Source organism: Patella vulgata, chromosome 3 (assembly GCF_932274485.2).
Source record: "Patella vulgata chromosome 3, xgPatVulg1.2, whole genome shotgun sequence".
Classification (NCBI taxonomy): Eukaryota; Metazoa; Mollusca; class Gastropoda; family Patellidae; genus Patella; species Patella vulgata.
In genome coordinates, this window is record NC_065881.2 from 54,174,474 (window position 1) to 54,236,482 (window position 62,009).

The 62,009-nt window shown below is 34.3% G+C and overlaps 1 protein-coding gene across 1 annotated transcript; it reads left to right on the top strand.

Moving 5' to 3' along the window:
• The first annotated feature begins 29,495 nt into the window (after positions 1-29,495).
• Positions 29,496-39,519, top strand: LOC126814872 (transcriptional regulator ERG homolog). The gene is made up of 4 exons (XM_050540305.2): positions 29,496-29,795; positions 30,322-30,375; positions 32,354-32,428; positions 37,818-39,519. Exons 1-4 carry the CDS (start codon positions 29,720-29,722, stop codon positions 38,348-38,350), a joined length of 738 nt encoding a protein of 245 aa, XP_050396262.1. The 5' UTR covers positions 29,496-29,719; the 3' UTR covers positions 38,351-39,519.
• Positions 39,520-62,009: the final 22,490 nt, after the last annotated feature.

Consider the following 62,009-nt stretch of genomic DNA (forward strand, 5'->3'; position numbering starts at 1 on the left):
ATTACTTCAACAAAATGTTCTAGAATTTAATTTGCAGAAAGAAAAAAGTTAATATTACGAGTTCATAATTAACTCACACGAATGTTCTCCCTCTCAATGGTATTAGATGCCCAACGAATATTCACTGCTCATCAGGTTCGACTACACCCAGTGGTTTCTAGCAAGCGAAGTAAAGTTGTGGTCCATAGACACAATTGTAACAAATTAATATTTAAAAAAAAAGTATTACACAAAACTGTCCCCTTACTGTATTTTACTCGCTGCGCTCGGCACACTCGGATCTAGAGTATTTCGTAATTAGGACAAAAAGTAGTAATACCTTGTTGATTCACTGTTTCCCATTTTGTATCAGCCTTTGTCGTTTAATCAATATACGTATGGTAGATTTCCCCACATACATGTACATCTATATGTCACTTTTTTAGATTCCAAACGCACCATTCTATTTTTAACCGGAGTTGTCATGCGTGGTTGTAATTTAATTTTTCTCTAAAAATGTTTATTGTATGGTAGGCCATTGTAAACATTATCGCATATTACAGGGTATGATTTCTAACTTTTAAACCTTATTAGAGACTTATGACAAGGCGGATGTTTCTCGCTAAATACACGGTAACAAAACAAAAACCCAACCCAAAACCAACCAAGAGACAGAAATTGGGTTTAACGTCCTACATTTTGGCACAAGAGGGCTAAAGAAGTCATGCATGTGGTGTGCAAAGGGGAGAATTTCGCCCAGGCAGCGGCGTTTCCACCCACTCTTGTATTTGTATTTTTGCAGGTGGGGGTTTGCCAGGTTCCTGTTAAGGACATTTGACAGTTGACAATGCATGATGCTATCATCATCTCCAAATTACGTATATACGTAGCTTTTCAAAGAGATCAATCCAATACCCCATTCGACGTCCATTTTTATTATGAATTTATAGGATTACATCGTGATTCAATTTCATTTATGCAAAGCATTAATTGTGATATCGCATATTATTATATCTAGCGTTTTGAATGCCCGTCCTATCCTACCATCTGATGGTAAAGGATAAAGCACACGACTGTGACACTTTTCTCATAAAAGTGTTGTTTTACAATGTTTTTATGAAGCAAGGCAGGGGGATGGGGCGAGGCGGGGGGTAAAAATCCGTCCCAGCTTCATCGAATTCCAACTGTCTTAGGCTTTTTTACGAGAACGGCAACGTCTACAATGGACCTCTTTTTCGTACCATCTGAACAACTAGACGCTGTTTCCTGCTCTGCAACACTGACAAGGGGAAAACCTATGGTGGCTGATTAGTATCATGTCGTAATGTCGTAGTGTTGCCCTTCATAAGGCGACATCACGACATTATAACCCGACATCACGACATTATAACCCGACACCACGACAACCCGACATCACGACATTTTTAACCCGGCACTACGACATTTTCACCCGACACCACGACATTAAGAATGTCGTAATGTCGCGTAAAAATGTCGTATGTCGCGTAAAAATGTCGTGATGTCGTGATGTCGGGTTGTCGACTTTATTTATCAATGTTGAAGCGGCCTTGAATAATAGAGTGCTGTCCCTTGCCCTCACTATCTCATCCTTCACTAAGAAAACTTACCCTTCACTAACTGCGAATCTAGCTGACCCTCACTACCAAATTCGCTGGATGACCAAGACTTGAGTGTAATCACGTGCTCGGTGTGGGCTAATTCGAGCCTTCGATAAATAAAATGAATTGAATAATATAGGCTATTTTTAGTAACCCATTTCTTTGCTCAAAATAAAAATGCTTTTATCTCTTCTAAAGTATGTAATCATGAATGTGCCAGAAAATAACAAGTAGATTTAAAGAGTCATAGAAACCTACTTTCCGGTGATGTATGACACAATACCTGGAATTTAGTATTAAGACACGTATTTTGACATTAAACACTCACCCACCCCCACCACTCTCTTTAATTCAGCCAGTGAAGGCTAACGGCCACTCGACACAAACTAGGTCATTTCGGGACTAACACATGGTTCAATTTTATTTTTATTTCAATAATTCGCTTGCCCGTAGGGGTTTTAGCAGTGGGGGGAAACCGGAGGACCCGGAGAAAAACCACGAGATTGGACAGGCGACCCTACTCCTTGTCACGTGCAACCGAGGAATCGAAACCCTGCAAGTTGACTCAATGACAGAACGTATGATACAGCGCACGCACGTGCTAACCATTGGCCTCCCCCCCTCCAATATTTGAAAAGAAAAGTGAACGTGCTTTCTACTGATATGTAGCATGATATCTGGAATTTCTTATTAGAACCCGTAATTAGACATTCAATCCCCCCCCCCCCCAACGTAATTACTTAATAGAGTTCAGTATTATCCAACTTTGATAGTTTTTCAAGGTAAGTAAATATAAATGTGCCAGAAAATTATTTATATATTTGAAAGGGGAAATGAAAGTGCTTTTCAGTGATATATAACATAATATCTGGAATTTCGTATTAAAACCCGTAGTTTTTACTTTGAATAACCCTACCCCCATCATTTAATAGATTTTTGTAGCATTCGTTTTTGATCACCTTTCAAGACAAGTAAATACAAATGTGCCAGCAAATTATTTCTATATTTAAAAATAGAGCAGTGAACGTGCTTTTCAGTGATATGTAACATGATATCGGGAATTTCGTATTAAGACCAGTAATTTGGTAGTGAGGGCCAGCTTGATTCGCAGTTAGTGAAGGGTAAGTATTCTTTAGTAGATGAGGTAGTGAGGGCTGACTTGATCTCGTAGCCGCTTCAACATTGATAAATAAAGTCGACAACCCGACATCACGACATTTTTACGCGACAAGGCGACATTTTTACGCGACATTACGACATTCTTAATGTCGTGGTGTCGGGTGAAAATGTCGTAGTGTCGGGTTAAAAATGTCGTGATGTCGTGATGTCGGGTTGTCGTGATGTCGGGTTATAATGTCGTGATGTCGTGATGTCGGGTTAAAAATGTCGTGATGTCGTGATGTCGGGTTGTCGTGATGTCGGATTATAATGTCGTGATGTCGTGATGTCGGGTTGTCGGGTTGTCGCTTTACGAAGGGCGACACCACGACATCACGACATGATACCAATTAGCCACCATAAAAACCCGATAGGAAAATCCCGAAGAACTAGATCGAACCCGGACCTCTTGTTGGTTAGTGAGCCAATGCGTTGCTCAATTAATCACGGTGACTCAAGTTTATTTTGCAATAAAAATATTAAAAACAAATCCTTGACCTGGTTACTGCATATATTATATATAAATATATTATTACATTACAGCCTTATACACAGGCGATTTTAATATTGTGATGAATTTTAAGTTTTAGCAGTTCCGGTTTTTGGCACATTTGACTTCGGCCCTCCCAAATTCGGCCCCGTTTTTTTACAACCGGCCCTGAGTTTGAGGACCCTAAAATTTCATTCCTAGATTTACGTCATCCTTTTCAAATATTTTCCAGTATAGCGTGTGGGGCCTATATATTTGAAATAAACTTGAATGTTGATGGCAAACATATGCTTTTACATTTTGTGCATTTGCAACCTACTTTCATGTTGGCAGAAACCCGCATATATACTTTCTCTACAAAGGGAAGTACCACAAACTTTCCTGTTACCTTTAACGTGACATATAATGAGCAACAATTATGTGTTATATACATGTATAATTAATATTCGATATATTTTGCTTTGTAGACAGCATTGAAGAAAAGCAAACAAGAGTTGTATCCCTTCAATTGTAAAAGGAGTTTGTGTCTGCAGAGAAAAGGCTACCCGGGTTAACCTTAAAAATTCAAGTTTCTTAAACACCCTGTATCATGTTAAAGAAGCCAAATTGCTATTTTTTGGCACCTAGAAATGGACACAAATAGGTCGCAACGCATATAATAATGTAATATGAATGTATATAAACTGATTTACATTCAATCGTTTCTGTTTTTACTGTAATTTCTAATCAGTTATGTTCGGCGAAATGGTGTGTTCCCACTTAGCCGGCAGACTGTTAATCCTTTGATTGATCTTAAAACTATAATCTGTTTAAAAGTAGTCACTCAAGAACTGTTCACTAGTGTTCAGCGTTAATGAGCTCTTAACAAAATTTGTTGAATAAAATGACAGCATGCCATCTTAATATTTACAAGTTCATTAACTTAATAAAACAAGAACAATCCTATGTCGAAATCACCATTTCACAGATATTATTTGGTGGTACCAAAAGGCCTCGAGTTAAGAAATATCGACAACTTGATACAAGAATTGAACATTTGAAAACACAGTTATTAAATGGCTCTTTAAGTGTAAATCGGTATGGAAGATATATTTCCTATTTAGTGGGGCTGTAAAATGATTGTTATGTTGTAAGGCATTTATTTATAAATTATATAATGCTATTTAATAAAAGTTAAATGTGTAAATTGTAATGCATTTTTATATGTGTAAATCATTTAATAATATTTAATAAATATTAAGTTTGTTAAAATTAATATATTTTTATATGTGTAAGCTATTTAATGTTATTTAATAAAAGTTAAATTTGTTAAAATCAATACAGTTTTAGTCTTAAAAAAGATATGGACTATAGTTTATAACACCATTGTTCTAGGATTAACTCTGGATTAGTGGCAAAATTTGACATCAAAGCCTGCCGGCTAAGTGGGAACACCCCGGCGAAATACGCGAAGAGTACGAATTGAGTGACAGTCTTTGGCGTCTGGTTATTCCAGTCAACATCGGTAGTATTCATCTAAATGGGATATATTTAGTCTCTTTCATCGAGTCACTTCATAAAGCATTCTGGCACGAGATTCGTGTGCCAATTTTAAATTTGTTATTTTGTGTTAAATATTGGATATCAGAAGCCCAACTTTTTCACAAAGATAACAACAGCAATGTTGATTAAAATTGACCAAAAGGTCGTATTTGCAATGTCGAAGACTGTGGATGATATTGAGGTAATGACGTGGCTTCTTTAATATAGCTTCCTAAATTTCCCTATCAGATGTTTTCTTTTTCAGTTGTAGAATGCTGGGAAGTACAGACACATTAATTTTGATTGCGGTGTGTTGAAATAGGAAATAAACTTGCTCCTGGATATTGTGGTGCATGTCGATCTATCACCATTTCCTATAAAACATTTCCTATTAAAATTGAAACAATACACTTATGAAACAAGATAACACTTGTATTACAGCTTATTTTGCATATTAGTCCAGCACGCATGAGCAGCAGGGCCCGCGCATAGGGGGAGGCTGAGGGGGGGGGGGCTGAGGGAGGGGTGGGGGCAAATTATCTAAGTGGATACCAGAAATCCCCTTTGAATATTTATAGAGGCGGAGATAGCAAATCGCTTCCCCTAAATCCGTGTAAACCAGTTCGTATTTCAGCAAAGAGAGAGGGTTGAATTATGATTTTCCCAATATATTTTATAGGGGTTTTCGATCAAATGGAGGATTGTAGGGGAAATAAACGTACATATAAGTTGATTTAATAAATAGTTTTTACAGATAAATTGTTAATAGTATGAAACATTGTATTTTAAAATTTCTTTAATCATAAACAACTAAGCGCAGGCACTGAACAAAAGGTAGTTGCAGTGTGCAGGAGAGGTGTGGGGGTTACTGAAACTTTTGCACTGGTGCGCTGCATAGGCTTGTGAGGGCCCTGATGAGTAGAGTATCCATCCATACACCAAAAAAACTGAATGATTTATCAAGAACTTACACCGAACATATACTTATTATACTATATGGGTATAGGGGAGTGGCCATTTTGTCAGACATAACCGTAATTATGGTAATTTATGTGAACGTTTTTTAAAATCAAATGAAAATTGTGAAGTCTAGAGGGGGCCATAATCCAGAAAGTTACGGTTCGATGTGCTATGGGGGAAATTTTCCAAATGGGGTTTATAATTAAGGGAGGTTTCCTTTTAATATGTAAGAATTTGATGATTGTTGACACAACTATTACTATTTCTGCAAAAATCTCGTTGTTTAATCTAAGTATTTCTGACCATGTCCGATAAAAACTTATGAAAGCATACATCACAAATATGAGTTTTATAATATGCTTCTGCAAGTTTTTATCGGGATGAACCTTGCAGTTGGGATCTTACAAAGCTCTTTTTGCAGTTTCTATATTATATAAGATGTTTAGAACCAGACACTGCGTGATGCCACCCCGGCACCCTTGAACGTTTATCAGAATATGTAAATTAAGTCCGCCATCACCGAAATTTAGTTTATTGACTATAGATCAATGAATATGAATGATAGCGTAACACAATTGGTATATATTTCTAGGTTTCCATGGTCTCCAAATATAATAATCTCATTACAGAATATGTAGTTGTCATGTGACTCACACGTGGTGAATATGCAAATTAGGCACCATTGTTACGCAATTTCTAATTTTGGCAATATCTTGCACAGTACAAGGGAAGACATAAAAATAAACTGTCCATACATTCCTTCCCACAGCCTCTCCACCTTATAAATACATTTTCTGAAATGAATATGCAAATTACATAAATTGTGCCATTGGCGATAAGACTGTTATGGTATATCATCGTCAAAGCTATAATATAGCCCAATTTAAATCTGGAATTTGAATTTTACTAAATATATATTTACCCGTAATGCACATGGACCACTATCAACCTTCCTTGTCATTTCAGTGTCCGTAAGCGTCTTTGTGTGTTAATTATTGCAGTCTTGTACTCTCAGACAGAACGTGCACATGTAGGTACTACATCGCCCGCTCTATGCATTTCGACAAGGTTGGTCAGATGATCAACCACATTTTATCAGCATGCGGACTTCACTGGAAGCAAGGATAATATCAGAGGACCGTGTATCCACATCTAACCTGCAGCATCATATGTCGTAATGTCGCGTAAAAATGTCGTATTGTCGGGTTGGTGGGGTCGGGTTATCGGCCATATTCCTCTCAATAATTTTTATGTACACTGATCCTTATGTTGGTCAAAAAGGTTCCCCGTGATTTTGCAGCGTGATTTCTCCCGGTCGTTAGTGCAGGACAAAGGGCCTGACAAAGAACAGTGTCTAGTTGTGTAGATGGTACAAAAAACAAACAAACAAACTCCTGGGTACACATTGGCGTGATTCCTTCACAATTGATAAATTTATTGATATCCGATTTCTATTTCAGGAATGATCCAATTGTAGTGTTAATTATAATACTGAGAAGAACAGACATATTTCATATTTTCGTACGCCGAGTACGAATTTACGACTTAGATTCTAAGTCGGTCACTTACGACTTGTTGGCAATTCCAATATGTGTTCCAGAAATTACCATTATCCCCGTTTTGTATTTTGTATCTCAATCGCTTCAGCAATTCTACATGGTGCTAAAAACTAGAAACATTTCTTAATTTGTTCAACTACTACACATATATGATTTTTGAAATCTTTAATTACCCTTCCAAGATTCCCTTTAGTGACTTTGCTTCTATTCTCCCAAAATAAAGTACATTATAATTATATATCGGGTGAACCAGAAAAAAACGAGTTATACGTCGATGTTTGACAACTTCACTCCATCGCTCTAGTGTTAACATAGTACGATTTTAAAAAAAGAATGTCAAATTATGTTTCGCCGAACTGAGAAGTCAAATCGCACTCGCCTCAGTTTACATAAACATAATATGGTCAATATGTCCCCCGTCTTCCATTAGGCACCTTTTCCAACCAGAAATTGAATTTTTTTTCTTTTAAGCTTTTTTCGCTTGAATTGTATCCTTCAGTTCATTTTCCGTATATTGTTTCGTGCGTCCTTCCATAAACCTTTTCCGAAAGACACAGTTACGTCCTTCGGATTCAGGTCCTGGGACTGCTGTGGAATTTAATTAATATAAAGTCTGGGATAGATTGTTTTACATACGGAGATTAAATTTAGGGCCACATATCACATTTACAGGTAACACTTGATTAATTAATAAAGAGTAGAGTGGCCTCCTCGAGATAGATCTAAGCCATAGATCTGTGTTAACACTATTTGACCGATGGACCCACAATTTGGAGTGAAATTGTCAGATATACATATTTTGTGGTATGTCCAATTGTAGTGTTGATGTTTTGGATTGGTGAACTGTTGTGACCTTTTTATTCCCCTTTTGAATCAAGTAGTTAGCTCCTGATAGCACCTTTTAAATCTAAGTAGCCGATACTTCAATTCAGCATACGCTTTCTCACTCCGGCGACCTAGCGGCGTAATGCGTTCAGGAACGAGAGCCCAGGGATATGTCGCGTGGAATTAAACCCTCGGGGTAAAAGAATGCACGAGGTCTTTAAGTCTAATAAAGTTTACAATAGCCAGTGTCAGACAATACAAATGAATCCCATGGGCAAGACCGAAAGTCATTCTTTGATCCCATATTAGGCTGATATTGAACACTGAATCTGGGCGGGAGAAACGCAGCTATTTAACATTTAAACATAAAGCTACATTTAAAAGCTTCTATCAATTTTTTATCGACCAATATCCAGAGGAAGGCTAGTCACTCCATGTAGTTCGACAGAATCGTGCAAAATGTCATAAGAATTGTGCAATTTCTGGTAAAAGCATTAAATTTGGCGTGTTGATTTGACAAAGTTATGGTATAATGAATATTATTCGGTATTGACTTCATCGAAATTTATCCCAAAATTCAGATTAGAACAAATTCCTTTCTTACCATCTGTAACAACTTTCGATTCGACACTCGAAAAGTCGACAGCACGACAGCAAGCCAAAATGATAGGTCGCTAATATCGAGGTGTGTTAATTTCCTAATTTCTACTTTTCGAGTTTTGCGACTTCTTACTGACATGATCGAATAATTATAAAATATGACAAAGTCGAAAGTCGACATCACGTTACACAATCTAAAATGCATCTTAAAAAAACACAGATCCTATTTCGTTTCATTTTTTATAGTTCAAAATTTCGTTTTACTTGTTTTTACTACACTAGGATCTGGAAGAGTTGTTATATTACCGGCGTTTTGGTTGAAGTGAGGGATTAGCCAATGAAACGATCTGTTACGGCGACTTCCTAGCGTGCCATGCACGGAACTGTGGGTAAACCAATAGAGACGTCAATGCTGATTGATTAATCAATGCATGACGTCATAGGGCCGAAAGCCGCTCGTACGACCCGTGACACGACCTTTGAATAAAACTTGTCAGATCTGCATGTAGTGTAGGCCTTCGAAACTATAAAAAAAACGAAACGAAATATCGATCTGTATTTTAATCAGATTGCTCGAAAACTAGAAGATACGAAAAAAACGAGGGCCGCTAAAATCGCGTTGTTTTTCGAGCCGCTTTTTGCTTGGTGTGCGACTGTCGCGTTCTGAAGAGCCAAAAAGTAGAAATCACGAATGGAAGCGTTAAGACCATTAACTTGCTCTTTTTAGGAGTTACATGGTACTCATCACCATTTAAAGGGGAGACTGATGCTTGCCAAGAATGAAATGGAACGGACTGTAACGTCTGGTCAAAACAATGTATAGGTCATTTCAGACTAATATATACACTTGACATGTTTTCTTCTGTGATCACGTGTACATTTTAAGGAGATGAACTTTGCTTTTCCGCTTAATCTTCCAACTGTCAATAGATCTTTTACCTGTAGGCCAATGTGTACACGGATGAACATCGTTTTTTCGTCCCATCCGAACGTCTAGGCAACATGTTACTTGTCAGCCTTTCGGGTGCTACCCCTGGCTACTGACCTACCTGAAGCTGAAGTTGGTATCAAAAAGAGTCAACAATTCGTCAAAGTATACACTGAATAGAATACAGGATAATACACCACGTTTTGCGATATTATATACGTCAAGCAATTGGGAATATACAGAGCCCCATTTGATTCTGATTTGTTTATAAATTGGGTAAGAATCGGGCTTCGATTGGATAAATTCTCTCATTGACAGTAACGTATTTATTTAACTCTGTCAAATGCAGTACTAGCATCAAGTAGACTTACTAAAACATCTGAGTTATAATACTGAATAGTTTCATTAAAGGGGCATTAGGTAATATTAGATAAAGAGCTAACAGTTCTTGCTATAATAGTTAAATTAAATCATCAACTGTCAATCGTGTTTAAATCTGTTGAAATTCTCCAGCTTCCAATGGCATCGCGAGTTGAATATGTCTAATTAATTTATGTCTAATTAATAATTTATATAATATTTAAGGCCAAAAGAAAGTCCTACAATAGATAGATTTAGCTCTTGCATAATGCCTATTTAAGAACAAAATATTGAGTTGAATGTGGACTTAGTAAGTTAATTTATGTCTAAATAATAATTTATATAATATTTAAGGCATACAAAAAGATTTAGCTCTTGCATAATGCCTATTTAAGAACAAAATATTGAATAATTGGGTCGTAGAATGATCTCAAATTTAAGATCCGATGACCTGATTATACCTGGATTCCAGCTAAGGCATATCCAATCAAACAATTTGCCATCAATGTCATTAATGCCATTAATGCCAATGGATCATTCATAGACCGTTTCCAGTTTTAGGATTGGAATCGATCTTTGATCGTTGGTAGAATATAGAAGAACTATACTATTTTATTGATACGAATCTGGGTATCTGATAAGAATTTCCAAGCATGTTTCATAATGAACCGTTTAAAGATGCATTATGTAAGATTTAGATAAAGAGTTGGTCGCTCTTGCTATAATAGTTCAGAAATAGATAATGCAAATTTAATATATTGCAAATTTCATTCAAATTACTTGATTCTAGTTTGAGCAAAGTTTGAAGTTTTGACAAGATGTGGCATAGATTGTTTATTATCGTAACAACGGTATTTGTTTTTCAAGACTTAGTCTCGCTTTTCCATTTTTAAATTAAATCATTAGATTGCGACCTTGTTATCTCCGTTTAAATCTTCGCTGGAGAGTCGACCTTAGGTTTGTCGTCGGAATAAGTGTCTAAATAATAGTTTATATGACATTTGAATCCAAAATAAAGACCTGCAATAGGCAGAGTCAGCTCTTGCATAATGCATCTTTACTATCATACATTTTTTAATCACACTTATAAATATTTCAGTGGACAGTAGATTTCGTATTTCCAAAAATTAATGTTGGTACTGAATAATATTTTTCTATAAGATAATTAATAGTTTTAATCGAAGTTTTAAATACTTCAATAAACATATCAAAGAACCTTAAAACACTGTGTTCCAACGTAAATTCTATAGAATTATTAGCTGTGTTTTTTTCCTTAAGAGGTTCTCTCTTTATATTTAAAATCTCTCATGAGAATTTTTCTAGATTTTGTCAGGGATCGAAACCCCGTCGTGTTAAAATATTATTTTTGTCTTTATTAAACGTGAATTACAAATACTCTCGTGAAGAGCTTTGGACTGATTGGTGGAAATAAAACATACAGTCTTTTACAGAAACATCGCATCTTTGTGCAAACACGTGTTAAGCAAAAAAATCGATGTGGCGATTATGTCGTCTGCTGTTGGTCGTGTGGCGGAATGACAGCCATATTGAAAATGGTGGACGATAGAATCCCAGTATTGTTCGTTTTGAAAGAGTCAGTATTGAGTTAGAACCAAATGCGTGTGTTAACAATGAACAATTCTTCATAACCAAGTTAAAGCAATATTTAATGTATTCCAAGCTTGGAAAATTGGAAGCTTGTTTTTCCTGCGCAATGTTCAAGTCCGACGAGTTCACACAGACAGGCGCGTGGCAGAGTGATTCTTAACAATTGGTTGAAATATGGATTTGTAGCTATAATGATAATATAGCTATTATTGACATTTTGGAAAATGAAAATATGAATCTCGTTCATTCCATACACAAATAACATGTCACAAGGAGTAAACTACCTTCGATCGATGTCTCGCCTATTCAACGAGCAACTGCGTAGAAATACGTGATACCGAGTGAGAAAGTTGTTGTATTAAAATTCTCAGGCTTACAAAAGAGCGGAATTGGTGGGAAAATATACTAATTGATATTTTAATCGATTCATTGTCATAATACATCGTCGGAATTAATTAACTCTTTCCTTAACTATGCAATTTTTAGGTAAGTGTAAGCAGTGACGAGTTTTAATTGCTATCGAAATAAGCCTTATAATCTTTAATCCAATCAATGTTTAAAGCTATTGTGATGTTAAAGCCGGGAGAATTTCAATTCATCTTTTGTCGTCCTGTGCTTCCTTGAAATACCCTCGGTACACTTGAAGAAAAATTTTTTTTATAACAGTCAATAATGACAATAAAGTTATTTTACTTTGAATGGAAAAATCGGTGCGAATGAAACTATATTTTTATGGAAACTGCGCTTCTTGAATATGTCGGACAACATAAATTGATCCCATGAAAAATGGTATTTGTTTTGTGGTCCTTCCGTATATCCTTTACGTTGCACAACTAGAATTGTTCAAATTGTGTAACCGATGGAATGGACAAAACAAGTGTCCGTTTAAGGCATACAACATGAATTTAAATCTGAAAGCATTTGAAACCAAACACTTAAATAAAGCTAAATTATCGATACCACTCTTGTTGAAATTAATTTAAATCTAGAGATTCTGTCTAAATAATAGTTTGTATAAGATTTGAATCCAAAATAAAGACCTGCAAACACTGACATAAAGCTAAATTATCGACGGGCATTCTTCCAGTCCCCCGAAGTACTAAAATATGGAGTATACTTATACAAGTATACAGAGCGTAAATTTATTGTTCATACTTTATCTTACGTTGGTGGCTCTCTGTCTTTGCCCTGTCTGGTCTACTCTATAGCATACGGTGACCAGATCTTCATAGTCGACCGTAATAAAATTCATATCCCATGCCCCCACCCCACCTCTTTATTAATATAACAATTGAGTTGGTTGTACATGTTCAGGTATAGATCTATAAATCCTCTAGCTCTATCTCCCCATCAACTGACATTTTGGGCACCAGTGTTCAACACCGTGTCGTGCACAACTTCCAAGAACATTGTGTGGGTATTATCTGGCTGATACATAATATACTAGTAAAACAAAAAACTTGAAACCTGCATAATTATTACTTTTTCAACTGAGCTGAAAATGTAAAGGGTCGGCAAGGTAGAATTGTTCAGGGGTATACCATGGATGTATATCATTTGGCCTCGCAGCTATATTGTAGTACAATACCTACCAAACCACGAATTATTTTTAATTAGAAAAACATTGTCTAATCCGTTTAATTAGAAACGCACTGTTTTAAACGATTTATAGCCAGATAACTATGAACACAGAAAGAGATTATGAGATTAAGATATCCAAGCTTTACCCGACATCTCCACCAATTGGGGAGGCTTGCTTCTGCCTGGGTACTTTATATTAATCTTAAATGAGAGAATAACATCAGTTGAATGGTTGTAATGTAGTGTTTTTTTTATTATTATTGTATCACAACAGTAAATAACTTTACAATATATGATATAATAGTCTATTCACATAATATTAGAATATTAAAAGGTTGGGGGGGGGGGGGTAATTTATGAGCTAGACTCGCAAAGGTAGTCTTTAATAACAGGTCTCCCTGGGAGTACTTGATATTCAAGAACATGGCAGTGAGAGGCACAATTTGTTGTCACATGAGATAACACCTTATACGCCTAAAAATTGTGTTTTAATTAAAAGGAATTCATGGTTTGGTAGGTACTTTACTCTACTACAATATTTGTCTAGAACACCAACACTTTCCCTATTACTTGCAACATTGACTGCCAGAAACGCAGATTGCAAATTCGTGCTGCGGTTTACAGGTAGGTAATTATTATAATTTCTAATTCCATTTATATCAATTTTTGGATTTAAGATTCGTTTGATAGTATTGTGTTGATTATGTATTTCAAACCACAGAACTAGCTATGTTCAAAGAGGGATTCAACTATTAACAGAGTTTTCAATGCACAAAGATACATTTTAACAGAATTGTGATAGAATTTTGATGTGTTATTGAACAGAGCGTGGAACGCCACCCATTTATTTCGATTCAGATGGACAATCTAGCATATACTAGACCGGCTAAACCCCACAGAATAGTTAAAGCCTTTTAGTTATGTGTGTGTGTGTGGTGGGGGGGGTAGATCATAAGGTCTGTCATTCAGCCAAGTGACGTGATTCAGATTCTCTGCTTGTACGCGTCAAAGGGGTGGGGGGCTGTCAAACCTTGTTGATTTTCTCCAGGTAACCAGGTTTCCTCCCACAGCTAACACCCCTACACACAAGTGAATTATATGTTAGTCCCAAAATGACACATTTTTTGTTGAGTAGAAGTTAAATCCCATCGCCCCCCCTCTCTCTCTCTCCCTCTCTCTCATCTGCTACGCTTGGAAGACAATTTCAACCGTACTATAGAAGCAAACGAGACATCATTTTTAAAACATTGATGTAAATGGGAGAATAAACAATTATCATACCACGGTATGTTTTTCCCTGTGTTCCCGATTGCCTCTGCTGTCAATTTTAAAACACAACTTGACGTTTCGAACATCATTTACCTGCTGACACCTAGTTGAGAAGTCTACAGATATAATTATTTGGTTGTTTGTTTGGTTTAGGTTTTTTCGTACTGCCAACTTGCACTTGGCTACCATTTTCTTCATTAAACTCAGATTTTCAGTTGCAGTTATTGGGAATATCTAAGTTCAAGATCTTATCATTTTAATTATATTTTCTGTGATATTTGTTTTTATTTACATATATAAGTACATCCCTGTGATATTGTTTTAATTTGTCTCGTTAAATTCACCATATGTTTGGCGCAATATAGTTCGTTTGGAGCTGACGTGCCGTTAAATAAAATTTCATTCATTCATCCATCCTCATAACAACTATTCATCTTCGGAGAAATTAATGCATTATCAGAAAGCTCGCCATCGAATTTGTTGGTCGGGTTCTCTCATCTCAACTATTTTAAAATTGTGTTTGGGGACGGTTTATACATAACCCTGACGATATCTTTTAATATGCTGTTTGTTGATACTTAACTACACAGAGAGCCATATTGAAATTCAAAGTATTATTCTTGTCATGTTTAAATTCATCAGAATTTCCAGAACATCTGATATCGCTCGGGATCCTACAACGAGTCACCTGTGGGAAATTTAGATCTCCAGACTCACGACAAACTTATCATATCCCCTAATTGGAATGACAACCCAATATACGAACATCGTATTCGCTTATTTCATCTTTTGTGTCTCTGGGGGGATGGATGGCCGAATGGTTAGCACGTGCGCGCTGTATCATTCGGTCTGTCATTGAGTAAACTGGCGTGGTTTCGATTTCCCGGTTGTACGTGACAAGGAGTAGGGTCGCATGGCCAACCTCGTGGGTTTTCTCCGGGTCCTGCGGTTTCCTCCCACTGCTAAAGCGAATTATTGAAATAAAATTGAACCATGTGTTAGTCCCGAAATGACCTAGTTTGTGTCGAGTGGACGTTTAACCCCTCTCTCTCTCTCTCTCTCTCTCTCTCTCTCTGCGTATAATTGTTTGAAAATTAAAGTCAGTTGTTATTATGTAATTCAAATCAGGATTGACTTCGTCTTTCTCCGACTATTCAGACTTCGGAAAGTAGTTCAGATCTTTGATGCGTTTTTCGAAAATAGGACATTATTGACATGAAACGAGTGTGCCTATCAGATGATAATATTATTAATAACATCTGTACATGTTAATTGGTGTGGATTTTTTTCTTGTTTCAGAGTGTATGAAGAGTTAGTTTGTCTTTTTTGCGACGAAACAAACCTGTCTGTCGCAGAGGAGTGTGCGTATCAATATCGTATACAAGATTATATTTTTTATGAATGAAACCGCAAAGGCTATCAATGAAATACACCATAGGTGTCATTTGATTATTAATATGAATACACAATTTCATCAAACTCTACTCGGATGGAGGCGCATAATTTACATGAATTCACAAATATAAAACCTTATTTATTATCGAATCTAATGGTTATTTTCGATAATTTATACACCTGGGTTCAGGAAAATACTAGACAGCCAGGGTTGTTTGAAGCCTTCGAGGTAGTTAACATAATCCTGGATTCACGTTCTTCAAAAGAACGACACCCGACAGTGTTCGTTAACGCTCGGCACGTGTCGGCTTTCTCCGCGAATTTCTCGCGGCTTTTTTAACAGTGAGATGCAGAACACGATATGCGCTTCGCTGCAGTTTAACAAAATCGCCCGACAGGATTTAGATAGATGTTTCGCATGTTGAGCCAAGTTTGCGTGCCTCGGTAAGGCAGTTTTACTTTGTATTCAACTCAGGCACGTGCCGTACAAACGTACTCTAGGGGCGTCTTTCAGTTTATGCGCACGTTCACGTGTACGAGTCTGTCTAGCTGTGTAATTTTCAAGAAAATTTTGGTTTGAACATCACTTATAAACTTTATGCGTCTCTTAGGCTATGCTAGTTAAACAATACGTGACGTTTAATGAGTATCAAGTTCTGTATAATATGTTAAAACCGACATAGGCATCGCTATAATTTATTAAAGATATCATATTTAAAGGGTTAAAGTTGGTATTGATATGGAAGTAATACTAAATGATTGGTTGAATTAGTTCAAGAGTTAAAGCAGATATGTTTACAAACAGGACATGATCGTGCATTTTGATGATGCATATATTCCAGTAGCTCCGACATTTGCCGCTAGATTCTGTATCTACAGCTTAAGACCGATAAATAATATCTCCCGAAACTCAACAAGACAACAAAAGATATACAATTTTATGAAATCAATTAATACAACTCGCCGTATAAAATAATAATATAATTATTGACACTGGGTAAAATACATTATAATTAAATTATGATATAAAAAATTTCAATAACTTTTCGCAATGTTTTTCTTAAAAATATGTATCTCTTACATTAGTGAATAAAATTGGTGGAGATGGGTAACCTTAGTGAAATCTCATTCCAATGGAGCAATGGAGAGAAATGTTTTAGATCAGTTTTTATTGATTTTAATTTTAGTTTGTTAACAAATGCAAGTTCGTTTTGATAATAACGGGCCGTGAAGAACCCGAGAAGAAAATGAACAACAACAGGTCATATCTGGATTAACATAATGCATTTCGTTGTTTTCAAAATTGGCCGTTGCTCTGGCATACTGCACGTGTTTTATTTCTGATTCGTCTTCAAGTATTTGGGTGGCTCAGTGCATGGGTGAAGCACTGGAGTTTGATCCTGGTGTTGGCCGAGAAAGTTCCCCTTGATTCTCCAGGGTCCTGTTTCACGAAATTTTAACTAAAGATAACATCCAAATTTTAGTAGATACTTCAATTTTGATTGGCTAAGCACTACAATCAGTCTAATATTATCCAGTCAAATTACTAAAATTTGGATTTTATCTTAGTAAAAATTTCGTGAAACAGGCCCCAGCTCGGTTTTCTATCGTCTATTGTCGGATGGCACGAAAAACTGAGGTACCCGATACACGTTGGCATCCAAGCATACGAAACGTTGGCCGTTGGAATTTCTGCAGGATCGGTTTTACTATGTTTTATCCGCAGCGCCGTAAGCCACCTGGTCTTCCAGCACTTCATGGCCTTGAAGCACGGACTATCATTCGGTCACATCGGGGGTTAAGCGGTTAAGGCATTAGACTTTAGACTAGAATGTCTACGGATAGAATCATTCTCACTTTCTGGGGTTGTATCGGACAAATAGAGTTTTGCTAAATTGTTCAAATGGTACGAAAAACCGAGGTCCACACTGACGTACTCTTAAAAGAACCCTTGTCAGTTAGAGTTCCTCCACTCGACATTGACCAATATGGTATATTTTATTACAATATTTCGCTTACAATATATTACGCAGGTAAACGACCATATTCATTGTAGGACACAAGTCTGAGATCATATTTAAGGAAAAAGGCCGGTCCTACTAACTCCCGTAAGGATACATAGACAGGTTTATAATTCAAGCCCACGCTTAAAAATACTACAATATCTAATACCTCTTCAAAAGTAAAAATTGGATTTTATTTAATATACCTTTGCCTTGTTTTTAATTATAATGTGAAAGATGCAAAATTCATCTTCGAGAGTCAACATTGGTGAAATACATTTATTTAATTTTATAATATGTATAGTACTGAATGCATAAAAATGTGTTAAACAATGGATATTTTGATTTGGTGTAATATGAGATAACGTTTGATTATGATACGAACAATTACAAATTGAAAACCTAATATAATAGAAATGTGTCTATGGTGGGGATTAAGAGAATGAGGCTGTTGTTTAATTCGACTATTAATGTAATTATGTTTCATGTTAGCTGTCAAATCTAAACAATAACATGAATTTTTTTCTTTCTTTTTTTAACAATAACATTGAAATGGATATGAATGTGAATAAGAACAGTAAGGGTATCAATAACCATATACACCCATTTACTACACACAGAGAACAACCTCTGGGTTATAACCCTAATTTAAACGCTTCACTGACTCAATAGTTTGTCCTCAAATCGTCCTTAATGGTCTGCGTGCTAGCGGCCATTTTGGCTGCACCTGGGCAATTCAATATGGCTGCCAAACGTCATCGGCACGTGCCACTTGAATGTAATAAACCCCGCCCATCGATTACTAAACAGAAACACTTCTCTGTGTTATTTTTATTCGTGATAAGAAGGAATAACCTTTGACCCATAACGGTGGTAGTAGAGAGCCCAATCAGACCTGCCAATAATCGCATAAAATACTACAAAAGAATAAAATAAATGAATATCAGATAATATCAGTGTGAATCACTTTTCAATATAAGGCTACGTTTTATAAACAAAACATTGCCTTTAATTAGATAGTTTCCACCTTACGCGAAACGCGTGTCGTAAAAATAATTATGACTTCATTTATGGTTTACCCATAAATATCTCGCAGATAGATATCTTTAAAATATTTAGTTACATGAAAGTTTTTTTTATTAATATTGTAGCCCATACAGCGATTTTTAAAACTTGAAAATTTTAAAATTTGTTGTGTTGCAGCTTGCTTAACTTTGTTATTTTTTTTATTTATTTTTTTTTTTTGGGGGGGGGGGAGGGGGGTCTTCTTTCTTTCTTTATTTTCTTGGTAATTTAAATGTTTCCTCTTGCATAATCAGGTCTACATTTTCATGTTTTCAAACATACGCAAAGAGGTGTACTAAATTTTATGTCACATAGGCCTACTCCGAACCACTGTTCAACTGCGCGCACAGATAAGGCTATATGGAAATAATTACTTAATTTTTATTCAAATGATGTAGATAAAACCGAAGTCCAGAGAGAGAGAGAGAGAGAGAAATGGGGTTTAACGTCCACTCGACACAAACTATGTCATTTCGGGACCAACATATGGTTTAATTTTATTTCAATAATTCGCTTGCGCGTAGGGGTCTTTAGCAGTAGGAGTAAACCGGAGGACCCGGAGAAAACCCGCGAGGTTGGACAGGCGACCCTACTCCTTGTCACGTACAACCGGGGATTCGAAACCACGCCAGTTGACTCAATGACAGGCTTTATGATACAGCACGCACGTGCTAACCGTTCGGCCATCCCCCCCCCCCCGAAGTCCAAATTAAATTGTAACATGTTTTAATTAGTGATATTTAATGTAACTCTGTCAATGCAAATTTTAAGACCCACAGAAACATATATTGTGTATCTTATCCAAATTTTAAAATTCCATCGCACTTACGATCAGCTTTTGCACATTTTATTGAAGATTTCACTTTCTAGCCCGTATTTGATGCAGTATATCTTGTTTTAAAATTTTCAAAATTTATATTCAAAAGAAAATAACTGGTTTTCCTGATCTAAATATAGTCCTAATTAAACGGGCATTATGTAAGATTAGATAAAGAGCGGACAGTAATCGCTATAATAGTTAAAAAACGATAATGAAAAGGGAATATGTTAAACATTTTTAAATATTCAAATTACTTTACTCTGAGCCGAGTTATCATCGTTGAAAGAACAGTGTAACCTCGATTGCCACTGCTACGGTTGTTACGATAATAAACAAAGTTTCGATTATCGTATTTAAATCTGTTGAAAATCATCAAGAGTTGATTATGGTCTTGGTAAGTTAATTAATGGCTAATTATATAACATTTAAAGTATAAAGAAAGTCCTGCAGTGGGCAGATTTGGCTCTTGCAGGATGCCTGTTTAACATTTGGGGTAAAATGAGGGTTCAATAAAATTTTTTTAAGAAATCAAGTATTATTTTCATCAGTTTTAACTACTCGACGCTTTATGATTCAGTCCATGAAACTGTTTAAGTAGCACTTTGTCCGCCATATAATTAGATGCTAAACAACGTCCATGTCATGCAATCGAGAAAACAAATGATCTCTTGCCGCCTTCCTCTATTCAAAGGGCATCAAAAGTGATAGCGAAATAATCTAAACACTTCAAATCAAGTTTGCCCATGACTGAATGGCTATTGTCATGTAGGGGCTACTCTGACCCCTTAAGGTCACCCAATCAGTGTCATGCTTCTTGCAAGACGAGGGGGTCACGTGGTGTGCCATTGCCACGTGATCAGGTCACGGTATGGGTAGTGACACGTGCTCTTATTTAAAATGATGGCTTGTCTTGATAAAGATAATGAAGTCAACAAGCTTAGTTTGAAGAGAGGAAGACTAGGGATTATATTGTTAAATTTGGGATTGATATTAATATTCAATGGCGACCCGTTAGGCCTCTTTAATGTGACATTTATTGTGGTACGTGACATAAGTGAGATTTGCTGCGATGGGCACCGGGAATCTTATACAATTCCAGAAATATGTTTTAACAAAACATAAATCAGGTTATATAATATATAGCCACGTATTGATTTCGGCAAAAATATCACATCTTTTCCATTTAAATGGTAACCATTCTTATAAAATTGAACTTTTAAAAAACTCTTAAATCATTTTTGTTAGACATTCATTACGTAGGCAATTTTCACAGCATAAATATAATACATGATTTGATTTCTCTAAAAAAATATGACAAGTCCTTTCATAAAATCATTGAAATCAATTTTTCAACATAAAACAGATAATAACAATAACTGTTCTTTTGGCTTCTGGTTCTTGCATACAGTATTCAGGATATCGCATTCTTCGGTGACGAAGGATAGTTTGCACAAACATATGGTTTTTTTCAACATGGACAAACAAAAGAGCACCTAGTCTTATTTACCTCTGTTATTCTCTGTTTGCTTATCACTTGCTCTTAGCTCTTTTGTTTGAAGCCATAATGGAACTGACTTCCGACTGTTACAAAATCTCAGCACTTCAATATGTGTAATCACGCACGAAATCAGGCTATTTTCGAATTTGTCGATCGATCCGTTTATTGAAAAAACCTGAAGCTTTCACTGGGAGTGTATCCCTATTCCGGTTAGGAAATAGTTTTCTAAGTAGGCTGGGATTAAGTTTTGTACATTTACAATATACGAAAGCATTTTGTCGAGATGGTATTCAAATGTTTCCGAGAAGGTTTTAATAATCCTCCAAAATCAAAACAGATTACTCTTAACTGTTATTTGTGCCTAATAACCGCTACTTTGAACATTGTTTAATGTGTTATTGTAGAAAATAATTATAAATCACAAAACTTGAAGTTTATTTTATGAGAACCTCAAAGTCGTGAACTATGAGAAAACTAAAATGTCCGTATTAGTTATTTATAACATCATCGCAAATCAGCTAATTTCGTGCCGAATAAAAAGTCTTTAAATTCGTTTAGTTATTTATAGCATTGTTGTAAATGAGTCAAATATGTACCATAACGAAGACGGTAATAATAATTTTATTTAACATTGATATAGCTGTAGTTACTTACACGACCCACCCCACCCCTAAAAAGACGAGCTCCTGTCCCATTTTGCATTAACGACACCATTCAACCGCCTCCTATGAATGAAATAACAGAGATGTGACGATAAGTTAACTTGCTAAACAAATAAGAAGTGGTATCAGGTATTAAAGAATATGAACTGTGCACCACAAAGGTATTAGGTTGGAGATGGATTGTAAAAATGATCCAAAAGCTGTATGTAGTAAAAGCAATATTTGCCTGCGGTTTTTAAAAATAGTAAGAATACACTGCTTGTACACCATACCCAGTATCTGGGCAAACGACCAAAAGCGGAGTCAGCGATCAATTACTAATACATCAAAATGAAAATAATATGTAGAAGTGTTATTCATTTAACCTTGTGTTTCGTTGTCTCAGATACATTCAAAGATGATGGTGGTGATGATGATCCCTGCATTGGCCGAGAAAGTTCATCCTGATTTTCCGACGTGGTTTCCCCTTGTCAGTGGTGCAGAACGGAGGGCCTGACAAGGACAGCTGTCTAGTCCTTCGGATGAGACGAAAAACCGCGGTCCCGTGTATACATTAGAATGCACGTAAAAGATCCCTTGGCAGTTGGAATTCGATATAAGAGTAGGCGATAGTGCCGCTGCCTGGGCAAAATATTCCCTCATCGCACTCTGTATGGCGTATGCCCGTCTTCATTAGCCCAGTATAGGAGCAGAACAGTAGTACGTTAAACCCCATTTCATTTCATTTTTTGTGGTGATGATGGTGATGGTGGTAACGGATTACATCTAAGTAATAATTATAGCAATACACCTTTGAAGATTAAACCATTATAACCATGTTGATTACATACTTAAAGGACAATGATTGCGTCATCCAATTTTACAAATGTGAACTGGTTAACCCCTTCAAAATAATATTCGTCCGTGTAGCGGATAACGCTTTCTACGTCAGTCGGTAACAATAACAGCCTTCCTTTATTTTCGTTTTTTATAAATCGTTGAAAAGATCTCTCCTATGTGATAAACTTTTATTTTGCTTTTTTTAAACCAGTTCTATCACATATTTCATATTGGGACACACAAATATTTTTCTTTAAAGGATAACGACGATGATATTGTTTTATTGTTATAGGTAGTAATATAAATCCAAGACAGCGATAAAAACTATGTAGTGCTGCTGATATTATTTCGGTTACATTTCGTGTGGAAATCAACTAAATCCTTGCTTAAAAGAATCGAGTGTAGCAAGCAAACTCTTAAACTTGTCTCTCGTTCAATTTTTATGCATGACAAATGTGTATCGTAAACCGATCGACGTATTCATTTACTTAACACTGACGACAATATCCCGTAATGAATTTTCCATTTGCAACCGTCTTGTTTGGAGCCAAGCTAATAATTAAGTGAAATTTATTCCGACATTTGACAGTGTCTCTTTGCTTGAACGGTCATTCTTCCGATCGCGTCAGATTTAGTTGACAAAGACAGATCTTGAGGCGGGCTAGCTCGTTGATTTGTAGTAATATGAGGTGCGAGAATTGATGTCAAATTAATGCTCTCCTATAATTTACTCCAGAGTCGCTGACTGATATTATTCTGTCGTTGAATGGCACTGTTGATTTTCAGTTACCGTTACATAAATCCAAGGGGACCGTTTACATGAGTGATGATATGATTCCAATATCAATGTAAAATTTGTAACAGTTTTAACTATTATTTTTTAGTCATTATAGATACAAGTAATTAAATTATTTAAAAGATTATAAGCATTGCTTGATATAAACAAAACTCATGTAATTATATTATGCTCTCGGAGTAAAATGCATACTATCTTGTCTTATCTAAATCTTTTGTCTCAATCTGCTGTACATGGAAGTGTAATTTGTGTGCAGCTGGGAGATCCGAACCACGCAAACGAATTAGCATAAGAGGAAACATTCTTATAAACATGTTTACAACTTTCACCGTAATAGACTGAATTCGGATATTGCAGTTGGATACCTCCAGAACATCTAATACATAATATTAATAGGCTATACGAATTCATTGAAATGAGTTGCCTTAAACGTATCCTTAATATGAGGGGAGATGAAAAGATTCTACACTGCAACTTCAGAAACTTCTTAAGATATTCTATTGATTTCAAGTTCTCCACCGTCTTTGAAATGTGTGGTGTAGAAATTAGAAGTATGTTAATACGTAAATAATAACGATCGTGCTAATGTGAAAAGCGGCTATATGTTTTTAAGACAACTTTAAGGGCCGTCAGATGCTCATATCACGATTCATCAACTTTCATTTAAATTCAACATGAAAGTAATTTTAACAAAATGGAAAATCGAATATGAGAGATTAGAAATGGTGTTTCGCTTGTTGAGTTTTACTATAGGAAGACAGATTAGCATCACAGTAAAGCGATATTGATGTGCTTAGTTTCTTTCATGGCAATGCTTGCTTTTTACTGCCTAATGTACGAATCGCTAATTCCAACTTTTACGAGTGATGCTTTTAATGAATTTCCGTTTGCATGCTTGAGGTAGCTTCTTAAGGTAGCGCGTCTTCTTGTCAATACGGCACTGCAATTAAAAACAATTATCCTAAATTCCCTCTTCATTTCTGAACGAGAATATTCAATTAATGACTGCCACTATTACCTTATACTATGGTACATTAATTTCAATCTTGTGTCAAAGACTAATTGTAAAAAGCAGAGTTAATTTAATGATTTTATGTCACTTTCGACCAAATCGCTAGACTTTTTGTTCCTGTTGACATTTAAGAAGGTTGCATTGGGCGTAACTTGTCTTATCATGTAGGTATCATTACATGAAAATGTCGAGACTTTAATCTCATTTTAAAGATGTACATGTTTGTCTAATTTAAGTCCTTATCAATATAATACTCCTCAAAAATTTGCACATACTAGTATTTGAAGGATATACACAAAATGTCCATGTATATTTTTCTTATTTGTCTGCACTATTAGACTTAATGTAAGATCTCGCCAAAAAAATCAAAAAACCCCAAAAAACTGGCACGATATTAAATCATACACAGACTATGCATTATCATTAAATAACCCTAGATTCAGTGATTATACAGATTATATATATCTCCAGGAATTGAATATTTAAGATACCACTTATAATATGGGTCAACTTTACTTTTGCTGTTGTTAATTTCCTGTTTATGTGTATACTAATGTCTAAATTACCAGCTTCCTAGTTGTTCAGCTCTAATCCTTAACACCAGGGCGTATACGTGTACATGCTAGGGGACTTTATAGTTATGTGTTATAAAAATGAAATGGGGTTTAACGTCCTACTGTTCTGCTCCGACTGGGCTAAAGAAGACAGGCATACGCCATACAGTGTGCTATGAGAGAAATTTTGCCCGGGCAGCTGCACTATGGTCTACTTTTATATCGAATTTCAACTGTCAGGGGACGTTTTACGCGCATACCCATGTATACACGGGGCCTCGGTCTTTCGTCCCCTCCAAACGACTAGACAGCTGTCCTTGCCAGGCCCGATGAACTTTCTTGGCCAATGCAGGGATCGAACACCCGACCTCCAGGCTAGCGAGCCAGCGTCTTACCAACTTAGCCACCGTGGCTCCCGTTATGTGTAATCTATGAAGCAACATTCAAAAAGATTTCAAGGCCATCCTTTGGAAATCTATATCATCAATCCTATTTACCCAATTGATTATAGTAGTCGTGTCAGGCACGGAGCGGAGTATGCTTGCTCTCTTCGTAACATGTGAGAATGCCACTTACCTTGGTACACGTTCTATTGCGCTAGGGGGGGTGGATGGCTGAATGGTTAGCGTGCGCGCGCTGTATCATAAAGTCTGTCATTGAGTCGACTGGCGTGGTTTCGAATTCCCGTTGTACGTGGCAAGGAGTAGGGTCGCCTGTCCAACCTCGTGGGTTTTCTCAGGGTCCTCCGGTTTCCTCCCACTGCTCAAGACCCCTACGCGCAAGCGAATTATCTAAATAAAATTAAACCATATGTTAGTCCCGAAATGACCTAGTTTGTGTCGAGTGGACCTTAAACCCCATTTCTCTCTCTCTCTCTCTCTCTCTCTCTCTCTCTCTCTATTGCGCTAACTAGTACATGTATTTATATATTTTGAGATTGTCTACCCTTTTTAGATAAATTTATTCCCTCGCGTTTAAAACACTAATACGTACGCACATCGATGGCCAAATGATGATTTCCTGCATCAAGACAATCGCTTGGTGGAATTTTATGATCGTATGCGAGGTAGGGTGAGCTTACACCTTTGATACAACTTGCCGTCGTTACTCGATTTTGCCGAATTCATCTCGTTCATCTGGCCACTGGTTTGGATCGATTGTGCTTGATTTTATCAGAGAATGTTTGTTTTGAGTGTTGCGCCTATGAATTTTAAATCTTCTTGTGCATATGATTGAGTTACCAGCGTAATAAGTGTTTACATATTATACTTATCATAAAATTGTTAAACGCTTTGTTCTAGCCTTAGGTACTCATACTACCAAATAAATGGCCAAGTTGTTCATAAACTATATACTCAGAAGAATGGTTCCAGATTTTGCTTACCAATACAGGACACCCAAATTTACATGCATATGACAATGAAAAGTTTTATTTCAGATTTTGTACAGATTGGTGGCATTTTACAACATCATGTTAGAAATGGTTTTGTATTTCTTAGTATAGATATCTCTATTGCCATTCGGTTGTTTATTTTTTTATATTCTGACAAGTTTGGATGCATATGGAAAATTTTTAGGGGCGGAAGGATCAGCAAGTAAATAGACATGAATTAGGTGATCGCCTACTAGAATGACGTCACTGCCTATAATATAGATTCCTTTGACCAGGCCTAGCAAACAACGGTCAACCTCCTTCAATATTTTGTTCAGACGATTGCGACATTTTGAACTCTTTGTGGTTATAAAGATTAAGATCATCGGAATGTTCAAAAAAATGTTGTAGGCCAAGAAATGTCGTGGATTTAACATTGAAATCAATAGGAGAGAATTACCAGTTTGAGACCTAATTTAAGAGAGTTTATTGTTAACTTATTCTAAGTTCTTGCCAATCCCTACATACACTTTGCGTACTCCATCCACATGTCGTTCTAATATCGTACAGCCAGGTATTTATATTTAAAAGAGCTAAATCGCTAATATTTGGAACCTAGAAATTGACAAAAATGGGTCGCAACGCATATAATAATGTAATATGAATGTATATAAACTGATTTACATTCAATCGCTTCTGTTTTTAATGTAATTTCTAATCAGTTATTTTCAGAAGTCTCATGTGAATAGCAATCTTTAGCGTCTGGTTTTTCCAGTCTACACCGATGGTATTTATTGTGCATGCTCTCCAGATAAGAATATAGCGTCACCATTTGACATGACCTGTGGAATATGTCTAGCCCTGTTCTTTGAGTCCCTTGGTCCAAATGGCGCTGAAACGCATTATGGTACACGATTCGTGTACCAATGGTAAAATGTTTATTTTGTCTTGAATATTGGATATCAGAAGCCCATCTTTTCCCTGTAAGATCACAAGACCAATGTTTATTTGAATTGACAAATAATTCGTGTTTTCAATGTCGAAGATTTTTGATGATATTGAGTTAGAGACTTAGCTACTTTAAATTAAAAAAACCCCACCCCATCTATGTTTTTAATTTTAAAATAATAGAGCAATACGAATGAACACGACATTAAATACTAAATAATGACTATCCTATGGTATTATATTATTATTAGCGTCAATAACGGGTCCTTCTAATCGACGACAAGAACCGACAAAAACGGGGTGGGTTAATATCACCCAAAGTATTGCGAAATGGGATAGACAATAAAACACAAATACGGTCTTACTATAAATCACCGGCAAGAGCTGGGGGGGGGGGGGGGTTGTTGTCAATTCACTTATCCATAATCTTGTCATTTCTTATGAATTCATATAAATTTTGGATAATATGATGTGTAGCATATACACATATTATATAACATATCTTTATTTGTCGTCACTTTTTGTCACTAAAAGGGGTACCGGATTGAGTCGAAGCGCCTTACTGGCGAAGACCAATTATTATGATTTTCCAGATTCCAAAACAAAGTAGGACATTGAAATCTCTAAATTCAGATCACTTGATTCAGATAAGTCTTTGCAATATAATCAAAACTTATTATCGGTACGAGAACATGCGAAGCAAATGAAACAAATATATATCGTGTATTATAATTTCTAAATCAGAAACATACATTTATATCACAGCATGTCAAAATGTCACTGCCAAACTGACCGACCGTGATTTAAAACTGTATCATCTGTAAAATAACCGTTATTTTGTAATATCTTGATGCCAACAATTGCCATGACGTAATCAATGACAGGTGCATGCGATATTGACTCTGAATTATTACATTATTATTCTAAAAGGTAACAAATTTCACGCCTTAGTAATGGATATTCTTTCCTATGTAATTAATAACAATAGTGATAGTCGAGACTTAATTCATTTTTCTTAATTTGTTGAGCTCTGATTTCAACGAAGTTAATTACACAATAGAACACAATAGAACGCCTACCGCAGAGTATCAACGCAAAACCAATGACGTAAAGACAAGAGATGCTGGGAACCATGATTCTTACTTTTAATCTTGTTATGTCTGAAATTTTGTCATTTTGTTTTCTTATCTCTAAAATCTTCAAAAGAAGTTTTTGGTTATCTTAATGTAGCTGCCAGTGTCTTTTTTTTCATAGAATTTTTTTTTAATAATTATATTATGGTCAAAAGTCTGTTTGAAGATCCATTGTACTCCATTTTATTTAATGTACATTTTTCAAATGAAAGTAGATGCCTTTGAACATCGTTTAAGATAAAAGTGAGAAGCCATACTAATATAGAATGATCTTTTCCTTTCAGCTTTCTGGGTTTTGTTTTATCCGTTTGTAAAAAATAGTAAGATGTCAAATTCATAGGACAAGACGCACGTGTGTGCATTTCAATGTAGGCCTACTGCGATTTGTTATCGACGAAATATATTATATTTTCAATACAATTTACAAAAACATTGAATTTTTTATTCTTTTATACTTTAAATGTAATCTTAGCGTGTTTTGTAGGGTTTTGTTTTTGTTTTTAGCAAGTTTTGGGCTTTACAATTAATACCAAACAATATACAAACATTGTTTTATATTTATCTTTCTTCACAAATAAATACCTTGGATCCTTCGTGTAAAAGCACGGTTATTTCTGCCAAGAAGAAAACTACACAATGGATAGGCCCCTAGATGTCGTGTTAAAACAGTCCATATTATCCATTAATGCATAGTTTTGATTTGGTCATGCTTCGCTTTACGCTTGTCAGTTTCATGCGATGTAAACAAATGTGCACGTGTGCGTTTTTCTGTCACTATAGCGACGCTGTCAGTAAAAGCCGCCATTACAATGACTAGCGCCAGTGTCCCCGCCCATTGGCCGACGACAAGCGTGTAATTGAAGCGTTGATTGGCTGTCGTGATTGGTTTTTGATTAAACATGACTTTAGTATAAATATCTCTCTTGATCAATCAATGAGTAGTTTCCTTAACCCATAGCAAACCAATGCGGAACCGAATTTAAAATCAGAACTTGAAAGTTTCCTTCCAATTTCCAGGAAAGTTGCCTTGTAACCGGTTATAAGGAGAGCGAGCAGTTCCGAGGGGAAATTAAAGTGTGGCTTTTTCGGAAGCGAGGTTGTAGGACAATTATTAGATACATAAGCACTTATTGGAAGAGAGAAGCCTTAACAAGTTTATTTCTTATAGTACCGGCGTCGAACAGGATGCAGAGTTTGAAACAACAAGACTACTACCGGGCGTGTACATTCACTGGTATACCCGGCCATATGATGTTTCCCGGTACGTTTCCGTTTTCCGAGGAATTTACATTCCTTTTTTTACAGCTCTTACCGGAGTTTCCAAGGATACACAATAATGCCATTTTAACAAGAGTAGAACATTGCTTCGGTGCTAATTTTTAAGTAACGTCTCTTTCTTTGACATTTTCTTAAGGATGTAATTTTAAATTGTTTTCCGCCTTGAAGAATAACGGACATGTTTTTTATCACTATACTTGTAATGCTATTATTACAGTTACGTGGACTAGAATTATTTTTGTAATCAATGACTTCAACGGCAGACAAATAGAATTGGGATTCTAACATATTTATTTTTGACAATCATTATTTAATATCTGTTGGTTTCTTTTTTCTTTGTAATTGTCAAAGTTTGGAAATTTGTCAGCTAATATACTAATGCTACAGTACAATATACGTAAAGTTTAAAGTTTATATAAGTCATACAGTTACATTTTACGTTACCTACAATGTGTGTCTTTACTTCTAAATAATTCCTGAAAGTAATATATTTCTACTTTCTGTTACAGATCCAACCTATGGTAAAACAGCATGGACTCCTCAATCAACACCTCCAAATCAAGGTAAGAAAAATTATTTCCCTCCTTTATTTTGATTCGATAAATGAATTTGTTCTTTTATATTAAGTTCGGCAAAATCAAATAGATGAATAATGTGTATTGTAATACGTCGACCAAATGAAAATAATCGCCTTTAAACAACATACATATTTAACCATTAATGTAATGCCTCATCTATTATCTAAATATATCTATATAATATATTAAAAATTATATTAAATATAAAGATTTGAGATAAATGACATCACGTTCTTGTGTGTCTAATCTCGGTGATAACACACGTTCGCTATTTTAAATTCTCAGATAACATTGTAATAATTTTCCGTAACATTAAATTCACCAAGCTTTTCAGTATAAAGATATTTTTCTTATTGTTTTAAATCTATATCTGAAAGAAGTGTTTAACACTTTGTTATTACGATAGTAAATATTATCGTCCATTTTCAAATGAAAATACTCAACTAAAAATAATATAAGGGGTAAGTTTATAAAATATATTATTTATTTTAATGCATACATTTAGATTCAAAATAAAGGAATATACATGTACATGACATATGTTTATTCGATTAGCTGTTTTATATAATTTTTAGAATTTTAGCAATTGTGGTTTATAAGTTAATAAATTAAATAATGTTAAGATATTTATTATAAAAGTTACCTGTAAAATCGTTTTAAGATTGGTTTAGTTGGAATGAGTTCATTCTTTTCATACGCAATGAGATCTATGTTCTTATTTTTTTATTATAATAAAAAGGTTTGAGATTAATATCATCCATTTATGTCATTTAGTTCACTTGTTGTAAGGTCTATATTTCACACTGTGTTTATAGAATATAATGAATTTCATATTTCTGTCCTAATGCAGCCCTATTAATCATTACCGCCACGTGACATATGTATCATGGTATCAAATGGGTCTTAAAGGCATCGTTTTAGATTTTAGAAGTGTCAAAACGTCGTAAATTTCTACCCAAATACTGTCATTATAAGTGTTCGCTCACGTGTGTGGCACGCGCATTTAGTCGAGGGTGGAATTAATAAGGGCAATAGACTCTTCTATTTACACCCCTATAAAAGATATTTCTTTATGGAATTTCATTCAAGTGGAACGGACAAATCGGAGTAGCGTTTTCACCTAGTATTTATTTGACTGTCAAACCCATCACCGTGCATTTTACTGAATGCCTTAGTCGTCTTCAATGCACATATAATTCACCGCGACCTTTCTGTAAAATGACCCCTAATTTTTTGCCCGGGGCTTTTGTCGTGTCAATATAGCAAGGGGTCACTTAATGTTTACCGATTCCAGACTTTATTAATCGACCCGTGTTGTTATTTTTGTGGATTAAGGGATATCATTATTAAGTTAACAGTTTATGGTTTAAGTTGTGAACCAGATATTAAATGTCAATAAAGAATTGACTGTGATGTATTTGTAGAATTTTAGCGAACCTGTAACAAATATAAATAATTATTATACATTTTATCTTCTTTGTTCTTTAATTTTGGTATATAAAGTTAAGTATATAACTAATTATAATTCTTACAAATTTGGAATTTTTTTTTACATTTCCTTTTGTTAATAGTCTTTACTTGGAAAGTTAGGTTACCAATGGTATCGTTTAAAGGAATCAGTATCGCTATACGTAGTATACAGCTTTTAATGCCTTTTGACGTTCTCATTAAAAGTTGTCGACAATGTGAAATTATGTTACAATTTCTAGCATTCTAACGTTTTTCAGAACCCGTACTATTAACGCATCACATTATTTTAAAATTCATACAAAATATACCATCAATTATATAAATTGCTTATTTTATTTTATATTGGTTTACTTTATAAATTCCATTACTTTCAATATTTTAAAAATTAATTTGAAATCATGTCGTCAGTTTATACTTGAAGATTAGAATTTTAACGATGGCACTGATATTCCTGTTATTTCTGTCACTTTTATGCCATGTATTTCTGTTACAGCTTACCACCCAAATCCATTACAAGGTATAGGCAAATCACCTTTAGATTCTTCAAATACTCCATGGAGACCTCAAGGTACGTACATTTTTCATGTGTGGCTGATTGGAATGAGTTTTGGTGATTATAGATTGAATCAATTAATAACACAACATAACAGAAAATAGATAATGTTACAGCTTATGGAATATAAATTTAAATCATTAAAGGTGTTAAAAATCTTTGATTTGGATCCAAATAAAAAATTAAGATTAATTATAAAATTAACAAATGTTATTTCGCAAGATTCAGCAATGGTCGATACGTTTACAAATTTTGAATTTCATTTTGTCTTTAATTGTCGACTGTCGAAAGCAAAGTCTTCATCGCGGACTTAATCGCATACTTAAGATGTTAACGAAAACACATTTTCAACTCAAAATTCAATCAAATCATCACTTTAAATTTTTAAACAAATCAAACAGGTCACTTTTTTAAAAACTATTAACAATACAAAAATTAAAATGATAAATTATACAATTATCTTATGTTTTTGTTATATATATATATATATATATAGATATATATAATAAAAACATATATAGATATATATATTATACTGTTTGGTTCTTTGTTTTATGTTTTGAGACTATAAATATCAAAAAATATGATCTAAAAAATGAGTAAGTAAAATTAACCACTATATTAAATAAGTCCGAGATATAAAGTGAATAAATGCCATTTTTTAAAATAAATTATGAAAATCAATATTTAAGATTAGGAAAATTGATAAATTAGAAAAGAAAAGAAATAGCCGTCAAACACAAGAAATTAAAAGTTGAAAACTATTGTCAATTCAGTTAATGTTGAACGCATTTTTTTTTTATTAATTGTTCATTGATTAGATTTTTATCGGTGATAAACCTTCAACTAAATCAGATGATAAAGAGATTCCAAGCTTTGTAGTATTGTTCCTAGATTTTATCGATAAATACCCTAAACAATGGAACAAAGAGGGAATTAAGGCCGAATCTCTCCAATATCGCTTCATAAACTGGCATTATTAAGTATCGTGATTATTATTTACATCTTGATTAAGTGTAGGAATTATTGTTTGGACTTTGTTTAAATATTGAACATAAACTATCACACCTTTTGTTGGGTGAATAAATCAATTATTCACCCATTTATTAACGGATTAATGATCTATTAATATATATTTACTATACTATTTAAGAGAATTTGTATTCAAAGTAAAATTTAGAAAATGAAACGTGAAAGATTCATTCTTATCAGTAATATGTAAATTAGTACAAATCTCATTTAACCAATTTGTGAAACCGACCATTAATTACAGTAGTCTTATGGTATTTTCGCAGTTAAGAATTTGATTTTTGAAGTTTTAAAACAAACCTATCGCAAATGCATTACGTCCAGGATTTGCAATCATAACGTGTTAGAAAAAAAACCCCACTTCCCAAAGATATTCTATATATATTGAATACAAATTGGCTTAATACTATAGTAAATATATATTAATAGATCATTAATCCGTTAATAAATGGGTGAATAATAGATTTATTCACCCAACAAAATGAAATGAAAATGAAATGAAATGGGGTTTAACGTCCTACTGTATTCACCCAACAAAAAGTGTGATAGTTTATATTCAATATTTAACCAAAGTGTAAACAATATTGAATGTCTTTGGAAAGTGGTGTTTCTAAGACATTACGATTGCAATTTCTGGACGTAATGCCTTCGCGATAGTTTTGTTATATTTTATACTGAAATTGATAGGTACAATAAAGTATCTGGAATTCTATGGCGAATGTCATCAGTGATTCTCAATCTGTTTGTGGTGTTGAACCCACTTTAAACCTATCTATTTCAATATCATGAGTATCTATGGTGTATTCAGTATCATGAGTATCTATGATGAAGTTTAAAATATATTTTAAGAATCTGCAGGCTGTATAATTAATTTCAGTCAAATGTTAGTTATTAATACAGCTGTATATCCAAATACATGTACTGATTAATGGAATGTCCATTAAAATATCACATTATCTATTTTTGAACAAACATATTGTGACTATAGATAGCTTTCCATTATTGACTGAAGATGATCCAATAGTCAATGGATGCTATTCAATGCTAAATCCTTACGGCTATAGTATTTTGTTCTTAATTTTAAAAAAGAAGTTGACATCTGATTTTTACAGGGTATTATGCAACCTTTAAAATATATCTCTGGGCTGTTCATTTTATATTCTGCATGAGATTTAACTCTTGATGTCTGAAACTCCAATGTCGAGGATAGCAAATTTGTCTGCCTACAGAGAAGGGCAAAGAAACGAAATGTAGATCTATTCAATACTAATTGATACCATCCACAATTTGGCTAATTTGATCCAAAACGTTTGCTCATCGCATAAATAATTAATCATTATCTAGGGCCTGCGTCGTTGGTAGGGTAACACTATAACAGGACACAAAACTCTCCTCGTACATAAGTATTCGCTGCCAGCATATAAGAAAAGGACAAATTAATGTGATTTTTCGGTATTTTTTACATAAACTTGGTACATGTTTGATTATGTTTAACCATGACCCATTTAATTATAATTGAATGAATGAATGAAATGGGGTTTAACGTCCTACTTTTTAAATTATAAAACTGACAATGTAATCTGCAGTAGACCCAGACTGAACATCCGATTCCTGAGATAATAAGCCGTGTTTATTTATATATTACAATAAAAATAAAGGACTTTTGTTGGATAGAGTTATTAGATAGTCGATAATATTATATTGAATTAACCCTAGGATATCCTTTGAAAAAGCCGCTTGAATAATAGTGTTAAAATAATGTTCGTGGCTAATCATACCTTTTATTTTCCCATCCTCGGCTACTACTTCTGATTGAATGGCTTCCCAAAATACCCCAGAAGATGATCTTAATAATATTTTTATAACAGTTTAATAATTACGTTAATAAAACAACCTTAAAATATAATATTATTTTACAATTATTTATATAAAGCTTGACGTCTATAGCCGATTTAGGCCTTTACATGATTGTCATGAAATAAACAACACGAGGTTATGTAGGTAAAACAATAACATTGTATAATGTTTAATTCCTTAATGAATTTCTTTTTAATAAATATGAAAAGGGGTTTTAAAACAAAGACTTCACCGGTTTAATTTAGTATGTAATATATAAAATATAATTGACGTACTATGATAGTCTGTAGATAATTACAAAGTAGTGAATGTATAATTACATACATTACTTATAAGTTGGAGGACTGGTATCAGTATAGTTATTGGGTATAATTTCGGAAAGTAACTGTAATAAGGAATTTAAAACGAATAAAGTATTACACATATAGCTCGAAACCTGAACTAATTTGTTACTATGAATGAACTATTCTATACTTGGCACATAACATTTGTATTTTAAACAATGTCAAGTAATATTAACATTTACCAATTCGATTCTTGTTATCTTTTGTTTGATATAGCCGTTTTTTTATATTTTACCGGATACTTATATAGTATCGAAAACCAAAGCGCAAAAAATAAATAAATAAAGATATTGGATTGCTTATTTTGTAATCACTTATGTATATAACTCAAGGTTCTAAAAATCTTTGCAAAATTAAATAAACAAATAAATTAATTACAAACAAATCCGAGAACATATAGGATTTACGTAAAAGCAGTGGTTAATTATCAGGCTACCCATTGCGCATTGCGCAAAACGAGTCAATATTTAAAACAAAGACTATTGATTTGGGTAAAGTATAAGTACCTATTTCCATTAGCTTTTGTTCCTATCAAGTGGCATCTATCGATAATAAACTTATGCACGAATAGAAAAATCGTTATTTGGTATTTTTTAAAAAGATGTATGCTTGTAAACGTAAGGCATCAAAATATCTAGAGATTTTTTTCTTTCACGTATTTAAGACAACACTGACTTTGTTTTCTGTTCTTTGAATAAGGTAAACTTCTAGATCGATAGAGACTGAGATTTAACATGATAACTGACTTATATCGACCTAGGAAAAGTCAATGATCAGATTTAAACAAGACGGATAATAGTTGTTTGGTAGATCATGTTTTTGTGGTTTAAGACGTTAATCAATCTATTCCTGAAAATGCTATGAATATTTTACTTATTTTACATTTGGACTTCTTTTGATAAACATATCTATACATTAATGTACATATATATTATTGAGACCCTTTAATGTGTGTGATTTCGGATGGATATACCATAATTAATATACATGTACATGTTTCCATTGACACTAAAACTAAAGGTAAAGAATACCTATCTGCATGTCGGGTACGGAACTGTTGAAAATTAATATACATAATATACCATAATTAATATACATGTACATGTTTCCATTGACACTAAAACTAAAGGTAAAGAATACCTATCTGCATGTCGGGTACGGAACTGTTGAAAATTGCGTAATGTTAAGGGGTTCAAACGCCAGTGTTCCGTTCTGAAATGTGGTGGTCTTGGAACCGTTTGGAAAACGGCAGGGTTAAATTTTCATGGTGTAAACGGTATCAATTCTGAAACTGTTATCCGATTCGAGATAGGCATCAATTCACTAAAAATACTAATACATTTTGATTAATTTATTTATTATCCTCACTAACATAAGTTAATTTTCAAAACAGTGAATGGACAAAATTTGTGTTTCATTCGGGTAACATATGAACGGGGGACTGGACTTTAACGGTTCCGAGAAAGGTTATTGCATAGCAATGTAAACGGGGAAAATCTGTTGGTCAAGCGTAAATGTGTCGTCTTTCGTAGCATTATTTTTATGGTGAACTTTTAAAGTATTCTCTGGATTTGTGCACACAAATTACCTAACGACCCTTTAGAAATATCCCTATCATTGATTCCTAACTATTTCAGCTTTATCCATTATCGGAATTTTCTAAAAGTCCAGAAACAAAACCGATTGTCAAAATGCGATTTTTACTTCTTAATAAAGTCAAATGTGAATTTATTTGCAATGAAAAGAGATAAATGGTAATCTTGTTGGTTATTATGGCAGAAAGGCGTTTAATTTGGAATTATTGTTCATTACAAATTGTCTTAAAATAGGAGGGTAGAATAGTGCGGGTTAGCACGCAATAACCATTTGCTTGCACGATACTCTTAATCTGTTTGCCTTTGTCATATTGTTCTAAAATTTTGTATTAGGTTATAGCCCACTAAACTCTTTAATGTGTGATTATGGTGGTGTCATGCAATCCAATTCCATATCTACAGAAACTTTTGAAACCATTCGTATTTTATCAATGAATCCGCCTAATCCTATGTATTAACATATCCCCCTTTGAGCGAGTAGGATCCAGGGAATATTTATTTTTATCATTGGTTCTTTGAGAGTTTGTAAAGAAATGAACTCAACGTATACTCAAATGCGATTATATGTTGTTATTACAGGAAGTGGTCAAATCCAGCTTTGGCAGTTTTTACTGGAACTACTTTCAGACAGCGCCAACTCGGCATACATCACATGGGAAGGCACCAATGGTGAATTTAAGTTAAGCGACCCTGATGAAGTGGCTAGAAGATGGGGTGAAAGGAAAAGCAAACCAAATATGAACTACGACAAACTCAGTCGTGCTCTGCGTTACTACTACGACAAAAATATTATGACCAAAGTTCATGGCAAGCGTTATGCTTATAAATTTGACTTCGCAGGACTTGCTCAAGCCATGCAGCCCCAGACCAGCGATCCTACAGCTTACAAATATCAACAAGACTTTTTCATGTCCTCTCATTACCACAATCCTAAACTGAACTTTATGAACACACATACTCCCATGCCGTCATCTACCTCGGGACTTTTTGCATCGCCTTCAAGTTACTGGTCATCAGCTAGCAGTGCTAATCTCTACCACAACATCCCAAACCACGCCATGTCTCATCACCCTAGTCACATGACCTCTCATCTAGGAGCCTATTATTCATGAGAATCAAGTTAGACTTGTTTCTTCTTCTATTCAGGACTAGAAACCATGTGATTGAAAACTATGAAGGAGAAAAACAGGGATATTCTAGATTTAAGATGTGATATTATTGACGAATGGAGCCCGGATTCTTAAATGTGAATTTAGAGTGAAATGGGCCTTTAATCGAGTAGGTCTTATCTCTAAAACAAATTGAATCATCTAAGGTCGGCAAAATTAATGGAAGGAAATGTTCGTCGACAGGGACAGATTTAAATGGCGGATCAATAACCGATTTTCGTATCTCCGCCTCTATAGAGTTCCATTGCTGATATGTATCTAAGGCAGCGGAAGGAAGGGACAAGAAAAATATTCTACAATTAATTTTGTCTCGCGATGTATTCAGCGAAATCCTTAAAGCTATCTGACGCTTAGTAAATTGGATTTCCTATCAAGTTAGCCGACTTGTGTGTTCAAACATGGCATAGAGACAATTATCGGGTTCGTAAGTGCCTTGATGTAGAGATAGTTGGCGATGTTATGTCGAAGCACTAGTGTCCGTTATAAATAAGAGCCCCAAATGATCTATGTTTGATTTAAGACGGTCGTATCAAGATGACTAATACTTCAGGGCAAAGCGGTGAAATATCGAGTCAATTTAAGGCAATGGAGTATCTGTTACCAGGATAAATCACTCGTTTTCAATGATTAACAGTATCTTGTGACTGTAATAAGTCAATTATTAATCAACCTTATAACATGATACATGCTGTATTAAAGATACATTTCTCAAATTATAAATCATAAAGTCTTTAAAATGGTTTATATATTCTCTGGTATTCTCTCCCCATTTAGTTCTAAAATTTATAAAATTAAAGACAAACTCATGACCTTCAGCTATTACCTAGTAAATACACAAAGTATTTTAAATTTTAGAAAATTCAGAAAAATCAATTAGGAAACAATCAGAAAATAATTATGTTACATATTGTAAATGTATTGCACTATTCCTTATTTTCAATATATTTTCTAAATGTGTTAAACGTCAGCGGCAGAGTATACTTAATTGTAATATATTTAAACTCTTAATATTTAATATGCAAGTTAATATTAAGACTATTTATTGAATATGGCTCAAATATATCTTATTTCAAAATATACTTAAATTATATATCGTCCAAAAATTTGTAATATGTAATCTTTTATTGAATTATTTGATAAAATATATAAATTATGCATTTATTTATTGTATGTTCATATTGAATATAAATTCAATTAATTATAAATGTGGTTTGATGATATTAATTGATTATTCATTATTTAAATATAACAACTAGTCATTAAGAAATGTAAATAATCTATACATATTATTTATATATAATAATATATTAAAATGTGCTATATTGTATATTGAAATAAAATTATTTATAATGGAATAACGAGTTTGGGTTTTTTTTTATTTGATCCGGTTTTACCCTGCTTTTAGTAAATTTTAGGATTTAAAGGGGTCGTACTAGTAGAACGACCTTTTTGGTGTTGCTACCAGATTATTTTGGGGCTTACCTTGAAGGTCCCGTGTACAATCTCGGTGTTGGCCCAGAAAGTTCATTGGGATTTTCCGGCGTGATCCTCTCTTGTCAGTGGTAGAGCAAAGGGCCCGACAAGGGACAACGTATAATCGTTCGAATGGGAAGAAAAACCGAGGTTCCGTGTACACATTGGCGTGGCCTTAAATAAACCTTTGCAATTGGAATTCAAAATAATAGTAAATAGGGCAAAATTTCCACCAAATCACAATGTATTGCGTATGCCCGTCTTCATTGTCACAGTCTGAGCAGAATAGTAGGACGTTAAACCCCATTTCAAATCTCCATTGTTGAATTTATCAACCATTTCAGAAAGAGTTGTCAATCTGGTGTGGGCCGTGTTTGATAATATCTGTTTACTTTGTTTCCGGTCAGATTTGAAATTCAAAGCCACATGATACACCACCTGATGATACTGTATAACCCTTAACCACTAGATGACAAATTCCAATACTGTATTACGAAACATCTCGAATGCAAATAAATGAAGCCATATTCGGATTCGAAAGGGAAAACGTTGTAAAGTGACATTATTTGTAAATGCACCACACGTCTGCAATATCCCCCTTGGTGGATAAATGCACCACACGTCTGCAATATCCCCCATTGGTGGATAGTAACTACTCTACATGTCTTAATGTTGCTGTGATAGGTGCACTTCACTAAGAATACAAGACAACCATGAATGCGAAGACATAATATACTCGAAGACCCAGGCACATTCTGGCGAATTCTACTCCAAGAAATAGATTGCTAAATCGCATGCGTTATGGTGTTCTGACATGGAAGCTTTCATGTTTTTGAAATTGTAAACTAGATGTAGATGATCAATCACAAATCCAAATTGTGTGTTTTAGCACCTATTATCTCAAGTAAGAGATAGCGGGGGGGGGGGGGTAGAGAGGGGATTAACGACCACTCGACACAAAGAAAACCCGCGAGGTTGGACAGACAGGCGACCCTCCTGCTTGTCACGTACAAGCATCGAATCGAAACCACGCCACTTGACCCAATGACAGACCTTACGCGTTAACCATTCGGCCACCCCACTCCAGACCACACACCACAAGACTACACCTCCACCCCCAAGTAAAAGGGAGAAATAGAGGTTAAGATCTATTTCAACACAATCTATGTCATTTCGGGACTAACATATGGTGCAATTTATTTCAACAATTCGGTTGCTCGTAGGGGTCTTTTGGAGTGGGGGAAAACCGAAGGACCCAGAGAAAACCCACGAACAAATGTGAGATCGAAACCACACCACTTTATTAAATGGCAGACCTTATGATCGAAAGCGCGCGATAGGTCCCGGCTAATAATTTGATACTTGTATCCATTCAAAAATTCTGAATGCAAGATAACACATACTACAACAATGCCTAGTATCAATATATCCAGTCAGGAGTTTAGCAAACCATGTAACGAAATAAATCACATTGGATACGTGTCTCCCCCATAGATGAACCCAGGGGTTGGTGGAGTGGAATGGAATGAGACCACCAGGGATACCGCGGGTGGTTGCGGCACTCATTGAAAAAGCCATATAAAATACAACACTGTTTTCAACCTATAAATGGCAGGGATGGACTAGCGGATTTGTCTGAATTTTTGCATACAGTCTAATATGAACACTGATTTGTGTATAGTTAAACTTGTTAAATCGAAAACTATATTTAAACGACCGGAGACAGTAGATCGGTGAGCATGGCGTTCACAAACCAGGGTGTCCTGGGTTCGATCCCAATATTGGTAAAAAAAAATTACCTTTGAATTTTCCGGCCTGGTTTCCTCTTTTCGGGCATGTAGGACAAAATGTTTGGCATTGGAAGGCGCCCAGTCGTATCAAAGGAACGAAAACCGAGGCCCCGTGGATAGTATTGTAAGCACGTGAAAGATCGTCTGACTGTTGGAAAACGAAATACAAGTAGGCCGTACTAGGGCAAAACTTCCTTATAGCACACTGCATGACGTATACCGGTCTCCATAGATCCGGTTTGTGTTGAAAAATAAGACGTTAAACTCATTTCTGTTCATTTTACTTCCGACCGGCTAAGATCTTCAACGCTCTTTTCTACTTTAATAGTAACTCTTCTGGTAGCATTTCGCCTCGAGGTTATCTTTCATCCAGTAGATTCAACGTTACATCTTGCTGTTGCGATGGTGACGTGTATGAAGAAGGGTATGCTTTATACTTGTTCTTTCCAGACCATCCGTTATTACTCCTTATTTACAGAGTTCAACTAGCTAAAAGAAAAGCCAATTTTTAAATTTCGTGTAGTGCAGAATAGAAATAATGAATAAATAGAAAAGCAAGTGGTCCATTTTGTTGTTGTTTGAAATTGTGTGCAATTCCATGTGTGTATTCCGTTTATTTCAAAATTTAGACATTTTAATATGAATGCACTACGGTGTATTCATCCCGCACTCTGATTTTACGCAATATTTTGTTTGGGTTTGTGTATTCTTAGCAGAGGGAAAGGACATTTTGATTTAATTTTGTGAATTGTGTAACAATTACGTAACAAATGTTATTATTAGTATTATTGTGTAACGATAAATACATAATCAAATTTGAGTTTAAGCTACAGACTGCACCTTAGAGTTCCATTAACGTATCTGTTTTTTTGCTTAATGGTGTTGATTAATTGCAATTTCAAATTTCAAGTCACAAAAGTTAAATCTTCGCCTCAGTCAATAATGTGTCGAGCACAATAATTTATTTATGCAAATGTAGTCATAATAGTGACAACAGCCGTATAATTTATCGAAATTCGTGAGTAGTAATTAAAGCCTGATGCTTCAAACAAAATAACAAAAATCGCTTAATTTCAATACAGAAAACAGAAGGAAGTGACTTTTGTATTCATAACAACATTGAGCGAAATGAGCATAAAGTCTCATTGACAATGGCTACCGAATTAGCATACTTATTCTTAGTGCCACAATACGGCGATTGACAATCGCTGTAATAAATTGACATGGTAGTCTTATGATTAACAATAAACTAGCGGCAACTACAATCGTGTGAAATTCAAAATTTTCTCCTATTTGTAGGACTTCTGTTGTAACAGAGAGCAATAACATGACAATTAGCAGAACTTAAGCCTCTCTCGTAAGGTTTCTCCATTTTCTAACAAAGACAGTTTCAATATGTTAAAAGCGGTAACGGTTACAGAAGTCATAGTTAATAAAATGAGTGAAATAAGGCGATTATTAATTAAGGGGTGGGAATAATTAGCTATTCCCCATGGGGTCTAGAGGGAACTGTCAGTAAATATTGTATTGCTGCGGCCAAAGCGACAGTGTACTCTTTTTGTGTCTAGCTGCGTAATTAACGTCGTTTCCTTGCGCGACGCTGATCGTAACGGTGCTAATCTTTGATTCTAGCCATTTGAAAGTGGTTATTTCAGCTCATGTGAAGATGTCCAACAGTTAAATAGAACTGTGGAACTTGCTTCCTAGGATGCCTGGAATAAAAACTGTGATTGATCTGTTTAATTATAAAAAGATAATTATTTATGTCCTGGAAAATATTTTACAAAAAAATAATCATCTTTAACTACACTACAAGACCATAACATGAATCTGCAGAATGACTATTTGACATGCCATACAGACAAACGGATCGCCAAAAATGTATCTACTTTTCTAATCTTTAATCGGTCATTTGTTTTTTTAAATTTCTATCATTGTTATCTGAAAGATGTATTTATTCAACCCACTGAAATCCAGCAAAATACACAAAAGATTCGATGGCGATAATATATGACAGATTAAAAATCTTTTAAAATTCGGGTCTCGAAAGAAATATTCTTTGAAGTAATTTCTGGAACACTTGCAGCAGAAAAAAGAGCAGCGATTCTGTATTAAATTTATGCAACGATTTCATGATTCTGTAATTTGAAAATAGGATCCGTTAGTTTAAAAGATTTATAGATTGAAGTTCTTGATAAGAAACACGTTCCTGTTTAACTAATCTTAGATATAAAATTCTGAACTCGTGTTCTGATTGCCCTTTGAACACGAGGAAGAGTTTATGGGAACACGGCGCCATTCTGAAAAGATTGTGTTTCCTAAATTCATTATCAGACACGAGGCCGTTAGCTTGTTAGGCGACAAAATATTGTGTCCCTCTTCAAAAAAAAATCCAAACCTGAAATAGCATTTTGTGTTCCCATACGCGTGCGCTGCTTTTTACAAAGGTACTTCTTTATTCGGTGCAACCGTTTGGTCATGTGTCGGTTAGATGAAATCACATTCTACTTATGCGTATAGTAACAATCCCAGGGTTCCCTTGACAGAGCATAAAATAATATAAATGGGGTTAATTGAAAAATATCAATAAATAGTTTCTTTTCATTGTGAAAACAGATCATAGATAGCCATTCTTCCTCAAAAATTTGAATTGAAATTAGACACAAACTCAATAATATATGCGTGTTTAATATTTCTAAAACATTGAACGAAATGATAAACCTGAAAAGAGTGGAAAACAAGTAAAAGTCCTGTATTGAGTGAAACCATAATAGAATTTAATTTCAATTTAAACTTTTTCCGGTTGTTTTCTTGACACGATCACTATTTAAAGAATGCGCTATGTGTTTAATGAATAATTACCAATCGGGTAAGTTGAAACTGTAAAAGGTTTTAGTTTATCTTAGGAAATCTTTAATGTTTGCGTCTCTTTCGGTTTATTTTTTCGAATCTCTACAAATAATCACATTATTTTATTTACTTATACAATTTAATTCTGTCTTTAGGTAAGGTGTCAAAGACTCATTGGTTTGCTGGAGTACATATATAACCCCGCATTTAAGAGCAGGAAAGACTGATATGTAATCATATTTTTAAAATGAAATGATGAAACGAAATGAAATGTATTGTTGCTTCCTACTGTTCAGAACTAACCTGGCTAATGAATACAAGCTTATGCCACACAATGTACTGTGTGATAAGATACGGTTAAATCAGCGAGATTACTATTTAATATACAATAACATAATTATACAATAATAGCATGTTTAAAATAACCCGTAATTCCAAATTTATCGAAAGTCCAAGTATTTTGCACTTGTATAGTTAGTTCAGCCACAGCAACCCGATTTATTTTATTTTTTACTAATTAAACAGGATCTCCTTTGTTAATATTTTATTTTGAAGAATATATTCTCATTTCTCTTTGTCATTCAGGTCTGTTTTTCATCGGAATCATTTCTATCTTTGACGACCGAATAAGACGTGTAATATTGGTGTATGATATTAATATAACGGTTGAACTGGAATGAATACCAGTCGAAAGCTAATTAAATATCCTTTATAATCATTTGTCTCTCTTCTAGAAATAATGATTACGTCTCAGTTTGAAGTAAATGGGCTAAGGATTAGAAGACGAGCAAGAATTGAGGAGACGATAGTCTTTAATCTGCAAGACCTTTTAATAAAGCAGCACGTAGTAGTCAATAGATCTTCTTGTCTCTGACATAAAACAGCGTGAAATCAATCATCTCGGCCACATTTCAACACATTCAGCGTTTTCTTTACCTTACCAATACCATCTGATTTTAATACCTCAATAAAGCAATTTGCTCTTCCAATAAATTCCCTTCCACACCGAGACTGCCTGCTTGGAATTGTTTCAATAAAAACGCTCTTAGATTATAAGCACCTCCCCTTCGACTAGGTTCCTGTAATTAAGTAGCTGCCTGGCTTTCCGCGGATACTGAAGGAAAAAGGTTTAATATTTTCGGGAAGGAAAACGGAAGAATGTCGGACATTACGTTGTAATATCACCAACAGCGCCTTAACGTTATCACCATATCTTTATTTGTTAAAATAACTTATTTTCCTCTAATCAGCCTTTTACGCCTAGAGCACTTAAATTTGTTCCGCTCACGGAATCGTTGCTATGGTAATTCTGATCGATCTGAAATTTGAACAAAAACTCTAATAACTGCTACGAGATCTTTTACTTAGAGCATCTCTCCTCATTTCCCTTCTACTTTGTCGACCGACCAACTTTCGCCGGCTCTTTGTCCCCACTTCCTGCGTTTCTGAGTGGTCTCGCACGACTTCCGGTCTATGAGATGGATAGGATATTATCTTTCAAAATATATGACACTTTCCATGTCTTTCTGCTGTCATTTTTAAAGCATAAAATGAGAAAAATAAGACGCTTAATTAAGAGTCACGATGCCTTCTTAATTCCCACTAATGCAACTTTCTCGACCATTGTTTGCCCGTAACAGTAGTTTTTATGCGCCATTATTTTGCAATGATTTTACAGGGTCTTTTGGTGCAGCATGCCAAGAGTAGATTTTATAAAATAAATGATAACAAAGTAGATTTATCACAGTTGACATCACGATGCGTGTTATTCACAGTGAAAGAGAAATAGATAGAGAGAGAGAGAGAGAGAGAGAGAGAGAGAGGGGGGGTCAATTCGTTACAATTACAAAAACTATCTTGCCATTGTTTTAAAAAAGAATTGGTTCTTTTGCTTGGTTATCAGCTACATATGTATCAGCAATACGGCAAGCTGCAAACATTTCTAAATCTTATATAAGATAATGATCCTATGAAATAGAAAGAAGAATCCTATTTTATTAAGATATTCGGTCTGCTGCTCGTTTTAATTTTTACATTGGTACCTATTAATTATAATTTCGATGATTCGACTAAAGATTTAATATTTTTCAAGTAAATCAGTCAATTGTTGGTATTATTTATAATATTTAGATGGTTATACTAGTATTAATATGATGTAGTATTTATAGCTAGAGGGAGTTCTCTAGTCTGATCAATGTGTCTAGAGAGGAAATTGAACTTCTTTACCTTCTCTACAGGAGATTTATCGTTGATATTATCACTTGTAGCTTATTTTGTCTTGTTGTGATAATGTCTTATTAATTATCATATGAGAAAATGATACACTGGACCAGTGTCATAGAAGGGGTAGACAATTAGTTTGGCGCGTTGGACTTTATGTACATGTAAGTATTTGAACAGCGCATTGAAACATCGAATTGCTTTCACCATAAAACATTTGCTATAACTTTTAAATTAAGATAATAACCTTTAGACAAAAGGTCAAAATTGGATTATCGAATGCTGCCAAATCAATACTCTAAGTCACCAGTTGTTTAAGAACACGTAAGCCCAAGATGCCCAAAATAAGAACGCAGGGGATGATCTGGAAAGAAACAGGACATCTGTAGAACAAAATTTAACTCACTCTGGAACACATACATGTACTCGAGGATTTTCCTGCATGCAGTACTCATATATTATCGCGAATGTAATAATATACCGATACTTATGTACCTATATGCGATAAAATTACACCCTGTTCTTTTCATTGTCCAGTGCTTCACTGTTTTGAAATTATATTTTTTTTATAATAAACTGAAAGTAAATGTGCTGGGTTCAATTGTGTATTTATCTACCGTAAACATAGAAGTACTTATATATATATATATATATCTTTATTTTCTCCAATTCTGAAGATTTTCAAAAATAATTATAAATATAAAAGATTCTAGATATTGTCAAGGTAATCTTTTATTCTACGTATTTATAAAAAAAAACCTGTATAACTGATGTTTAATTATTTATTTACATTATAACACCTGAAGATGCGCAATGAAGAGCAGATTGCTAGCTTTAGCAGAATGAAGACGTATAAGGTTGAATTTAATTTAAATAGGCGTATTTTTATTTTTTGATTGATTTATCTACCGTAAACATAGAAGTACTTGTACTGTATCTACTTTAACCTACATATATATATATTGTAATGACTTAACGTGTTACTCTTTTTCAAAGGCTCAACATATTCATCACTTTACTTGTGTAATAAACCAACCTTCGATGTAGTTAATTATCAATAGTTTATGACCAGGGTTTGTCAACTTACTGCTTGCTTAATAAGCATGACGATAACTACATGATTTTATTATGTTTTAGATATCCCCAGGGAGAAATAATCCCGTTTCAACTTAATATTTGCATATTGAAATCCGCGCCATATTAAGTGGTTAGCGTTTGAGGGAATAATAACTTTGAGTTAAGTAAATGACAAGTATAGAATTTTATCGACGTTAAAAGTGAACAATAACAAAAATGGCCCGTGATTTATTTGCCGTGTCGCGCGCGTCACCTATTTTATTATTCCAGTGAAAAAGCCATCAATTCATGGCATTGATTTAACAACCGTTTCTTAGTAGTTAATCGAAACTGTGGCTCTATTATTTTGACCGGCTCAATAACTCCGCTTGAGAACTTCCGGTGGATATTCTGACTTTTTACTTAATCGCTGCACGTTCGCGACGGATTATACCCCTGGACGATTTCGTATCATCGATTTGTTAAAATGTGCGGATATTTTCCTTATCACCTCTTTTCTCTTTGTCACCTGGTGAAAGACTAGGGCAATAAAAGCCGCTCAACTAATGAGAATTTTTACACTCATCATTCATGCCTAATTATTTAACGCTTAGAATATAGAAACATGTTTTGACTTTTTCGATGCTAGGGCAAGGGATTGAAAATGGGAAATGAGAATATGTTATTCATTTTTTTTTCTTATAAAACGAACGACTATTTTTAGATCATGATTTATTTTTCCATGATTGATTATCAAAGTGATTCTTACGACCAGTAAACTTATTGGCATTTATTTATACTGTGGATGAAAACAGTAATCATGCTAATAAAACTACCGACAAATTATAGACAAGTTTTAAAATAGTAAACGCATAGTTAAAGGAGCTAAATCGCTAATATTTTTGACCTAGAAATTGACACAACAGGGTCGCAACGCACATAATAATGTAATGTGAATGTATATAAACTGATTTACATATAGTCGTTTTTACTGTAATTTCTAATTAGTTATGTTCGGCGAAATACACCAGAAGTCTCAATCGAATAGCAATCACTAGCATCTGGATATTCCACTCTATACCGATAATATTTATTGCACATGCTCTCCAGATAAGAATATGAAGTCACCGTACCGTTTGACATGACTGTGGAATATATCTAGCCTCTTTAAACGAGTCCCTTGTTAAAAATGGCGATGAAATGCACCATGGTACACGATTCGTGTACCAACGGTAAAATGTTTATTTTGTCTTAATTATTTGATATCAGAAGCCCATCTTTTCCCCGTAAGATCATAACATCAATGTTGATTTAAATTGACAAATAATTGTGTTTTCAATGTCGAAGATTTTGGATAATATTGAAAATAATAATAAACAAACAGTTTTAAAGTAATGAATAGATAATTTTAAAATAATAAACACACAATAGAATTGTTTAAAGGCCTGAAAACTTTCTTTTGTTATTTGTTAAAGAAGAATCCGCATGATATAACATATATTATACATATTCCAACCCGTTGAATATTTAATGTAATGTAGTTTATTTTCAAATTTTTAACATATTAGTCGGAAGTGACCCTATCAGATCATCCAGATAGATAATACCCACGGCCATGTTAAGCAATCTATATGTCACTTTCTGCTTACGGTTTACCTATAAATAATATTGCAAAAATAGTGATCCAACTATTGGTTTCTAAATATCAATGAGAGAAAATGGAAATAATTTACGGTTTTCTGGTTTGCTTTCCATTTAATACAATACTATAAATTTTAACAAATGTAACTTGTATATTTATAGCAATTCTATTGTCTAGAATCGAAGAATAGCCTTTGGAATTACGTTTACCGCCAGATTTTCGTGAATCCCACCCCCACAACCTCAATATGTTTCATTAGATGATTGCGACATGATGGACTCTTTGTTGCTATAAAGATTAAAATCCAAGGAAAGTTTTTTTTTTAAAAAGGGTATTTGCTAAGAAATTTCATAGTTATGATATTAAAATCAATGTTGGAAGTGTGTGTGTGTGTGTGTGTGTGGGGGGGGGGGGGTACTGGCCTGAGACCAACTGCTACGCAAATTTCTATATTGGTTCCCGGGTGATAAACTGATCAAATGAAATGAAATCGACTCGGGTTTAACCTCATACTTTTCAGCAATAAACTGAACAGCCTCAGTTGGAAAAGATATCTGTAACCAGAAAGGTGATTACAAGAATAGTGGAAAGGCAGGGATGACGTCAATTTACTCACACATAAAATGTGGAAAAATGGAAGTCATCTTTTTGGTAATCAACGATTAAAAACGGTTGACTATACACCTCAAACAGCAAACACGCATCTAAACATAATTACTGAATATCACAACGAATAACATGGAATATTTTCTACATGAATTTCCTTTTAGATAAAAGTGTCAATGATAAAATGGCGTCTTTGTGAATGAGATTTTCCTGGGAGCTAAGTATATTGAACGGAGGTATATCACTTGAAACAAAGGGAAAAAGAATAAACTATAAAATCGAGCCAATAAAAACCACTTGAAAAAATCATATAATGTTCTCCTTTAATCCCGTATGTGTGTAACCATAAAAGCGTGTTGGTGTAAATAATGGCTATTTACTGAAGATACATAGAGCTTGAAGACTTAGAGAAACAGGTAAATGGCCTGTCTATATTTAACCAATATTTTCTAGTCAAGCTATTGTATAGGGAGTATTATTTCAAGTTTGTTTACCATGAACTTCAGATTTACCGTTATACATAAAACGCCAGTAGCGACGGGCAGCAACTAAGGGCCTAGTAATTGATTTTTGTTGACAATTGACGAACTAATCAATGAAATCATCAGATATACATAAGATTGTGCTCTGAAAATCAATTTAAAATCTTTGAAGAGGGTCCGACATTTTTTATATTCCCGTGTCGCCATTCATCCATGCATATCTTTGTCACATCAACATTAATGTCCACACGTGGCCAGCACGTGACTTGTTATGCCACATTATACTGTTTCGCACACTTCCCAATTTTGCACAATACTCTGACAGCGACCATGCTCTAAAGATTTTAATGTAGTTTCTATAAAAGAAATTGTCGGATCCCCGATGTGTTTCGGGGGGAATATTTTTTTCTGACACAGTCATCCATGCTCAAGTTTGATTTATTTTAGACATCCAATCGATGTAATTACACTGTGAAACATTAGTGTGCCACATAAGAGAAATATTATTTGTGACATTTTGACAATCAGACTCAGGTACATTAATGTATTTTAATTAAAGACCATTATTGGCGTAATTATTGTCATAAATTGTAGTGTAGGTGAAAAGTGCAACAAGAAAACTCTATTAGGTGAATATAAGGTGTATCAAAATGATATAATAATTCTTATATAATTAAAAATAATGACGTGGTTATAGAATATCGATATCCCAATTAAGTTCATACAATGAAATGAATACAAGCGCTAAAATATTACAACAGCAATACTTATACTATTTCAAGATTTTATATACTGAGCCGTCTTCTTTTTTTTCTTTATTGGAAGCAAAGAGAACAGTTCTCTTTATAGTGTCCAATTTTTTAATCCCTTTGATGGTCGTACAGACAATAGAATCAAAGAATCGTATGCAGTGTTTTCTGGGGTTCTTTAAAAATGTACACTTTATATTCTGGACTTTGACAGTGGCCCGTGTATGGCATGCTGTTTGGTTCAAACTAATTAAAAAATGAATAAATAGAATAAAATAAAAAATATATTTCTCGAAGTACATACTTTTCTGTTATTATTTTGTATTCGCGCATATTAATTCACTGAAGCTTCCACCCAAGCCTGCTTGATTCCTATATTATTATAAAGAGACGGACCAAATTGTATGATTTATCACAAAAGCAAAACTCAAAATAATCCTCAAAAAATAATCTCAGGATTTACAATTTATAAAATAAAAAATTAAAAACGTAATTACTCATAACTACCCATATCGTTTTGCTTAAGCACATTTTTACATCACTGAGTCTTAAAACCGTTCAATTAGTATTTTCAATAAGCATCGTTGATTTTAAGCTTTGCTGAGTTGAATCTAAACACATGCTCGTTAGCAGGGTTTAAAGATAAAATTGAAATGATAATATTTAGAAGTCTAAAGCTCTTGAGTGGCCACCTGTTCTCAGTGTAACTAATCTTATTAACAACATATTGGGGTTTGTTTCTCGCGTGATGTAAATATTTTTCATCTTGATTATCCAGACAGTAATTTTCTTAGTACTTCCGGTGACTTTTGGATCACGAAAACTACGGAAGGCCCTATATTTTAAAACAATTAATATTACATGAACCGGTACGTAAAGAGGTAATGGGAGCGTACAGATGACCAATAGTTGACAATTACGTTTTACATGGAGAAATATCGACTAGCTTTGGTCCTACTGATCACCGACAAAGGCGTTTAATAAAGTAACCGACACGGAAAGATATGTTATAGACACGCGTAGTCTACATAATAATATCTTCAACATTAAAATTATGCCATTAAAAAAATTGACAAAATTATAAAAGTGAAAAGTTGACAAAGCTGCTTAATACCGACGAGGAAGCACTACAGACAAGAGAACGCTCTTGTCGGCGATTAGTATAAGGACCCACTTGTTTCTATTAATTTAATACCGTGCACTAGGTTATGAATTGAATGTTTCATACATGGTTACGCTAAGCAAGTGTCTTCGTGAAATCATGTCAATGATATATATATATAAATATACGTTACTCTGACCTTTTAAATCTTGGAACTAAATAAGTTAAGTATTTAAGCAGATAATTTTTTTTTATCTTACCGGAACTTAAAGTTAAGAGCGGTGTTTGGAGGCAGTAAAAAGAAAATAACGAGCCCATGGAGCTATTCCGGCTTCCTCATGCCTCTTCAATTGAAAAGTCTTCTGTACACCCTGTTGTTTTCTTTGCAGACATAGATTCCAGATAATAACGAGAGACCGGAAATAACAATGGCGAATTAGGGTTTTCTTGTAAATTGGCAAATTGGAACATTTTTTGTTTTCTTTTTATATAAACGATAATCATGTATGTAGCGTATGGCCTGAGGAAATTGAACTGGTGTTTAAGACTGGATGAAAATATCTTTCAAATCAAGTACTCCGACAAATAATCACTTACTCATTGACTTCAGACATGGGCAACTTCCGGATCGTTACTATGGTAACGGATAAGATTGGAAACGGTGCTTTGATTAAGTTGTACGGGTTATTTATCAGAGATAATTGTTGAAACGGTCTGTAAATGGTGTGAAATCGATCATCAAATAATAGAAATGATATCTTCGCAACTACATTCCATTCAAGTCAAGTTTAACTAGATAAGTTGTCAAATAATCTAATTGCTGAGTTTACACAGTCTTTTCCTGTAACACGAACCTGCAAGGTACATGGTCCTAGAAAAGAAATAAATTCAAACTAATAATATAATAAACAGTTTCTGGAAACCATTAATAAACGATATGTCATATTAAAAAACTTCTGGGTTGGGCTTTACTAAATTATGCATAGAAAACATTTTTTGTTTCATTATGTAGCAAATATTATTTTATTTGAAATTAGAAAGTCAGGAATTTGTAACTTTATATGAGACGCAACACACAAGACTCTAACAATTCCGTGCATTAAGTCATCTTTAGGTAGAAAAGTAAATTATTACTCCAGTTCTTTGTTTAGTTACATAAGTAGTGAAGGGTGTCGAGCACGAGGTTGTATATATTTACCCCTTTTACCACCTCGCATTTGAGTACTTCATAATTTCAGATAAAAATAAGGTTTCAATTGGCAATAGATGATCGTAATTAGTGTTTGAAGGAATCTCTGGAGTTCGTCCTGTTACCTGCATTACGATACCCTGGTCGAAGGGAAGCGTGAACTCTGTAACCAAAGTAGTTTTACTACAGATGTTGGACTATTACTAATGTTACCCATTGTTTTTCCTAATTATAGTTCGCATTGCTTGACTAAACACAAATATAACATCACCTACTACTATGGGATAAATTAGTTCGACATAACATGGAAATCTACCATATCTAGTTCGTTCTCTAAGCCAGTTAACATAATTTGCAATAAACCAGCGTTTAAACCAGCTTGTATCGATGTATCTTTGATCTTTTTATGTTCTGTTTGAATGAATTTGTCTTGCCCAACATGAAACGGTGACTTAACTAACTTTTAAAACTGGCAAGGGAAATTACTCAAACATAGTGGGATTTACTTCCGAAGTATCAGATCTTGAATTGTTGCGCTGTTGGTGCAGAACAGTAGGAAGTGAAACTGACAGGAAACTGTCGATTTCCTTGGATCATTTCTAAAATTATAGTTGTTCCGTAAAAGTTTTAATGAATTTTAAGATTTATTGAGCTCAAACTGGGCTATATCCAGATGTAGCGTAAGTATGTTGTGCGATGAGGTAACACCAAGGGGAAAAACCTGACATCAGTACATGTTATGTAAACCGAAGTATTACAACTTCTTTAAGTTGAAGACTGGTCGAAATAAATATGTGTGGGTAGCATACTCTAATTTTATCACCCAATAATACATTCTACAGTAGATATCGCTTGTGTGATAAATTTCATAATCTACTGCGATATATCCTTAGGAGATGTCGTTTTACATGAATTTGATTGGTCAATCAAAAAGGAACTATTTTTTTTTTAATTTCAAAGAACAGTTCATTTTTTTTTATTAAAAGTAACTTATTTCTTATTAAAAAGGAACTATTTTTATTTAATTGACCTTGATGGAAACACTGGGTCAATATAAAGGACTTTGCAATGGTTAAATTGCTGTCAAAAAATGAAGTATCACTACGCCGTAATGTAATCAGGTTCAGTAAAAGTGAAATCTATAGCAAAGAATTATATTTATTTATTTGTGCATGTTAGAAGGGATTGTGTGATAAATAAAATCTCCTACTCGTCTTTTTTGATATCAAATAAAATCAACACAAGTCGATAAAGTAAAAAAACAAACAAAGAAAACCCGAGGCTCTTGGGATTCTCTATATAATTCCCGTCTTCAATGGATTATTTTGCTATTATTTATTTGTGAATCAATTTTCCCAACCATAATGATGCCTGCTGCCATGTCCAATATTGGCCTATTTATAAAACAAAAACCCGTAAAACCCCCGAAATAAATTTTTTTGTCATTCCTCAAAGAACAGAAAATGAATTAAACTACAATATCAAAATTGTTTTATATGTAGGCCAACTAATTCATTAATTAGAAAAAGGTATAACATTTTTGTTTATATTGTGCCATGTAGTGTCAAAATAGTTTTGTAGTAAGCAGTGGCATTGCACAACCTAGTGCAAGTTATTGTACATGACAATGCAATAGATGGAGCTACTATATGATTAGGGGAGGTAGCTGTGGTGGTACTGCTTCATGTGAACCATGGAACGACATCGGTGTGCATTAGAATAAAACCTATTTTAAAACGCAATATAATCTTACTACAGCGCATAAAACTACACCGAATATCTCTCTTATGATGGTGAATCTCTACAAACGAACTCATTTTTAATGTCCAGATTAAACTAATTAAACTTGGGTCTTACTCCCGTTTCGTTAAAGGTCTGATTAACTAGAAAATATCCTTAATACTCTACATTAAAAACACGAATTTGAATTCAGTATTGGTCCATTTCAATCTTACTGTGATAATATGAGCTCCTGACATCCAATATTTAACACACATTAAAATCAGTTCCCGGTGTCAGGTTCTCTATGTTCTCGAGGGCCATATATAAGGAGATATGATCAAAGTAACGTGGGCGCTGGATTCTTCCTAACTAACAACAACAAGTAACGTGGGAGTAATTAAAATGCCTGATCCAAAGACCATACAAAAAGTCTATGGTTCAATGGACTTTATGAATTGAATTTAGGCTTTTCTCAACGAGGATAATTTTAACATCCGGTACCGAAGCATGCTTTTCGGGGGGTGGGGGTGTGTGCACATTGAGAAGTGTCCTTTTTTCGTTTGGATGACATTACACCTCTTAAAGTAAAAGACAGGTACCAGCAAGGCCATCTGAAGCAGATCCAGGAAGGCACACATCTCCCCCATTTCTCAAAAACATATCTCATGGAATAGAAATAGCTAGATATTATCATCTAGAACAGACGAATTTTCACTTCATACCTGGTTAGGCATTCTTCTATTTTTATTGTTGTAGGGAATAATAACAGCGACCTGTTCGATGACTGAGATGCATTTTGTGAAAATATTGCATCATATTCCATGTTACATGTATGTGGTATTTTAATGTCTTCATTGTCTTGATCAGTCAGGTCGGTGCAGAACAGTAGGACGTTAAACCCCATTTCCTTTCATTTCAGCAAGGTCCACCTTATGTTATGAATTCCTATAAAAAAATTTATGATACTGTTTAAAATTATTGGGCTTCCCAGCGTAGTCGAGGCAAATATGGTCGGAAAATCGACGTTTTATTATAGTTCTTGTTTTGCTCCGTCACTGCAGGGATAAGAGATGAGTCTAATATGAAAACGTCAGCGATGCCCAGTAAAATACCAAAAAGTTCAATTACTTAAAACCAATAAAGGACCGTCCGTGTATATATATATCGAATCATCCACCCACTAGCCCATCCGCTAATGGAGACATTAAAGATACATTATGTAAGATTTAGATAAAAGCTGGCCGTTCTTGTTATCATAGTTAAAAAATAGATTGACTTATTGATGTGACCATTAAATATTGCATTATTGTTTGGCATTGAAACCCTAAACCCCTATGTATTGTAAATAAGTGAGCAATACGCCCGCATTCTGTTCTAATCAACTTATTGCATTTAACCCACCGATTATATCAGAAATTAACCACATACACGCCCGTATTCTATTAGCTATCTAAAATTCATCTACCGGAAGCCAAGTGTCATAGATAAACATTAAAAACATATGCTTCAGTTGTTAAAAGATTTTTTCAAAACATTTTAAATTTACAGGCAAAGTACAGAGCAACTTGTAAGCCATATGAACTTTCCAGGTAATGGAAATTTTTTGTCGGGTGGACTAGTATGTCGTTCAGAAAATAGCGGCATGTGCCCATACATATTGAACTTTAAAATTTAGTTTTTTTTAACTAGTTTATATATACGCGCCTGAACGGCATATTAAATTTCAGATGTCGAAGTTGTTGGTTAGAGGGTAATATCCTGGAAGTTAACACTGCTAGAATATTATATATGTATACATTCGAAATTTGCTAATTAGAATAATAGATAAACAGTGATTATATTATTGACCAATAACAATATTTTGAATGGATGCTTTTAAAGAAAGGATGGTTTACAAAGTTAAAATACTCAATAGGAATGTGCTAAAAGGGATCACAAATGCTAGTATTTCTACTTCTAAAAGTATAACCATAATAAACTAGTTTTAAAAAGGTAGAAAATGAGGCCAAGTGCCTTTCTTACACTTTTATATATTACGCTTTGTACGTTATTTAAATTACATAAACCTGAAAAACAAACCAAACAAGGGATAGAAGAAGACAGTAAACAAAAGACATGTATTAATATGTCAGCAAATACTTGTTCATGACAACATGAACAATAATATTTGAATTGCATCCAAGAAACGAAAAGGACAGAAACAGAAAAAAAATTCTGTTACCAAACGTTCTCCATTTACTTCTGTAAACATTAACTAGTAATAAACTATAATCGATACTATCCTGATGAATCGTGTTTTCCCAGAAGCAAAATAACAAATCATAATGTCATGATTATAAAAGAACGACTGAAAAATGGCTAAAACGACGTTTCTGGTTACAGATGTATGAACTAATATTGTGTAAAGGCATATGCTGTTTCAAGTGGGAATTTATTATATATGTTTGAAGCCGACTTTTCAGAACGTGCTTACAAAATTTGAAGAGCAATGGGAAATAGACCCTCAATCACTCAAAGACTTCGGTGATTGAAAATTGCGGCATTTTGAACTCAAATCACTTTTCTGTCGGAAATAAAATATAGCTGTGGGCATTCTTGCTCCAACGCGCTACAGATTAATCGATGATAAAGCAACAAATATTACACCAAAATATTTGTCAATGTTCTTGCTGCCGAATCAATAAAATAACCATCGACCAAACGAAATCGCTGAAATCTAAAACCCCTAACCGGAAACACACTGATCACATGACCGGATATTTCTAGTCACGTGGTAGATCTTGATGGAGTTTAGTTATTGCTTGATCAATGATTTTTCTTGTAAAAGGCTGAGTGCTTATCTAGTTGGCCTATGTAAGCTAATACGAATGCCCATTTACAGTTGACAGTTGATTTCCGTGGACGAATTGTCTGTTCAGCAATTTGAAAATAAATCATCCAGGCATGGCACTAATTTTCTTTCGCCTAATGTCACGCTTTCTCCGGTGGCGTAAACATTGGACCCAAGCACGCAACTAAAGGAAGGAAAAATAAATACTCCGAGTAGCACTAGCTTTGTAATTGTCTTTCCTTAGGAAGGTAGTCGTTAGAAAGAAATATATCAATATTTCCGCTCTAAAAACAAATGTGGTGTTACTTCAATATAAAGACTTTGTTTTCTTTAAAACTGAAGAATAGAAGAAATCGATAAGAAATCTTTTCACCTTTTTAAACCACTTGAAAGTCAATCAAAGACAAAATAACTGTTCTTAACAAAATATTTCTTTTATTTCTAATCGTTTATTTCCCACTCTCTGTCTGTTTTAATAATAAATACATTTTCCGTTTGAACTCAACAACATCGCCAAGTTATTAATCTATCGACATAATTTCGCAAGCAATTAAGATTTCTTGATGCATTCCACTGACAATGATTTTCTTTTAAAGATTAAATACAAAAGACAAAGAAAACAAATTGCTTGATTTGGGGTTAAAGTACTTTTCACAGTTTGAGCGTTAAATTTTAATAGAAAATATGAATCAATGTTTTGTTTTCTTTATTTTCTGAAACTTATTTTCACATTTTGCCTCGGTTTGAGTGACTATTTTTATCTCCTTAATGAATTTGACGAAGTTTAAGGTACATGATTTTTTTAGTGGTACCCTTCTATGATGCCTTGGGAGCCGCGGTGACGCTGTATTAATTACACGAATAAAATTTTCTAAAGAGAAAAAGAAGACACTGGCTCGCTGGCCTGGAGGTCTCGGGTTTGCATGGGATTTCCCGGCGTGATTTCCTTCTCTGTCAGTGGTGGAGGATGGAAGGACGATAAACCGAGGTCCCGTGTACATATTGTCGTGCCCGTAAAAAAAACCTTGCCTGTTGGAATTCGATATAAAAATAAACCGTAGCTCTGGTAAAATTTCGCGCATAGCTCATTGCATGATATATGCCCATCTTCATTGGCCCAGTCATTTCATTTCCTACCTTGTCTTCATTTTATTTTTATTTTGCTTCAGATATTATCTTTACTTATTTGATAAGTTAATTGATCGCATGATTCTTTGTGACTACCTGTTTTGACATGTAAATATGTTTTCGGGTTTGTTTTTGGTTCTGTCTATGTGTGGTTTTTAGTTAGGGGTGGGGTATCTATTGTATATATTGTAAGTTGAACATATATAAGGACTGAATAGTGGTGCGGTGTCATATAAATTGTACACTATTAGTACAGCAAATAGGAGCAGAACATTTTTCCAATTTGTTCCTATTGCACATTCTGTGACCCCTTTTCTTCTCAAACTTAAGATATTTTCGGCCCCACCTCCTTACTGATTATCAATTTGCTTTGGTCATTTTCTTTTCTTAAAATAAAGTAGCCTCTTCTGTTGGCATAATATTGTTATTTCAAATTGCAGAAAACAAGATCTGGGCATCTTGTTTTTTTTATGTTTGTAGAATTTGCATTACCGTTAATGATACATGTAACTACAATTTTATAAGACTGATCCGTTATAAGAAGCTCTATTTTGTTTTTCAAACAGTCCATCGTGGTATAATCCAAACATTTAATAGGCCACTAATGGTATTTTAAAAGTGACGCTTCTTGTGAGGAATTTGTAATGAATTAATAACCCAAAGACAGTAAATAATCATTTTGTAATGAATCCAGAGACACCGATATATATATATATATATGGTCATATTACTAGACAGGGAGCTATAGTATGAGATATTAACAAAGACATTGTATTGAATGAAATGTTATCTAACAGTCCTAATGGGCAAGTAATAACCGTCTATAATTGAGGCAATTTCAAGGAGGGTCTTGTTCATATAGTGTCAACAAAACCGATATTATTATTGTTCACATGTCGGTTGACTTTGATCTAAATTGAAAACGGGGCACTCGAAATTCAAATAAGAAAAGTTAGCCGATAGTCATGGTCGTGTCTTGTTTCACACAAAAGAGGGTGCCGGACGCTGTCTTTAGCCCGATCATTTACAAATAAGCTGGAGTCGTTCAAGGGCTAATTTAGCAAAGACGTCATCTCGTGTCGTTTAAGGTAATTATTTGTGATGACGAGGATGAAGCTGTCGTCATGATCGTGGCCATCTTTCTTTTGTTGACTGTCTGGCGTTTGATTGTATGCTGTGCACATCTTTAATTGTCTTACACATCTCCACTCTTCGATTAAACACTCTATTGTCCACATCATTAAAATCACGACCGTTAGCTCGAGCTTTATTTCTCAGGTGCAGGAACACAGTCACGTTCGGTCACGTGCACGAGAGTGCGTGTCACGTGGCAGGCACACGCCGCGTACTACTCCATTAGAAAGGGGAGTTCAAAACCGTTGATATTTTTTCTCTGCTTTTTAATCAAATTTGTGTATTAAAGATCAATATTATTAAATTAAGATTTAGAATTTTGAAACAAAAGATTACAGAAATCGGGATATAAATGAAGTAATCTTTCTAAATTTTAATTAAAAGGGTATAATGCTGTGAATGTTTTTTTTAAACATTTTACCCTGAGCACGTGACACGTATTCTCCACCGTTTCGTATCCATCCATTTAATAACCATAGAAGACCTCACGTGGTTTCATTCAATTATATCTTTTAGGAATAAAGTTATTCTAGCCATTATGTTTTATCTATATTATCTGACACGCAGTAAGGTGAGACATTTTAAAAATAAGAATCATGAAAACTACGGCGCCTGCGCGTGTTTGTCACGTGTTAGATAATGTACGTTTTTTATTTTGCATATGATTGCTGTAGGCGTTTTCATAAATGATAAGCCAAAGAACACATTTACGTCCCATTATTTCGCAAATTCGATGGTCTTATTTAACAAACAAAAATATCTACTTAGCATGCACGAAACACGTTAAAATGGCGGTAATCATGTTACATCTTAATATACGCATTTCTTAAAATATAGAAAACTATCGTTTTGATTTGTTGAAATAGCTGTCCTGTAAAATTCCATTAATTTGATTTCATATTATTTAGAATATTTAGAATAACCATATCATAAAGGTTAATTTTTGTATAAAAGAAAAATATTTTACTAGTAGGCCTATGTCATGATTCAATAAATAAATACTATACAGATAATGATTGTGTTTTTATTTACATATCTAATAATAAAAAAAAATATTTTCTTTCTTTATAGAGAGGGTTTTTTTTTATTATTTCTATTGACCTACCACGTTCCCAGCCAATTTTTGTGTTTACCCTATATGCCTATAATAACGATAATCGGTTTATCATAACGCGACACTTCCCTAATTTAAACAAAGATCGCAAGATTCTTCGATTTTATAATATACATATGAGTCTTTTTAAATAGTAAGTCTTACAGCACAGTGCGGTCAGCAAATGTCATTTTTGGAAACACCGAGTTATTTAATTCATGGACAATGGTCAATCAGTTATTTAAAATATATTTGAACAACAGGGTTAAAATTAGAGTTTAAAGTAAAATTTAAAAAAAGACTAAGAAATACAATAATGTTTCGTATTAACTTAGTAATCAGTCATTTAGTTAGTGTAATTTGGTCATGTCACACTTCAGGGTGTTGGGATATGGCATAGATTATATGGATATTATTTTATAAGAACCGTATGTCTTACTGTCTTGAATGAAAACGCAGACTGAGGGAGATAACTCGGGTAAGGTTGGCAGCTTGACTACACCTTTGTAAACAAAAATAAATATTATATTAACCAA

What these genes read in the sequence shown, in the direction of transcription:
- LOC126814872 (XM_050540305.2), top strand. Translation starts at nt 29,720, where the DNA reads ATGCAGAGTTTGAAACAACAAGACTACTACCGGGCGTGTACATTCACT. An exon ending in CGGCCATATGATGTTTCCCG is followed by an intron (nt 29,796 to 30,321) that starts GTACGTTTCCGT and finishes TTTCTGTTACAG; the next exon opens with ATCCAACCTATGGTAAAACA. An exon ending in ATCAACACCTCCAAATCAAG is followed by an intron (nt 30,376 to 32,353) that starts GTAAGAAAAATT and finishes TTTCTGTTACAG; the next exon opens with CTTACCACCCAAATCCATTA.